Source organism: Rhineura floridana, chromosome 5 (assembly GCF_030035675.1).
Source record: "Rhineura floridana isolate rRhiFlo1 chromosome 5, rRhiFlo1.hap2, whole genome shotgun sequence".
In the NCBI taxonomy this organism is placed as follows: domain Eukaryota; kingdom Metazoa; phylum Chordata; class Lepidosauria; order Squamata; family Rhineuridae; genus Rhineura; species Rhineura floridana.
In genome coordinates, this window is record NC_084484.1 from 148,002,265 (window position 1) to 148,074,353 (window position 72,089).

At 42.5% G+C, this 72,089-nt stretch overlaps 1 protein-coding gene across 3 annotated transcripts; it reads right to left on the minus strand.

Moving 5' to 3' along the window:
• Positions 1 to 2,772: 2,772 nt before the first annotated feature.
• On the minus strand, positions 2,773 to 53,322 carry B4GALT4 (beta-1,4-galactosyltransferase 4). Of its 3 annotated transcripts, none has more exons than XM_061628393.1 (7): positions 53,234 to 53,322; positions 34,037 to 34,507; positions 32,015 to 32,247; positions 21,698 to 21,885; positions 15,703 to 15,825; positions 3,981 to 4,085; positions 2,773 to 3,490 (listed from the first exon to the last, which is right to left on the minus strand). In XM_061628393.1, the coding sequence occupies exons 2-7, from the start codon at positions 34,305 to 34,307 to the stop codon at positions 3,349 to 3,351; spliced, it is 1,062 nt and encodes a 353-aa protein (XP_061484377.1). In that variant the 5' UTR covers positions 34,308 to 34,507; positions 53,234 to 53,322; the 3' UTR covers positions 2,773 to 3,348. The 3 variants fall into 3 exon arrangements, with proteins under 3 accessions (XP_061484377.1, XP_061484378.1, XP_061484376.1); XM_061628394.1 differs by lacking the exon at positions 53,234 to 53,322 and adding an exon at positions 53,149 to 53,218; XM_061628392.1 differs by lacking the exon at positions 53,234 to 53,322 and adding an exon at positions 47,431 to 47,529.
• Between the last annotated feature and the right edge of the window lie 18,767 nt (positions 53,323 to 72,089).

Genomic DNA, 72,089 nt, shown 5'->3' on the forward strand with positions numbered 1-72,089 from the left:
CCTTACAGTTGAAAAGAGCAAGAGAAAGAAGAAATTGTGTTTGACATTTTTACGTAAATAATCACCTGGAGCTGTCATCAAACAATGCTGGCACTCCTGTTAACCAGGTTACAACAAATTTGGGGAAACAGCTCTCACTTTCAATAAATATTGTTTTTAAAGAAATTGCTATTTGCAAACTTTTCCTTTCATGCTTTGGTAGGCATGTTCTGCCCCTAAGGCCTAACAATGTGTACAATTGCTTCTTCATTACATGCATGCAGCTATTCACCGGAATCTGCTGCAGCCCAGTACTTGAGCTGCATCTTTGTGTTCTTAAAGTCAGGGCAACCTAATAGGGGAACCTGTTTTACAAGCAAGAGCACTGAAAGTGTCAAGGTAAAAAGTTTGGCAGCAGGGTGAGGAGGCCAGGGCAGATTATTTTTTGACATAACAAATTACAAGCTTTCAAGAAATTTCAGTAGAAAGCCAGCATTGGTGTGAGAGCTATCCAGTGTGTTCTACAGAATGTAATGTGTATAACTGCCTGCTGGATAGAAGTTGTGGATGTATACTCAGTGTAGCCAGCTCCTGGCCCTCAGAGAAAAAGTCTGTTCCCTGAAGCTGAGAGAATTTGGTGGATGAGGCCTTCATTGACAAGATAGCAGCATCCCATTCCCAAGTGGCCAGTTGATCTGAGGGCTTGGAGAAAGAAATCGGCACTCTTGACTAAGATGAAAACGATCCCTTAGAAACAGCCCATTCCTCAGGCAAAGAGGGCTCCTGGTAGTGGGCAACCTGATCATTAGGGGTTTGTGATGGAAAAACAGACAGCTAGGTGCAAAAGTTGTAGATGTCATGCATCATCTAGAGAGCCTGGGGTTAACCAACCCTAAGGAACCAATTTTCAGACGAAATGTGAAGGCATGCAAGGTCCATTCCATAAATGTGGATTCTGTTCCATTGACGGAAGGAAAGATACAATTCAAGCTATTCAGTCCAGGCTTATCATGAATTAGATTTCAGTTATGAATAACATTTCCAGAATATACACATTCCTAATTCACTAGTCAAATACTCCTGTGGATTTATATATTTTTCCACACCTCCATAAAGTAGCAGAATTAAGAACCTCAACTTTTTCTTCAAAGCATTCAAAAGAAAACTTTACTCCTTTGCTTTATTATGCCTTGAGTTTTGATGTCTGTGCTATAAACAGGTGGTAATCATTATTAGTTATTTCAGTGCAAATGGCAAGGAGACTTGACATGTTTAAGCAACTACAAACTGATTATGCAATGTACTCAATAATGTACAGTGAAGATGCATCTGTACTTTATCTTGTGTAAAACGGCCCTATTCAGATGTCTATTAGGTGTGAAGGTGCCAGCAGCAAGGCACAGGCCGAGCCCTGCCTCCTCTACAACATACGTACTTGCCACATACCTCAACAGATGTGTGATAAGAGTATTCTGAAGAGAGCATTTGCCTTGCATACAGAAGGTCCCAGGTTCAATCCCTGGCATCTCTAGATAGGGCTGAGAAAGACTCCCTGTTTGAAATGGCCACTGCCCATCAGTGTACATAAAACTGAGCTAGGTGGCCCAAGGGTCTGACTCAGTATAAGGCAGCTTCCTATGTTCCTAAGGGAGCTGCTTCAACAAGTGTTGGATTTTCTCCATGGGGATGGGAACCATGGAGAAAATCCCACGCACACAGAAGTGGTTCCCACAGACAGCTGATCATACATTAGCTGGGGCATACTGCCAGCGTGTACAGCATTGGGGAGGCTAGGGCAAGCACATGTACCTACTTGCTACTTCACCCATTCAATACACACAGGTATCAAACACCTGAATAGGGTACTATGAAACATATTATGGGTTGTATTCAAAGCAGCACTAGGTAAAAGTTCCCATCAGCGCAAGGATTTTTCTTTGCGCAACAGAATGTTCTCCCCCGTCCTCCCCACATTGTGCACCCCCTAAATCTTTTCTGGGGGTTCTCCCAACCTTCTCAAACAGATTTGGGAAGTGCAAATCCCACTGCACTAGCGCAAGTATTTCATTGAACAGCACCCAGTGTACCTGCCTTGTATACTGTGGAGTACAGATAGTATACCCACTGAGTGAAGCAACATTGTGGGATGCAGGCAGGGTACCCGTGAAATGACTTGCAGACAGACAGTTGGAACTTGTAAAAACAAAGGGTCAGATCGAGGCTTAATTATAAGAGCAGACTGATTGAAATCAATGTGACCTGGTCATGACTATAACTTAAGCCCTACTGATTTCAGTTATCTATTCTAAGCGTAACTAAGTCTGAATACAACCCACTTTCATTTTGAACATCCACACACATTCAATAAATAATTTATTGAAAAATGCTCAGTGGGCAAGCATAGGTTGTACAATGTCTTGTCTTTAACAAATTCTGCTAGGAAGTATTGAAACTTCACCTTCCTTCAAAAATGGGCTCTACCTTTAGAACCATGACTTGAAATGCATTAGATGCACCTGGAAGCTACCCAACAAACTCCCCGCCCCCAGCAGTGGTTTCCAGACCATTTGGCATACGTGTGGCATACCTACAACAGAGTCTATGGAGGAGTTTCAATATTGATTTGCTCTATCATTCACTCTGCGTTCGCTCACTGTTCTCCACAGACAAATACAATGAAAACCATACTTTTGGTACTGTCATTTTAAAGGCATGCTGCAGAACTAAATAGGTTTCTCACACATCCTTAAACTGATAAAGTAATTGGAAAGCTTTCCAAAGACAACAGAATACTTTTCAGTATACTCAGTTATATTTTATTGAGAGTTTTCAAATCTCCCTCATTCTCACTGTGGGTGTCTTTACATAACAGTATTAGGTACCTTCAAACTCAGAAGATTACAATATACTTTGTTCAACTGGCGGAAAGAACAGCCGTTTCCAACATGGCTATTCCATTAAAAAACAAAAGAATTGCCCCTGGATGAAAAAGCCCTTTGTCTTAGCTCCTTTGAAAAAGCATGGCAGTATTGTCCTTATACCCGTTTCCACTTTTAAAAGGTGGCAATTCAACATTGGCTATATCAAAACGGATAATTTTCAGGCAGTGGAAGCAGATTTCCTCCAGAGGAAGGAATTAATATTTTTATCAAAGAAAAAGCCATGATCACAGTAATCTCTCAAATCAACCCCAGTCACCAGATAAAGTTCAAGAATAAACTGTTAGCAAAACTACTAAGGATGAAAAAGCTATTCTTCCCCCTGCAATGTACACAATGCTGGGAAACCACCAACAGAATATTAGATGATTGCTATTGACACTCAAAGTTCTCTTCCATTGCCACATAATTTAATAGGCACAAGAGATTGTTATGAAATCTTGGTTGGCCTGCCAAACTCCACCGTGATGTTGGTGTACAAAGGGTTGTATTCCACTGAGAGCAGCTTATAAGAGCAGGAGTTTAGCCCATCTGTTTTCCATACTCTGGATACTTGATGCAAGAGGTTCATCCTGAACAGAATTTAAGAAAAAAATGGAGAGGTGTGAAGAGAGAACAAAAAAGAAGATATGGAGTAAAATGTCAGAAAGCTTCTGTTTTAGAGCTAGGTGCACTATTTAAAACTTTGAAAGCAGAGGACCCACTAATTTCAACAGCCGAACACATAAATGTAAACTGCAACTTAAGATACAATATAGACTGAACAAAGAATACTTCTGGGTTTGATACCTTACCAGGCTCGGTCTTCCACAGTTTTACAGCCTGCTCATAACAGGTACTGCAACCATACTTTGCTTAGACCAAGGATAGTCAATGTGGTACCCTGCAGATGTTGAGTACAACAATTCCCATCACCTCGACCACTGGCTGAGGCCAAAGGGAATTTTAGTCCAAAACATCTGGTGGGCACCATGTTGGCTACCCCAGGCTAAGACTATGTGGCATTCCTCCAATTTCACATCCACCTACTTTCACTTCCACAGTATCACTTCATTGACTCACCTCTGTTCATTTTCCTCATTGCCATGGTCTCTTGTGTGGAAAATCATAGTGTATTTGGCCACATGAGGAGGAGGACGAACAACCTTCATCTTCTGCATTTCAACCCTTAAGCCAAGAACATAGCAATTAGTGAACAATGATTTACTCATTTATAAAAATATGTTTACCACAATTTCATTTTTAAAAAATCAAAGGTTTACAACAATTATAACAAAATAAAAACCACACATAAATGAAAACAGATCACAAACTATTACAGAAAATGTTTTTCTGAATTCTCTGCATAAGTCTGGTGGCAAAGAAAAGTTTTCAGCAAACATTTAATATTAATATAGGAGGTGCCTGCTGAACTGGCAAGCATGTCATGGAGATAGTGAGAAGTGAGGGGGAGGCATCTTGAGATCTATGATTAGTACCACCCAAACTCCCTCAGTTCAAAACTATAACACAAAGAGGCATCTGACCCATGTATGCCTCCCTCTACAGAAGTCCTATACGATTCTGATGAAAGGACATCCACACCGTATGTTTTTGTACAAGCTGCAAGGATGCCCTTAATTGTCACCTCTGCTCTTAAAAACATGGAGCAACTTTGCAAATTTTATGGTATCCCTCAATGATGGAAGGAGGGAACAAACTTTAGGGCCTTTCTAATTCATTTAGCATTGCCAATCTGGCTATGCCTCCAGCACATAAATAAAAGCGAGTAAGAGAAACAGGGCTAACAAGTGCCAGTTTGTTTCTTTGTAACCAGAGTTGCGGGTGTGAAGGCCATACACAGATCACTCCTCCATCCAGTAGTAAACAAAACCATCAGGAACTACCACCATATCCTGGTTTGAGGTTATAACCCCACTTCATCCATAAACATGCACTGAAAGCATTCATTATAAACAATTCCCCCTTGCATCTCTTAAACTCACCTTAACTGTCAGTACAGCAGGTTAGTTAGAAGAAGAGGAAAACCAAACAAACCCACATTTGGTTTAAAGGTGTTGAAAGACAGGGAATACATATGTGAAATAGGGTACCTTCCCAAGTCACAGTTAAAATAGCCCCTATTTCCTTTATGTAGGTCCAATGATTCCACTTACTATAAAGTGATATTTCCAGGACTAAGAGATAAGCTGGGCTACAGATGGAGTAAGGAGTAGCGCAAGTTTTTCAAATGGCATATTTGAGTTCTCTTAATGTTCAGAGTATTATTCACTAACAGTATTACTGTCACTCCATAACTGAAGTTCTCTGGGTGGTGTACATACGCCTTATGAATTAATGAACACAGCGAGGATCCTACAACCATCTTACTCATCAAAAGGATCAGGCTAGAGAAACAACAAACATACCAATAAAGAACCTAGCCATAATAAGGGATAATTAAAATAATTGTGAAGCTCCCTTAAATTAAAAGCCAGCTTCTGCTATGCTAGTTGGCATCTAAGGAAGGAAGGTTTAAAAGAGAGACTTCATTACAGGAAGCTAGGCTCACATGTTCCATACAAGCTTACAACAGCAGCTGGAAAATTCACTGTCTCCTTTCACTGTAAATTTTGCTCATACTTCCCTTATCATTTGTAAATTTAAAAGTAAACAAAAGAGCAATCAGACTCTTTCTAGTACATAAGAACATAAGAAGAGCCTGCTGGATCAGGCCAGTGGCCCATCTAGTCCAGCATCCTGTTCTCACAGTGGCCAACCAGGTGCCTGGGGGAAGCCCGCAAGCAGGACCCAAGTGCAAGAACACTCTCCCCTCCTGAGGCTTCTGGCAACTGGTTTTCAGAACCATACTGCCTCTGACTAGGGTGGCACAGCACAGCCATCACGGCTAGCAGCCATTGATAGCCCTGTCCTCCATGAATTGGTCTAATTTTCTTTTAAAGCCATCCAAGCTGGTGGCCATTACTGCATCTTGTGAGAGCAAATTCCATAGTTTAACTATGCGCTGAGTAAAGAAGTACTTCCTTTTGTCTGTCCTGAATCTTCCAACATTCAGCTTCTTTGAATGTCCACGAGTTCTAGTATTATGAGAGAGGAAGAAGAACTTTTCTCTATCCACTTTCTCAATGCCATGCATAATTTTATACATTATATATATACATTTTATACATTTATATATTCAGGCAGGCCTATAGGATTGCTGGGGTGGATTAGTTTTTATGATGTATTAATTGAAGACTGGTTTTAGATTAACTGATGAGTATGGCTTTGTGATTTGTATATTGTATTTTACTATGCTATTGTACGTCGCCTAGAGTGTCCGTTAATTCGGACAGATACGCGACTCACAAATAAAATTTTATTATTTATTATTACTTCTATCATGTCTCCTCTGACCCGCCTTTTCTCTAAACTAAAAAGCCCCAAATGCTGCAACCTTTCCTCGTAAGGGGGTCGCTCCATCCCCTTGATCATTCTGGTTGCCCTCTTCTGAACCTTTTCCAACTCTATAATATCCTTTTTGAGATGAGGCGACCAGAACTGTACACAGTATTCGAAATGCGGCCGCACCATAGATTTATACAACAGCATTATGATATTGGCTGTTTTATTTTCAGTACCTTTCCTAATTATCCCTAGCATGGAATTTGCCTTTTTCACAGCTGCCGCACACTGGGTCGACATTTTCATCGTGCTGTCCACTACAACCCCGAGGTCTCTCTCCTGGTCGGTCACTGCCAGTTCAGACCCCATGAGCGTATATGTGAAATTAAGATTTTTTGCTCCAATATGCATAATTTTACACTTGTTTATATTGAATTGCATTTGCCATTCTTCCACCCATTCACTCAGTTTGGAGAGGTCTTTTTGGAGCTCTTCGCAATCCCTTTTTGTTTTAACAACCCTGAACAATTCAGTGGCCACTTCACTGCTCACTCCTAATTCTAGGTCATTAATGAACAAGTTGAAAAGTACAGGTCCCAACCAATACTGATCCTTGAGGGACTCCACTTTCTACAGCCCTCCATTGGGAGAACTGTCCGTTGATTCCTACTCTCTGCTTTCTGCTTCTTAACCAATTCCTTATCCACAAGAGGACCTCTCCTCTTATTCCACAACTGCTAAGCTTCCTCAGAAGTCTTTGGTGAGGTACCTTGTCAAACGCTTTTTGAAAGTCTAAGTACACTATGTCCACTGGATCACCTCTATCTATATGCTTGTTGACACTCTCAAAGAATTCTAATAGGTTACTGAGACAGGACTTTCCCTTGCAGAAGCCATGCTGGCTCTGCTTCAGCAAGGCTTGTTCTTCTATGTGCTTAGTTAATCTAGCTTTAATAATACTTTCTACCAGTTTTCCAGAGACAGAAGTTAAGCTAACTGGCCTGTAATTTCCGGGATCCCCTCTGGATCCCTTTTTGAAGATTGGCGTTACATTTGCTACTTTCCAGTCCTCAGGCACGGAGGAGGACCCGAGGGACAAGTTACATATTTGAGTTAGCAGATCAGCAATTTCACATTTGAGTTCTTTGAGAACTCTCGGGTGGATGCCATCCGGGCCTGGTGATTTGTCAGTTTTTATATTGTCCATTAAGCCTAGAACTTCCTCTCTCGTTACCACTATTTGTCTCAGTTCCTCAGAATCCTTTCCTGAAAATGTTAGTTCAAGTTCAGGGATCTGCCCTATATCTTCCACTATGAAGACAGATGCAAAGAATTCATTTAGCTTCTCTGCAATCTCCTTATCGTTCTTTAGTACACCTTTGACTCCTTTATCATCCAAGGGTCCAATCGCCTCCCGAGGTGGTCTCCTGCTTTGAATGTATTTATAGAATTTTTTGTTGTTGGTTTTTATGTTCTTAGCAATGTGCTCCTCAAATTCTTTTTTAGCATCCCTTATTGTCTTCTTGCATTTCTTTTGCCAGAGTTTGTGTTCTTTTTAATTTTCTTCATTCGGACAAGACTTCCATTTTCTGAAGGAAGACTTTTTGCCTCTAAGAGCTTCCTTGACTTTGCTCGTTAACCATGCAGGCATCTTCTTGGCCCTGGCGGTACCTTTTCTGATCTGCGGTATGCACTCCAGTTGAGCTTCTAATATAGTGTTTTTAAACAACTTCCAAGCATTTTCGAGTGATGTGACCCTCTGGACTTTATTTTTCAGCTTTCTTTTTACCAATCCCCTCATTTTTGTGAAGTTTCCTCTTTTGAAGTCAAATGTGACCGTGTTGGATTTCCTTGGCAATTGGCCATTTACATGTATGTTTAATTTAATAGCACTATGGTCACTGCTCCCAATCGGTTCAACAACACTTACATCTCGCACCAGGTCCCAGTCCCCACTGAGGATTAAGTCCAGGGTTGCCGTCCCTCTGGTCGGTTCCATGACCAACTGGTCTAGGGCATAGTCATTTAGAATATCTAGAAATTTTGCTTCTTTGTCATGACTGGAACACATATGCCGCCAGTCTATGTCTGGGTAGTTGAAGTCACCCATTACTACCACATTTCCTAGTTTGGATGCTTCCTCAATTTCATATCTCATCTCAAGGTCTCCCTGAGCATTTTGATCAGGGGGACGATAGATCGTTCCCAGTATTAAATCCCTCCTGGGGCATGGTATCACCACTCACAACAATTCTGTGGAGGAGTCCGCCTCTTTTGGGGTTTCGAGCTTGCTGGATTCAATGCCTTCTTTCACGTATAGAGTGACTCCGCCACCAATACGTCCTTCCCTGTCCTTCCGATATAGTTTATATCCAGGGATAACCGTAACCCACTGGTTTTCTCCATTCCACCAGGTCTCCATTATGCTCACTATATCAATGCTCTTCTCTAAGACCAAGCACTCCAGTTTTCCCATCTTGGTTCGCAGGCTCCTAGCATTAGCGTACAGGCACTTGTAAGCAGTGTCTCCCTTCAAGTGTCTTTGGCACTTGTGGTTTGGCCTGTGGTAATTTTGCCCTTCTGAATTTATATCCTGCGTCCCTGCTCTCACAATGCCTACCTCTAGGCCTACCCCTTTTAAAATTTCATCATTTCTTTGGTCTTTATCCCAGGGGGGAGGTTTATTCCAAACCGGACCTTCCTCAGCTCCTGTCGGGTTTCCCCCCTCAGTCAGTTTAAAAGCTGCTCTGCCACCTTTTTAATTTTAAGTGCCAGCAGTCTGGTTCCATTCTGGTTCAAGTGCAGCCCGTCCCTTTTGTACAGGCCCGGCTTGTCCTAAAATGTTCCCCAGTGCCTAACAAATCCAAACCCTTCCACCAGACACCATCATCTCATCCACGCATTAAGACTACAAAGCTGTGCCTGTCTGGCTGGTCCTGCGCGTGGAACCGGTAGCATTTCAGAGAACGCCACCTTGGAGGTCCTGGCTTTCAGCATCCTACCTAGCAACCTAAATTTTGCTTCCAGGACCTCACGGCTGCATTTCCCCATGTCGTTGGTGCCAACGTGCACCACGACCACTGACTCCTCCCCAGCACTATCTAACAAACTATCTAAACGACAGGCGATATCTGCAACCTTAGGACCAGGCAGGCAAAACACCTTGTGGTCTGCACATCCATCACACACCCCACTGTCTATGTTCCTAATGATCGAATCACCAACTACAAGAATCCCTCCACCCCCTGGAGATATATCCTCGGCACGAGAGGATAGCTGCTCATCCCCCAAGGAATGGGTCCCTTCTAAGGGATCGTTTCCCTCTTCCTCAGCTGGATGCTCTCCTTCCCCGAGACCATCGTTCTCCATGATAGCAGAAGAGCTATCATCCTTGGAGTGGGACACAGCTATAACGTCCCTGAAGGCCTCCTCCACACACCTCTCTGCCTCTCTCAGCTTTTCCAGGTCCGCCACCTTGGCCTCAAAGAAACGAAGTCATTCCCGGAGAGCCAGGAGCACATTGCACCGAGAGCACACCCACAACTTCTGTCCAACAGGTAGATAGTCGTACATGCTGCAGGCAGTGCAAAACACTGGAAAGCCCCCACACCCCCGCTGGCTTCTTACCTGCATAGTTTTGTTTAAGGTTTATTACGTCAATGGGTTGGAAACTGCAGTTTAGTTGAGGTCAGGGAACAGACGGGCAGAGTGGGGGGGGGCCTGGCCTCCTCGCCTTGAGGCTTCGTCAGCTGTGGCTCCCTCTAGCTCGTGGAGCAGGCTCCCTCTCTAGGGTGCTCTGAATTTATATGTGTGGCTGGTCCCTCCCAGCTACTGCTGCCAGCCAATGATCTGTTAATTGAGGCTGATGGCTCAACTATCAGCTGGGGCTTAACTCCTTAGGATTATCTCAGGCTTCCTTGCTTCGCAAGGGGCGGGGCTGTTTAAGGACTTTGCCTAGTGGTACTAAGAAAGGTTAACTAGCTTTTACTCTATTTTTATTTTATTTGCTGATAACAACCACTTTTATCAGTGCAAGTTCCCCTGTAGTTTTAAGTGGTGCATTCTGGCCTGGACAAACTAGACTAGCTTTTGGCTGCTTTTAATCTAAGCAAGGGGCTGCGACTTCCAGGCGAATAGAAGTGTTCAGCCTAGGTAAGATCACCTAAATGTCACTCCTTTCTTCCTCCTCCTCACAAATAAGAACATAAGAAGAGCCTGCTGGATCAGGCCAGTGGCCCATCTAGTCCAGCATCCTGTTCTCACAGTGGCCAACCAGGTGCCTGAGGCCGGAGGCTCTTGCCAGCAGAGCCCAAAATATATGTTAATTTCTTCCCCAGCTCAACTGGACAGCAGAATGAAGATACATTTTTAAAAGCCATTTCTCAAACATTTTAAACAAACTCTTCATGACTGGCACAACTTTAGAACATTTAACACCCACTGACAGTCAAGAAGCTTGGATTTACAGTCTTTGTCTTTATGTTAACGTTCAAGCCCAGCTCAGTCATAAGAGGTGATACAGAATCTTTCAATGCCCAGGAGACCTCATCTCTCTCTGCACAAGAACATTTGTCTTCTACCCTTGGCTTTCCTTCACCCCTGTGCTGAAGAGATCCCCATCCACTACCAGCAACCCCAACAGACCCCAGCTTCACAGAAGAAGGGCAGGTATCAATCCCCCTTCCTCTCTGGCATGTCCACCAGCTAGCCAAATTCACTCTTCCCTTCCACTATCTTGTTTTCAAGCCCTATCAGGCCCCTCTTTCTTGGGGTGACCTGCTCTCTTTATCCCCCTTGCCATATCCCAAACTGTTCTCATTGCTTCCTTCTAATTCTTGCCCTAAAACCTTTCCCAAAGCCCCACAAAATCACTACCCAAACCTCCCTTATTCCTCTAACAACCTCTCCGCTTTCTACAAACAAGCAGTTCTAGTCAGCTCCTATTTTCCCCTTCTGGTACCACCTTCACCCCCTTCAGCAAAATCCCCTCCCCTCCATTTCCCCACCACATCCTAGCTTTCATATGTGTATCCAGAAACACTTTTAAGAATAACTCTTCTCAAGGAGGCAGGTCAAACAGCTGATCCAGCTGCGTCTCTGGCATCAGGTGTAGGCAGGTAGCTGTGGTTTAGGAAAAACAGCCATGCGGGCAAATTTAGCCCACAAGCTGGAGGTTCCCCACCCCTGGTGTAGACAATACCTAGCTAGATGGAGCAATGGTCTGACTCGGTATAAGGCAGCTTCTTATGTTCTAATAGTGTATATACCAAAAAGACATAGCCAGAGCTGTAGAACTACCAATGAAAGACAACCAGTAATAAGGTATTAATAGATTACAGTCCAAGACTTCTTTTGATTAGGATTCTAGAGGGTTAAAGGAATGAAATCCATTTAGTGTGGGTTTGTACCTTGAGGCTATTTAAATTGGGAAGCAGTTTTACTGAAGGTCAGTGACTAACAGTTACTAACAGAATCAAAAGGCAACATGTAAATTTACACCGCACTAAGCAGAAATAAGCCCTTCATCCCCCCATGTGCAAAGCGGGAGAATTTTGTGTTATCTGGGGGAAGCACATGGGGGGGGGAGTGCAGTGATCACTACACTTACTCAGTCTGGCATCTTCCAGATCAGAAGCACTGAGGAAACAGCATCAGGCTGCAGTAGGGAATTTAGCTGCCTTCACCAGAGCCACATGAACAGCAGCAGCTGTGAAAAGTGGGGACAGGAATGTTTCTGCTCCCTCCCCTCCCCTCCCAAAACCCCAGTTCTCAAAAAGCCTTTCCAGCTCTGCTGTTTTGCTTGCAAGAGCATGCAAGAGGGAGCTGCTGCCCTCTTCTGGATTTATGGATGAAGGCAGCACCAAGGTCATTTCTTTGATTAAGGAGTCTCTGTGGGCACAAACTACAAATGACATGCAAATATGTGCAAAAATCCCCCAACTCCTGCAGTTTTGTGAGCCAGGAGCTGGGAAGCCTGCCTACCACATTTCCCCAGCAACTTCTCTTCCCCCTACCCCAGCTGATTTTTCCTCTGCTGAATTCCAGACAAGACGACATTTATCTACAAAATTCAAATAAAACCCTGCAGGAAAGGAGAGGAACAGCAAGGATGGAGACTGCCTTGGGGTGGAGGGGGGTGCTCCTCTCGAAGCTGCTCTTCCCTAGGAGTAGCAGGAGCCACCAGAAGCTGGCATTCCTGTGTAATGTGTAGTTCTGCCCACAGTAAGCCACAAAAAATGTACTGCTGCTGCTCAGGCAACACAATAATACTGAATTTTGTCCCCACTCCATATCCAACAGAACTTTGGTAGGGCTAGAAAACGCTTGCCAGCACTGGATTAAAGCTACCCCAGGGTTTGATGTACTCCTCTTAGGAAAGTGTATATGTACATGGGACTGTACAGCAGCAGTGAGCTGGCAGCAGTCATTGTTCTCGACTCTGGAATAGGGTGATCTACAGATCATTATAAAAATTAAGTGCCATTCCATTAGGCCGTTTCATCTATAACCATAAGGTAGTGGTTGATGATGATCGATAGTGCTGGACACGTCCTGCATCTTTGCATTAATTGGTACAACCCTCATTTGCAAATAAACAGAGCTTAGAGAATAGGGAAAAAGAGAAACCAGAAATCTAGATGGACCCATTCTTGAATTGCCAACTGACATTGTTAAAATATAACCACTTTTTTCAACAGCTGGCTCAGCTAACCAAGATGCAAGAATGCCTTATAGCACCCAAGAAAAAAGTAATTAAATACCTTCCTAGACAAACAAGCTGATAAAGACGCAGTAAAAAGCAGCCCCCAAAGAAAGCTACACATCAGTGATCTATTTTTATATCTTCCAAAATTTCAGCAGCATTAGGCAACACACCAATTAATGTAGCACAGGCAATGCTGAACCATAGAGATAATTGAGGAAATCAAGTGTCATCATCTTAATTAATTCAATTGCATCTGAGGAAGTGGACTCTGGTCCACAAAGGCTAATGCCATAACAACATTTGTTGGTTTCTAAGGCACAAAGTTGAAGGTTGCTGTTTTTCCTTCCTGTTGAAGGTTACAAGAGACAAACACAGCTGCCTCTATACCACCTTGACGGAGAAAGATAGTTTCTCAATCCCAGCATATCCCTTTTTAGCATTCAGTCAAGAGGATCAATGCTTGTCTCTCTCCTTTTTATCAGTTTGCAGTATTTTTGTGTAAATGGCAGTTCTATTGACTTTTAGGGAGGCAGGTAAACAGAATGGACAAGTTCTCTGAGGCAGCAACAAAGGAAGTAAAGGCCAATCAAATTGTCAGCGTAGCGGGCAAACAAGTTTCCTCAATGACAAAAATAACACCCATCCATTCAGAAACACTAATTTTTGAGAAATTTGGTTATGATTTTCATTTTACAAGAGTCCTAATGTTTTAATTTTACCAGGATGTCAACTACCTTTTCTTTTTTATTGGAAAACTACACATTTCCATAGCTTCATCACCACAACTTAGAAATTACTTTTTTCTAGAGAAAGCAGCAGGGATGTGGCAGCAAAACAAATATGCCAGACATATGCACCTCTCTCAATCCAAAGCTACCAGCTTCCAGAAGAGGGCAAAGAAGATTTTGAAAAACTGTTTTAAGCATCCGCACAAACAGTTTGTTCCAAGTATGCAGCTATAGTGAGGACAGGATGCTTGCTCTAATCAGCATTTCAGAGGACAAACCTTTCCAGGTGCTGCCATTTATCTGTGGGGACCACACAACTGTCATTGAACCATCCAAAAGACATCACTCCAATGATGTTGTAGAGAAAATTGTTGTTTTACTAGTATTCAAACTGGTAAGTCAAGCTGATGATTGTGGAAGAAATCAGCTGGATTTTAAAAAGTTTAGTCAATTAACCTGTCCAGCTCAATATCTGAGGCCTAAAAGTGCTCAAATGAAACAGTGAATGCATGCCATTCCTTTCGTGAATTCACAGTTTGTATCTCAGCAGTAGAAGATACTTTCTGAATTCTCCCTGTCCCATCCATCCATTTTATTTATTATTTATTTATTACATTTATACCCTGCCTTTCTTTTCATGATAGAAACCCAAGGCGGCTTACATATGGTTCCCAGGCGGTCTTGCATCCAGGCGCTGACCAGACCTGACCCTGCTTAGCTTCAGCAGGGAGCTGACCTATGTGCCTTCAGACCATAGCCTGGGACCTTTTGTTGGATAAGTGTTGTTAATAAGTATGAGTGCCTTGTGAATAGTTAAAACAGCCTTCTCCAACAAGGTGCCCTCCAGATGTTTTAAATTATAACTTCCATCAACCCCACCAGCAGGTGGTTTTTTTTGGGGGGAGGGGGTCCCTTAATCCACACTGTGTCCTTAATCAGTGTGATATATCAGTTTTTCAGGGCAAGAATCAAAGTGTGTTTTGCTATGCGGGAAGCAACTGTGGTAGCAGAATACTGTGCAAGTTTCACAGTCCTTCTCCCTCACTTCCATTTTAAATTTCTTTGGTGGCTTGGACTCACCAGTTGTACACTAGGGCCCCACTCATACGGCAGGTTAGGTTCCAGACCCCCGCCGGAAAGTGATAACCGCCGAAAAGCAGATCAGCTGTAGCACGGGAGTCTGGAACCTAACCCACTGATCGCACCAGAGGACGAGAAGATCAGATCTTCCCCTCCTCAGGCACGATCAGCTGGAGTGCAGGAGTCTGACCGCCCCCAAGGAGGAGAAGATCAGCTGTAGCACACTACAGCTGATCTTCCCCTCCTCCGGCACAATCAGCTGGAGTGCGGGGAGCTCCAGCGCCCCCTCCAGCTGATCGCCCCACTAGCATCATATTGGTGGAACGCCGAGAAGCGGGGCCCTACTGTAGTACACAACTATAATATTCTTCCTCTTTGTCCATGTGGGAAAGGCCTTAAGTAGCAGGTGCACGGGGGCTAGTTAATATGAAAGGAACTTGCTGCATAGCAAGTGAAACCACCAGCCATCCCGCTCAGTATTGTTTACAAAGATTAGTGGTGGCTCTCCAGGGTTTTAAGCAGGTGTTTCTCCAGTCCTATCTGGTTAAATCTGGAACCTTCTGCCTGCAAAGCAGATGTTCTGCCAGTGAGCTACAGCCTATCCAGCAAGATATAACAAGTGGATAGTTTCTGGTCGCTAGTCAACCCGTAACTCCCTGTAATGACCACACCCAAGTGCAGTCATTTCGAACGAGCACCTGTACTCCTCGCAAGGCTTCATATTCCAATTGAGGCTACTTATATTCCACCAGTTTTTCATCTTCAAATCACCCATACAACTTCTCTTCTCCTTTTGTATGCATTTTAAACAACATATGACTCATAGCCAAGGAGCTTCCATCATCCACAGTATAAGCCACCCACTTTGCTTGAGATGTGCAATTACCTGATGCGGAGGTCATCGTCCTCTCCTCCCCAGCCCCAGTAGTTGTTAGAAAATCCATTCACCTTGGAAAATTGCTCCCTTGTTAGAGCAGTTACGCCCCCAAAGTATCCTTGGTAACGCAACCTAGGGACACAAGAAGAAGTGGGGAAAGATTCTTTTTTAGAAAGTAGCAGAAGCCCAACCATGTTCTTTAGCAGAAACTATTTTATAAAACAGGTTCAAACTACCACCACCTTGTTAAAGCAAAAAAAGAAAGTGTGTGTAGAAATCTGCTTTCAGGGACCTTCCCATGTTCTTTGCCAAGGAGAGCCACATGGTAGTGACTGCAGCAGCCAAATGGCAATCACCCTAGCAGCAGTCTCATTTACCAACAATCACATCTCTAGCCAGAGATGCCAATAGCAAATTGCCATATTAAACCAGCAAAGTTTCTGGTCTTTTGATATGATAATGGTGGCTGTTACTTGTTTAAACTGTTTTTAATGTGTATTTTTAACATTGTTGTGACCCACCTTGGGACCTTCTGGTGAACGACAGGTAACAACAACAATGTAGCAGCTAGTGTTGCATACTAGGATAATGCCTGTGCTGTTGCCACAAAACCCTTCCCTGCCTATGTGTACCAGTTCGAAGCAGTTTCAGCACATAAAGCCATTTCCCTGGTGATTTTTATTCTGAAGCTGTGTGCTCAGCTTAACTGATATGCAAACACACATAATAAGTTTTATATATATTTAAATGCTAACTTCCACTACATGATTCTCCTCAACCAGCAAGACTAGCTCTTGCAAGCTCAGCTCTAGACTAGGTCAGCAAGACTGATGAAGGCTTGTGCACAGTAATGGGAACAGGGAGATCGGCTCTAATAGGGCCCAGTAACACTCCTCAGAAAAATGTAGTAAGGAAGCCAAGCCATAAATCACATGGTTTTCGATGTCTGTATACTAATGCACAGAGCATGGGAAACAAGCAGGATGAACTTGAACTCTTAATACAGGAGGGCAATTATGACTTGACAGGTATAACTGAAACTTGGTGGGATGACTCCCATGACTGGAATACAGCAACTGAAGGATATAACTTGTTCAAAAAGAACAGAAGAAATAAAAAGTGAGGTGGAGTCATGCTATATGTTAAAAATATATATCCCTGCATCTTCCCATACAGGAAGATGAGCTGGGTAGCTCCACCGAGAGTATCTGGATTAAAACAAATGGGGCAAATAATACAAGGAATGTGGTGCTTGGAGTCTACTACCATCCACCCAATCAAGGAGAAGATGAGAATGTAACTTTTGAAAAGCAAATAGCCAATGTTTCGAGGAGGTATGATGTAGTCGTAATGGGGGACTTCAATTATCCTGATATCTGTTGGGAGACAAATTCTGCCAAACACGGCCTCTCCAAGAAATTTCTGACTTGTGTTGGAGATAACTTTCTCCTACAGAAGGTGGAGGAAGCAACCACAGGATCAGCTATCCTGGACTTGTTTCTAACCAATAGAGATGACTTGGTGGATGAAGTGACAGTTACAGGAACTCTGGCAGAAAGTGACTACACCATACTTGAATTCTTGATTTTAACAGAAGCAAAAGCTAAGAGCAGTCATAAGCACACCCTGGACTTCAGGAAAGTTGATTTTAATAAACTCAGAACAATTGTAAGTACAGTTCCATGGCAAGCCACCCTAATGAGAAAAGGAGTCCAAGATAGGTGGGAGTTTCTAAAAAAGGAAATTCTAAAAGCGCAATGGCAAGCAATTCCAACAAGGAAAAAAAGGGGAAAACAGAAGAAGCCAATGTGGATTCACAAAAAGCTTAGAGATGACCTGAAAACAAAAAAGGACAAGTACAAGAAGTGGAAAGAAGGCCAGGCCACAAAGGAAGAGTACAGGCAGGTATCACGGAATTGCAGGGATGGTGTCAGGAAGGCTAAAGCTGAGAATGAGCTGAGGTTAGCGAGGGATGCAAAAAGCAACAAAAAAGCTTTCTTCAGGTACATCCATAGTAAAAGACAGAGAAAGAAAATGGTGGCACAGCTACTCAATGCGGATAGCAAAATGATAACAGATGACAAAGAAAAGGCAGAAGTGCTCAATTCATACTTTGGTTCAGTCTTCTCCCAAAAAAGGATCTATGACCCTCCCGGGAAACATGAAGTGGAAGGGGCAGGATTGGAGTGTGAGATTGATAGACAAACGGTCAAGGAATACCTAATCACTGTGAACAAGTTCAAATTGGCAGCGCCCGATAAACTGCATCCTAGAGTATTGCAGGAACTGGCTGAAGAACTCTCAGAACCGCTGTCTATTATCTTTGAGAAATCATGGAGGACTGGTGAAGTGCCAGATAACTGGAGGAGAGCTAATGTTGTCCCTATCTTCAAAAAGGGCAAGAAGGAGGAACCGGGGAACTACAGACCAGTCAGCCTAACATCAACCCCTAGAAAAATTCTGGAGCAGATTATAAAGCAGTCAATCTGTAAGCACCTTGAAAGCAATGCAGTGATTACTAGGAGCCAACATGGATTTATGAAGAACAAATCCTGCCAAACTAATCTATCTCGCTTTTTCATCGGGTAACCTCCCTTGTAGACTGTGGGAATGCTGTGGACATAATATATCTCGACTTCAGCAAAGCTTTTGACAAAGTGCCCCCTGATATTCTGATTAGCAAGCTAGCTAAATGTGGGCTGGATGGAACAACTATCAGGTGGATCCACAGCTGGCTCCAGAATTGTACTCAAAGAGTGCTTATCAATGGTTCCTTCTCAAACTGGGCAGAAGTGATGAGTGGGGTACCACAGGGCTTGGTCCTGGACCCACTGCTCTTCAACATTTTTATTAACGACTTGGATGAGGAGGTAAAGCATGCTTATCAAATCTGCAGATGATACAAAATTTGGGGGCACAGCTAATACCATGGAAGACAGACACAAAATTCAAAGGGACCTTGATAGGCTGGAGCATTGGGCTGAAAACAACAGAATGAAATTCAACAGGGATAAATGCAAAGTTCTACACTTAGGAAAAAGAAACCAAATGCAGAGTTATAAGATGGGGGATACTTGGCTCAGTAATACGACATGCGAGAAAGATCTTGGAATTGTCGTTGACCGCAAGCTGAATATGAGCCAACAGTGTGATGAGGCTGCAAAAAAGGCAAATGCTATATTAGGCTGCATTAACAGAAATATAGTTTCCAAATCATGTGAAGTATTAGTTCCCCTCTATTCAGCACTGGTTAGGCCACATCTTGAATACTGTGTCCAGTTCTGGTCTCCACACTTCAAGAAGGATGCAGACAAACTGGAACGGGTTCAGAGGAGGGCAACAAGGATGATCAGGGGACTGGAAACAAAGCCCTATGAGGAGAGACCAAAAGAACTGGGCATGTTTAGCCTGGAGAAGAGAAGACTGAGGGGAGATCTGAAGCACTCTTCAAGTACATGAAAGGTTGTTACACAGAGGAGGGCTGCGATCTCTTCTCGATTGTCCCAGAGTGCAGGACATGGAATAATGGGCTCAAGTTGCAGGAAGCCAGATTTCAACTGAACATCAGGAGAAACTTCCTAACTGTTAGAGCCATACGACAATGGAACCAATTACCTAGAGAGGTAGTGGGCTCTCTCTCACACTGGAGGCATTGAAGAGGCAGCTGGACAGCCATCTGTCGGGAATGCTTTGATTTGGATTCCTGCATTGAGCAGGGGGTTGGACTTGATGGTCTTATAGGCCCCTTCCAACTCTAGTATTCTATGATTCCCACAACCTTACCTCATTTGAGGTGGAGGAATATCACTGCATATGGATAATGCCATCTTCCAATCTAGTCATAAGAGACATTCTGCTATATTTTCTCAATAAAAACTCAATTTCTGAAAAAGCTCTCATCTTATCTCCACTGCTCCCCATGCGGACCTTGTATGGACAGTTTGCTATTCCAATTAAACAACCCTTGCTACTCACATTTCTTTGCATTTTGATTAAAGCATGCTAGCTCTTAGCCAGCTCTACTAGGCAGACAACAGCCTGTGCTCTGGAACAGAAGGGGAAACAGCATGTTTAGCATATTTGAGCTAAGTTCCAACCAGTCATGTGTATTCCAGAAGAGCATATTCCCTAAACACCAAGAAATAGCCTGCAGATGAGTTTAGACACATACATGGCCTGAGCAAGCATAGTAGCACGGTAATGTTAGCTCACCTATGGCATGCAATTTGACCCAAAAACTCTTCATTCTGTTAAACAGGAAAAGCTCTACAGATGTAAAATATAAAGAAGTACAATGGACAGCAGAGCTGCGGAGTCAGAGTCGTAAGCAATTTTGGGTGGAGTTGGTAGAAATGTACCGACTCCGACTCCGATTCCTTCATAAATGGCATATGTATATTAACTAGTAATAACAAATTTACTGTAGTAAAATGGTAGCACAAGGCATTTCATCACCACCACGTGAATCCAGAGCTTGGAAAAGTTACTTTTTTAAACTACAACTCACATAAGCCCCAGGAATTGGGCTCGTGGGAGTTGTAGTTCAAAAAAGTAACTTTTCCAAGCTCTGGATTCACGTGGTGGTGATGAAATGCCTTGTGCTACCATTTTACTACAGTAAATTTGTTATTACTAGTTAATATACATTTGTTAATATACTAATAAGTCAAATAAATAAATAAAAATTAATATACATTTGCCATTTATAAAGGAGTCGGAGTCGGACAGTAGAAAAATAGAGGAGTCGGAGTCGAAGATCTGGCGTACCAACTCCACAGCCCTGATGGACAGGACAACTGGCAGAGGAAGCTCCCTGAAGATGGGGAAGACTCAGTGGGCCCCACAATTTCCCCCCAGCTTTTTTCTCAACTTAAAACAATGTTGCCAGCACAGTGACACTGACATTTTCCATCAGATATTTTGTTTGGGGGGGAGATGGTTGTTGTGGCTGAACCCCACAATCCCAGGCAGAAAAATGCTACAAGTGTCACTAAGATGGCTGTGCCTTCTTCCACTTACAACACAGGTTGGCAACGAGTGGCCCTAGTGCTAATTTTATGTGGCCCTTGATATAATTTCAAAAGCCCTCGGCAAATTAATTCATTCCTCTGGTAAGAGCAACCCATATATCCCTCAGCGGCTTGCTGGGTGCATGGGAATGAAAGAAGGAAGGAAGGAGAAAAGGGGGTGGCAGAAAGAGAAAGGGGGTGGTCCCAACACCCACTCCTTGATCTGGCCCCACCTGCTTCTGGCTTCAGTTATCACCCACAGTTGGTGTGCAGCCCCTGAGAGATTACCTTCAAGGGAATGCAACCCTGGATTGGGGGGGAGGGGGAGAGAGAGAAGCTGCTCATCCCTTATTTAGAAAGACCAGCAGAGGAAAAAGCAGTAACTGCCAAGTCTCTCCCATCTTCCAAGAAGCCACAGCTGCCTTCTGTCTCATCATGGCCTCCAAGGTAAGCTCTTCTCACACAGGGACCAGGATGGGATGGAGCAAAAGTGTGAGTAAGAGAGGTTACACAGAATTAAGATGGACAACCTACTCAAGATGGCTATGCTGCCTGCCCCAATTCTGCTTGCAGAATTTCAGCAACGGTTTTTATCACTCACTAGTATGAAAATAAAGATCCTCCATGGCGCAGAGTGGTAAGCAGTGGTAATGCAGCCGAAGCTCTGCTCATGGCCGGAGTTCGATTCCAATGAAAAGAGGAAGTCGACTCTCCAGTAAAAGGGGTCGAGGTCCACCCAGCCTTCCATCCATCCGTGGTCGGTAAAATGAGTACCCGGCATATGCTGGGTGGTAAAGAAAGGCCAGTGATGGAACTGGCAATCCCACCCCATATATATGGTCTGCCTAGTAAACATCGCAAGACGTCACCCTAAGAGTCGGAAACGACTCGCACTACAAGTGTGGGGACACCTTTACCTTTAGTATGAAAATTGCATGCCAATAAACTCTCCTTAAGAAGATGCAAGATACCTTCCCCAACTCTTTCCTTCCTACCTGTAACCTGTGCTGTTTCTGCCCACTACCAAATGTTTTGGCTGACTGGCACATGTGTAAATGTTGAAGTCGTTCTCCGGCACCAAATCCACATCATGGAATATGAAACAATCCCAGTTCTCTTCCTTCAGGGCCTCCAAGTAACCCACATTCAGCAGTTTTGCTCTGTTAAACTTGGCAGTGCCAGCCTATAAACAAGAAGGGGAAGTGATTTGTGCGAGATCTATTAAACTAGGTGAGTTTCATATCAAGATTCGGTCCTCATCAAGCATACTTACAGTATCCTTCCTGGATTACAGCAACCGTACCAGAAAAGCAGCTGAAAAAAACAGAAGCTGTGCGGTTGCAAGAAAAGGTAAGACAAATATTGTAATTCAATAAATATGTATGTGTTGTGAGCCTGATCTAGCTCTAACTACAAACAGCTAGTCTCACGTATCTATAGCTTTTGCCCTCCCACCAGCAGCCATTCCACCTGGTTGCCGCAAAAGGGGGCACAAGACAGCAAAGCTCTCTGTCAGCTCAGCTGAGAGGTCCACCTACCATTTTGCTCCTCCCCTCATAGAACTGCCTCCACCAGTAACTATTCTGCCTGGCTGTTAAGAAACATTATGAAAGAACCTGAATTTGATTGTTTCTCTTTTTCCTCCCTACGCTTTTATCCATTTTCATAATGTCTCTTAGAATCTAAGCCTTTATTCCAAACTGTCAACCACCTTGGATGCCTTGGCAGAAAGGTAGCAATATAAATTAGTGAATAATAAATACTAAAGGTGGACAGCATTAAAAGGGGATTAGACAAATTCACAAGAGGATAAGGCTATCAATGAGTACTACTCACAATAGCTGTGCACAACCTCCAGTATTAGAGGCAGCATGCCTCTGACTACTGGCTGTTAGAGATCATGAATAGTAGCGTGCTATTGCGCTCGTGCTCTGCTTGTGGGCTTCCCAAAGGCATCAGTATGGCCACTGTGAGAGCAGCATACTGCACTAGATGGACCTCGGGTCTGATCCAGCAGGGCTCTTCTTATATTCTTAATAAATAAAACACCAGCTGGTGCCTCTGGATAGGAATGCATGTTGTCATGCACATCAAAAATATTAATCTAGTCCAGTGGTTCTTAACCTTTTCCACTGCCAGCACCCCTTGGATTTCCAAAATATGCTCTCGCACCCCCAGAAAAAAATACCATTCATTTTAAATTTAAATTTAATATAATTTTAATGTGTGTTATAGCTTAACTTAGCTAAGATAAATGACAGTTTTCCAAAATCTTTGGTTGGGCTCGCAACCTTAGAAAAAGTGTCTCGCATCCCTGGGGGTGCGTGCACCCCAGGTTAAGAACCATTGATCCAGGTAGTTCAAGGGAGCCCGTGAAAGCACTGCAATGTGCCTAGAGATGCACATTGGATATATATGCAGGAGACTGATTCTGCACACAGGTCTCCTTTGTTGGATTGTAGATTTTGTCAGTTAAACCTTTTAATGTTTACCCACCACTGTTAACTGTCATCAAAAATCAGGTATCCTAAGCTAGATATTGGATTTAATGCTTCAGATAGAATACATGGTACCAATAATCAAAAGGTGACCAAACGGTATTATAAAGATGTTTTAAAGTTGGAAAATCTCACTACATCCCATGATCATAGACTACAGCAGAGGTAACACACAGTATGATAATTTAAGCATTAGCATTCAGTTTTCAACTTAAAGTTTGAAAATCCATGGACATAATTCTCTTTTCTTGAATTATATTATTAATCCTCTGCTTGTTTATCAAGAAATAAGTCCGACTGTGTTCTATGAAGCTTGCTCACTAATAAGTATATTTGATACTGCAGCGTTAATCTTGTATTTTGCATGTTAAAATTAACCAGTGTTGGTTACACCTCATTCATGATTTTACATTAAAAAGTACAAAATAAATGTAAGTTTCTGTTCTGCATAACTGAGACAATACTCTTTTGCCACCCTTATTCTTCTCCAAATAAATGCATATATAAATTACATTTTTCCCTTTTTTCAAAAAATTGAGAGAAACTATCAACAACTTAAAGCCTGTAACAATGGCAATGATATGACTTTCTTCTGGAGAACAAAGACACTTGCAAAAGCATTCAGAACTCTTCTGGAATAGCATTCATCAAGCAAACAGGAAATGAATAAAAGATGAAAAGCCTTCTTGAAAAACAAGAAAAAAGAACTCACATTTCCTTTTTTATACAGAGTTGGTTTTACAAAGCCAAGTATTGACAAATGAATATTAATGCCATACTATTAGTTGTTTTTGTCTTAAATTCAGCAGCCTGCATGTCTATTGTAACTGGAATAGCTGGCATGAATTAAACAGCAAGTTGCCACTTTAGATTATTGCAGAAGGACAGGCAGTCCATCTAGCTCAGTAGTGTCTGCAATGATTTGGCAGCAGTTCTCCAAAATTTCAAAGAGGGGTCTTTCTTTGCCCTTCCTGGAGATGCCAGAATCATAGCATGGAAAGTCAATGGTAATAAAAGATGTCAAGTGTACTTTCTGCATTGTACAGTGTTAGCCAGTGACAGCTGGTGGTCCCCAAAACTGGGGTAACTTGATCCCAGCTTCATCCACTTAATATTCCTCCCAAGATTCATCCCTACCCAACCCATACACAGAGCTGCCATTCCTTTCCGCCAGGAATGACTTAGTGGGCATTTCACTTCATAACATCTCAACCTAGTCATGTCCTTGACTTCAGAATTTCCAGCTGACAACTTCAAACAGGATGGATACGACATGATATCTTTAGTTACTAATGATCATGTTTTCTTTTTGCTAAACAGATGAATGTATGCCATTCTACAATTCTAGCAAGCTGCCCAGTTGTGCTCAAAGTCACCTGACCAATGTCAAGTGGAGGAGATTCAACGTGCTACCTCTATCACTGTACCAGTCTTGAGAGTGCAAAGCAAGAGAGGTATCTCCTGTGTTCCAGCATGTCAACTCACCAATCAAGACTAAACAAAAGATCACACAATGAATCCACACCAGTGACAGGAGTTGGACATATATGTCCCAAGCTTATATTCTTAATTGAACCCGAATGTCTACCACTTCTTGCTTATTGTATATACGTTTGCTGCAACTTCTTGGGATCGGTTTCAGTTGATGCGGCCTGATGATGTGGACAAAGTACTTGCGACAATGCGGTTCTCTCGACCCTTGCACTGATGGATGAAGTTTATCGGGAGAAGGACATGGGGAATGCAACCCTGTTATTCTTACTTTATCTCTCAGCAGCTTATGATTCCATTGACCATGGTATCCTTCTGAGCTGACTTGGTGAGATGAGTATCAGAGGCACTGTTTTACAGCGGTCCCAATCTTACCTCCAGGGTTGTTTTCAGAGAATAGTAATGGGTGATTGTCTTTCAGCCCCCTGGCAGTTGTGATGTGAGGTGCTGCAGGGTACCATCCTGTCTCAGATGCTGTTTAATATCTATATGAAGCCCTTGGGAGCGGTCATCAGGAGATTTGGGATGAGGTGTCGGCAGTATGCTAATGATACCCAGCTCTATTTCTCTGTAACATCTGGATCGGGAGAGGCAGTGCAAGACCTGGACTGGTGCCTGGACGTGGTGGTGGGCTGAACAAGGGCCAATAAATTGAGTCTGAATCCTAACAAGATGGAGGCGCTGTGGGGTGGTTGGTCCCCAAGTTCAGATAATTGGTTAGTTGCCTGCTTTGGATGGGGTCATGCTCTCTCTGAAAGAGCAGGTCTGTACTCTGGGGCTGTTCCAGGATCCAACTTTGTTGCTAGAGGCCCAGGTGACCTCAGTGGCTAGGAGTGTCTTTTACCAGCTTCAGCTTGTAAGACAGCTGTGGCCATTTCTGGACCAGGATAGTCTGGCTACTGTTGTCCATGCAATGATAACCTCCAGGCTGGATTACTGTAAATGTGTTCTATGTGGGGCTGCCCTTCAGGTTGGTCTGGAAGTTGCAGCTGGTGCAAAATGTGGCAGTGCAATTGCTCACTGGGGTAGGGTATCGCCAACATATTACCTTACTGCTGAAAAAAATGCACTGGCTGCCCATTAGCTAACGGGCCAAGTTCAAGGTTCTAGTTTTGATGTACAAAGCCCTATACAGCTTGGGACCAGGCTGAAAGACAGTCTTACCCCTTACATACCCAGCAGATCACTGCGCTCTGCAGGTGAGGGCCTCCTGCAAATACCATCTTATCAGGAGGTCCATTCCACACAAAATAGGAAGCGGACCTTTAGTGTTGTAGCACCTACTGTTTGGAATTCCCTCCCCTTAAATATTAGACAGGCGCCAACTCTGTTACCTTTTCGGCGTCTACTGAAGACCTCCCTCTTTCAACAAGCCTTTTACTTAAAGACCTTGTCCCAGTTTGCGACTGTTGGAATTACTTTTTAAGATATTTTTAAAGCTTTTTTTTTAAGAAATATGTTTTTAAAGCTGTTTTGTTTTAATATGTTTTAAAGTCTTTTGTTTTTAACATGTTTTAGAGTGTCTTTAGTGTTTTTGTTTGCTACCATGGGCTCTTTCTGGGAAGAAGGGTGGGATATAAATTTAATAAATAAATTATACTATAAATTAAATTAGTATAAATATATACTAATAGGAAATTCATTCTGTGAGTGTGGATCCTTATGTATCCAAAACAGTACCATTCCTACACAAGAGGAAGGTATCAGACTTGGGAAAATCTGAGGTTTGCAGATGCACAGCAAATATTTAGAGAAAAACACCTGAATGAATAATGCTGACAACTATTAGGAGAGAACAAAATAGAAAAGGGGGTGGAGGGGTGGAATGGAGTAGTGTGGAAAAGGCTGGCTGGCTGGCACTCAGAAGAGAACTCCACATGGCTACATTTTTGTTACTGGTCCCACTTGTAATAATCATCACTTCATCAATAAGCATGCATGCAAAGAGTGTGAAAACATCTACCCACGTAAGCACAACAGCCCAACTCCACTGGGCCAGCAATGCAGAATCATATTCCAAATTTCTTCTTCCCACGAAGAGGACAAATAATAAGCATCTTTTCTCTCTCTCTCTCTCTCTCTCTCTCTCTCTCTCTCTCTCTCTCTCTCTCTCTCTCTCTCTCTCTCTCTCTCGCGCACGCACGCACGCACGCACGCACGCACGCACGCACGCACGCACGCACGCACGCACACACACACACACACACACACACACACACACACACACAGAGGCTTCTCCAGTTGTATCCATCCTTACAATTCCTATTTTACAAACAGGAGCAGAGACTGAAAATATGGATTACCCCCAGGTAATAATAAATACATATGCACCTTCAAAAATGTCCACTGCTGAGAGATACTCATTCCTAAATGGCCCTTTTCTCAAAATGCCATTCAAACAGCACTGGCAGCAGCTGGTGGGAGCATGCCTCACTTATGCCACTGTGCTTAAGGAACCACCTCTAGCCTAGTGGGCACAACATCATTTCAACGGCCAGTTAGGGGAGCACATTATGTTGGCGTGTGTGCGTTGTGTGAAACAGCATACATTACGTTGGAGTTAAGTTGAGCAAGAAACTTCTTCAGAGCATGTTAAGAGTCTTTATTGAAAGACATTAAGGCCAGAGGCTTAAGAGTAAATACATGTAGAGATTCTTCAGTCACCCCCCTTCTGGTACATCTCTCTCCATAGATAAACACAAAAGACAGCCTCTCAGCTCAGAGGCATAATTCAGAAGAGAACAACACATAGACTCTGGTAGAACTTTCCCAGTCGCTATCAGATGGCTACCATAGCAACGGCCCTGGCAGTCCGTTCCTAGACAGGGCATAGACATAACTCCCCCTTAACCACAGTTACGTCTTCAAACTTGCAGGCTTCATGGAAAACTACTAGAGACAGTAATGCCTACTGGTCACCAGCCCAACAGTTCCCCTTTTTCCCATTAAGACTGCAAAATACACATGAAATACATCTCCATAATACATAGTCATACAGTCATACATTTTCAGTTCAGTACAGTTCAAAATTACATCTCACTCAAACTTTGGTTCATTCCAAGCCTTGTCACCAGTTTGCCAAATTTCTCCTCACACAAAGGCTTGGTCATTATGTCAGCCACCATGTTGTTAGTGTCACAAAAATTTAGGTTAACAAACCCCTGCTGCACACAATCCCTTACGTGAAAGTATCTGACACTTATATGTTTTGTTCTCTTGGTATGAGCTTCTGATGTGGCTATCTTAATGCAGGTCTGATTGTCTTCATATACAGTAATCGGAAATTGCATATCAATGCCTATCCTCCAGCATGAGCATTGCGAACCATTGCAGCTCATTACAGGCCTGTGATAGGGCCACATACTCGGCTTCTGCACTTGATGTTGCAACCACATTTTGTTTCTTGCTACTCCAGTCAATGCATGACCCGTGCCACATCACAACTATGCCAGAGGTTGACTTACGACTGCTCAGCTCCCCTGCATGATCTGCATCCACAAAACATTCAAGACCTCCTGTCTTTACTCCTGACAAAACCAGACTCTTTGTCTTCGTGCCTTTCAGATAACGCACTATCCTTTTAATCCCTTGCCAGTCAGCCTCTGAAGGATGCTCTACCTTCCGGCTTAAAATACTGACTGCATTACATATGTCTGGGCGAGACACCTTCACCAAATATTGCAATTTCCCTATTATGCGCCTGTACTTCTCAGGATCTGTACAAGGCGTCTCCTGCACATTCTGTTGGAAAGCTACAACCATTGGAGTCTTCACAACATTGCATTCTGTCATGTTGCATTCTTCTATGATCTGATTTATTTTACTTTCCTGACTCAATGTTATGCTTCCGTCTTCTGCACGCACAATATCCGTGCCTAAATAGTGCGTGACAGGCCCCAAATTCTTTGTGTCCACCTGCCTGCCCAGCTGCTCATTAAATTCTTGTTCCTCTTGCTGCTCATGATAAAAATACATGATGTCATCAACGTAAACTGCACAGAACGTGGTTTTCATCCCTTGTCTCTTTATATACACACATGGATCTGCCTTGCATCTTTGGAATCCCATTCCATGCAACACTCTGTCCAATTTCTCATTCCAGCAGCGTGCACTTTGCCGCAGTCCATATATTGATTTATGCAGTTTACACACGAACCCTTCCTTTGACACAGAACCCGGAGGCAGTTCCATATATATCTCCTCTCTTAAATCACCATGTAGGAATGCCGTCCCTATATCGTAGTGATTTACACTCATGTTCTGCATCGCTGCCAGCTTCAGCAGCACACGAATGGACTCATGTTTCACAACCGGGGCGAAAACAGCATCATAATCTGTCCCATGCTGCTGGGTGAATCCCTTGGCAACCAAACGTGCCCTGTACCTCTGTACTTCCCTGGAACTTGCTTTCTTCTTCTTAAACATCCATCTGCAACCTATGGCCTTTTTACCCATGGGTAACTTTACTAATGTCCACGTGCCATTCTTTTGCATGGCTTGTAATTCTTCCTGCATGGCCTGCTGCCATTTGTGCTGCTCTGCCTCAGGCATCAGCCTGATTGCTTGAAATGATGCTGGCTCTTCTAGCTCTCTGTGAACTTCCTCCATCTGGGCAGTGAATACCGACGGCATGCCTTTTACGGCTGTCTGTTTACAGCCCTGACCGTCATTCCCTTTCCGCCCCATTGAACTCAAGGCATCAGCACACTTCACACCCATGGACATTTTAAACTGTGAATCATTAAGGCTTCCCTGCATGCACACTTCATCTCCCCTCATTACAAAACATTGGTATTTGTGAAACAAAATTGAATAATTACAACTCACCAGTTTGCCCACTGATAAAATATTATGAGCCAATTCCGGAACAAACAAACAGTCTGACATTAGTCCAAGTTTGTCAAATTTCACCAGACCTTTAGCTTTTACAGATTTCCGTGATCCATCAGCAAGTAAAACAAAGTCTTTCACTTCTTCTGAAACGTAAAACAAACGTCTGTCTTTAATTAATATATGGCTTGCTCCGCTGTCGACAATAAAGTTAATTTGTTCCAAGTCTTTAGACTTCTGTTTACAAACAAAGTTCACACTTCCTTGCTTCAAGCCTCCGTCCCTGGAGTTTCGCTTGACTGCACAATCTTTACGGAGATGCCCACGGGCCCCACAGGCAAAACAAGACTTCAGCCGCTGCTGCTCCCGCTTGTTTTCCTGTCTGCTTTCAACAGCCTGCTCCGGTTCAGCACATTTCTCCTCCTTGCTTCTGACAGCTTCCACCGGCTGGGCTCTCTGCGCCTCCTGCCTCCGCTGCCATTCCTGGGACAAATCCTGCAACGCGTCCCACATCTGTTTAGCCGACGGCTCATCTCTCACACACATCAGTTGAGAATCCGATAGAGCCAAGATTATAAACGCCTGCGCCCTCTGGTCTCGACGCTTCCAGGCCGCGGTCGGTACCGCCGGGGTTTTTTCCTCAATCACGTCCCATAAATCCTCTGTTATCAGCAAAGCCCGCATCCTCAGCTTCCAGCTGCCAAAATTCTTTTCATTAAGTCGTTCCATCGGCAAGCCTCCCCCAGACAGGTTTACAGCCATGTTGCTCACCTCCGTCTGGTTCAATCAATCAAGCTGCCCTCTCTGGAACTCCGTCTGCCGTTCAGACCAGCAACTTACTCCCGTGTAATGCGCTGTGGAGCGTAACCATCCTCTGCTACCACTGTTGGCGTGTGTGCGTTGTTGTGTGAAACAGCATACATTACGTTGGAGTTAAGTTGAGCAAGAAACTTCTTCAGAGCATGTTAAGAGTCTTTATTGAAAGACATTAAGGCCAGAGGCTTAAGAGTAAATACATGTAGAGATTCTTCAGTTACCCCCCTTCTGGTACATCTCTCTCCATAGATAAACACAAAAGACAGCCTCTCAGCTCAGAGGCATAATTCAGAAGAGAACAACACATAGACTCTGGTAGAACTTTCCCAGTCGCTATCAGATGGCTACCATAGCAACGGCCCTGGCAGTCCGTTCCCAGACAGGGCATAGACATAACTCCCCCTTAACCACAATTACGTCTTCAAACTTGCAGGCTTCATGGAAAACTACTAGAGACAGTAATGCCTACTGGTCACCAGCCCAACACATTACCCCTGACCAAAACAGTGCCTATCTAAACATTCAGCCCACCTTGCCTGGTTAGATGGTGAATACAAGTGCAAAGATAACTGCATGGTTTCTAGGCTGAAGATTCTCGTAAGTGTATCTTATAATAACATTTCCCTCCCCGCCGTCTATCTGTAATTATTCCAGCAGGTTTGGATAGGGTTACTGAATTCCACAACAACACTGAGGTTTCCATGAAGTCAGAATCAAAGTAGGTACAAAAGAGCATCAAATACAACTGATGCCATCCTAGTCTACTTAGTATATTTACATCTATCATGGAACTCAAGCTGGCGTACACAGGATTCCCAGGCAGTCTCCCATCCAAGCACTGACCAGACTCCAGCAATACAGCTGTATCATGTGTCCTCTGACCACAACTTGATCTATATAGCTTACAGGCTTAGGGCTGGGGGAGGGGGGGATGCACCAATGCTAATAAAATACTGGATAGCTAAAGGAGCTCTGGAGGACAGTAAGGAACCCAGACATACAATCTCTGGATTCAACTTTAATCAGTTATTTTACATTGGATAGATAATTATTATTTGTTTAGGAAACTGACTTAGGAAGCCTGAAGAGCTAACCACAAATTCTTATTTCTTTTGCTATCTCTGCTGCCACATTTTGAGCGCAACAGAGACAAAAAGGCCAAAGAACTTATTTTATTCCTGATAAAAGCCACCACCTCTACAGTAGCGAGTGCAAGAAATTCACCAGGTGTAGCCAAAGGAAGGGAAGTCAAGACACAAAAAAGTGAGCCAAGCCCCAGGACACAAATAGGCAATTATCTGAGCAAGACACATTTTTCATGCCTGGCAGCTTTAAGAATAACAATGCTCTACCAACAGTGCATGAACTTAATTTGCCACCCACTCTGTTTAATTCATTTGATCTGCTTTAAGCTCTTGCAGCAGAAGTAAGAAAGTCATCAGCATCAGCGCACACAGGGGCTCCTAACTGCTGGCAGCATATGGATTTGTATTACAACTGGGGAAAATGATCTGGGACTTGCCTGAAGCAGTGTTCTGATCACCGACTGAACAAACAGACATGACAACAGTCAAAAGAGCCAGGGTAAGGCCTGTAGAAATAACCACAGGGCAGTGAGATTTAGATTCAGCTCTCACCTCTAGCTGCAGAACAAGCCTGCATTCTACGTGGACCCACCTGGTGGATGACATAAATGCCATAGTCCAGCTGCTGCCGCTGTAGGAATGGGTGAATGTGCTCCAGCAGGTACAGCAGGTGCTTCTCTCGATAGCGGTGTGGGATCAATATTGCTACTCGTTGTTGAGCTGAGCATCCTTTTGGGTGATGCCGTCCCTTTGCCACCTGAGGATTCTCTTTCTGCACCTCTTCCAGGGTGAGAGATACTTTGAATGCAAGCGTGCTAGGGCCTCCTATGGGGAAAGGGATGTCTTCAGTCTCATTTACATAAACTATAAACACAGCTACTATAAGTCTCTTGAACTTAAATGCCTAGGGATCAATGAAGCTATTTCAGAGAAGGACAGTGGGTTGGGCTGGGGAGGGATATTTTGATGCTTTATTGTAAAAAATCCTTTTGAACCATACACTAAAATCTCTTGTAGGAAACTAAATATGCTGAAAGGCTACTTAAACTTGCTTTGGTGGTGGTGGGGTGGGGGATGACGGTGTGGCAAACAATCTTCTTCCTCAGCATGGCAGCTGTCAATAACACCTTCCACGTTCTCAGTCAGAGTTGATTCAGAGGCCAAAATCTTAACAGCAGGTCATGAACTAACTCTAAAACTGGAAACTAGCAACTGCAGACCCAGAAGGGAATACTGCAAAGGCAGCAAAGTAATAGAGCATGGGGACCATAAGTTCACCAGCCCTGAATTAAGGCCAGATTCATACATTATTGGTGTGGTATAGGAGTTGCTTTTCCATGACTGGATCCTACTCTGTCCAGCAATATCTGAATAATGCAATTATGTGGGATGGCTAGATCATGGAGGAAATGCCCATCTTAGCTATTGGGCACCTCCCCACAGATTTCAGCACAGACATGGGAAATTTTTATAAGTTAAGTGTCATTTCATCTATGTGCAGAAGACAAGTTCACCTTCAGGCAGGGGCAGGGAACAGGATTTGGCCAGTGAATTGTATTCCTACCTCCTCCACAATGGGCCAAATTTGAAAGGTGGGCAGACCCCACCACCTGTCATCCCAATGACAGCAGGTGATTCATTTTTGTCCCCCAAGGTCCACATGCAGAACTCCCTGCAAGCACCAAAAATCAACTGATTGTTGGTGTTTGCAGAGAGCCTTGCACAGCTTCTGAAGCCCTGAGAATGAGCTGACAGTCAGGGCTTCACAACATTGCTCAGAGACCTCTGCAAGTACCACCGATCAACTGATTGCTGGTGCTTGCAAGAGCCATGCACAGCACCATGTACAAGGCTTTGCAAGTGCAACCCCCTTTATTATTTATTTATTTATTATTTAATTTGTGTTCCCCCCAGCAGGAGCCCAGGGTGGAAAACAAAGCACTAAAAACACTTTAAAACATCATCTTTTAAAATACATTAAAACAAAACAGCGTTAAAAACATTTTAAAAAACATATTAAGCAATTCTAACACAGACATAGACTGGGATAGGTCTCAACCTAAAAGGCTTGTTGAAAGAGGAAAGTCTTCAAAAGGCGCCAAAAAGATAGCAGAGATGGCGCCTGCCTAATATTCAAAGGGAGGGAATTCCACAGGGTGGGTGCCGCCACACTAAAGGTCTGTTTCCTATATTGCGCAGAAAGAACCTCCTGATAAGATGGTATCTGCAGGAGGCCCACACCTGCAGAGCGCAGTGATCGACTGGGTATATAACAGGTAAGACGGTCTTTCAGGTATCCTGGTCCCGAACTATACAGGGCTTTGTACACCAAAACTAGAACCTTGAACTTGGCCTGGTAGCAAATAGGCAGCTTTATGGACCAGCCATGACTTTACCTGCCTCACACCCGGCATCAGGTTGGTGCACTTGGCCAAAACAGACTTGCAGGCCAAATAGGGAGGCCTAGTTGGCCTAATTAGGCCCGCTGGCATGAGGTTTCCTCACTGCTGCCTTAAGGAGTGAGGTAAAAAATCTTGCTTAGGCTTCTAAGCTAAAGCCCCTAAATCCTTGAGGTTTGCTTTAGAATGATATATGAAAACTTGAATCAACTTACGCAGATATGGAGACAGAGAGGGGCATGGTGACTTCATTATGGGTAGTTTCATAGTAGGCATAGTATTGCTTTTTGCATTTTCTGTGCGATCCTCTGTGATAGTAGCTGGTTTTCTGAAACTTCCCACCACACTTTTTGCTCTCAGGGTTTCATGCACAGCGTTAACTAGGTAAGTGGAAGTGGCCCAGCCCACCAATAAGACACACAAGGTGAAAAGCAGCAACAGCTTGATCTTGTAGGAAACGTGAAGGCTGGCATAGCTCAAGCCCATGGCTTTTCTCGGCTTACAAGCTTCTCCCTTGACTCTGTCCTTGAGGTATCCCTGTCACAGCACACTTCAAAGGAGAGCAGGAAACTCAAAATAAAACAAGACGTTCTGTGATGCTGCATTCTGACAGGTCTGCTCTGACTTTTGAATTCATGTCTTTCTAGCTGAACAAGAAGTGGAAAGCAGACATCACAAGGGTCAACCTGTTCAGAGTGAGACAAAAAGAATGTTATTCTACTTCTATCACTCCCCTGCTTTCAGACAGAAGTGCTGTGCAAATGCAGTAAAACCAAAAATGTAGGCCATGGGAAAGTGAGGCTTTCTTCCTCACTGAGTAATAAAATGTACTAGCTTTATACACATATAAAAATCTTAATTTTGCAACTGCTTGCTTAACATCTGGGGAAAGCCAATAGCCCAGTGACAGAGCATATTTTTTGCAGTCAGCAGGTCCTGGGTTCAATCTCTGGCATCTCCAGTTAAGCGAGGATCAGGTAAGCAAGTGATGGGAAAGACTGCCTGAAACCCTGATCGGCAGCTGCCAGTCGGAAAACAATACTAGGCTGGATAGAGAAGTAGTCTGATCTAGTATAGGAAAGCTTCCTATGTCTCTATATATTCTGTAGGGAAAACAATCAATCGATCAATCTTTATTGTTACGGTCATAGACCCACAGTATAAAATTTAACAAATAATACAGCATCTATAAAAACACTACGTATTTATACAAGTATACTCATGATAAAAAAGCTTTAAAACAAGGAAGACTTTCTTAATGTCTGGGCTAGATTAAGAAACTTAGCAACGGATTGTGTCGTCATCTTATCATTGTCTGACATGTGGTATTGCAAGTACCAGTTAGAGGATCTACCAGGATAACGATTGAGTATGGGGAGCATAAATCTAGAGCGTTCGGCGTTATACAAATTGCATCGAAGCAAGGTGTGAGCCAGGGATTGAGTCTCAGTGAGAGTACAGGGACAAAGTCGCTTCACTAGGGGGATGCCTTGAAAGCGACCTTCAAGGATCGCCGAGGGAAGACAATTAAATCTTGCTTTAGAGAATACCATACGGTATTTCAAGATGGACAGGTTTGACAGGTAGGCAGCATGATTGGGGAAAACAAAGTTCAGGCCTAATGACATAGGAGAACAAGTAGTGTTGGCCCTCGATCTTGAGTATTGGAGATCAATATCTTTAACACGTTGTTCTATGATGTATTTGGCTAAGACCAGATCCATAGCAGATAGAAAGTCTAATGAAAGGCCAAGCAACTTTAACTTGTTCTGAAAATTCTTTGCCCAGGAGCTAGTAAAGGGGTCTTTCCATATAAGATGTAAATAACCCTTAGAGGGATCAGCGTAGATCACTTTGATCCAAAATCTAAAGACCATAAGCCACACCGTACATTCAGTGGAATAAAGCCCAGCCTCAAGACGGAGACCAGCAGCGAATGCACAGCGGGGCATACCAAAGATAGTTCTCAAAAAGCGAGATAAAACTGCTTCAACCTTGGCATTAAAACCCGGGGCCCAAATCGGGGCCCCGTATAGAAGTTGGGAAAGGATTTTGTATTTGAAAACTTGAATCGCTACAGGAATGTATTGCCCTCCTGTGGTAAAAAAGAAACGAAGTATGGCTTTGGTGGTATTCAAGGCAGATTGAACCGCAGAAGAAATATGAGCAGTCCAAGAGAGTGTTGCCTGGAATATAACCCCCAGGTATTTAAACTGTCTGCCTCTATATAGACTGGCCCTTAAATGATCCAGGGGTGGATGGATATACGACGTGAAAAAACAATAATCTTAGATTTAGAGAAATTAATAGTTAAAGAGTTTTCAGTGCAATATCCCATAAAGGCACATAGAAGCAGTTTTAAGCCGATATTCGATAGGGACATTAAAACGGCATCATCGGCATATAGGAGCAAAGGGCATTTAACCCCAGCTAAATTGGGAGGGTGAAAATTATCAGACAAACAGCAATTACTCAAATCATTAATAAAAAGATTAAATAATGTTGGAGCCAGAATACAGCCCTGGCGCACCCCACTAGAGGCCAGGATGGAATTGGTCAAGCTTCCATTGGCGCCGCAACGAACGCGAACGGAAGTGTGATGATAGAGGCAACTGATAAGAAAGAGCAATCTCTTATCTATAGTGGAATGATACAGCTTGGCCCAAAGTTTTGTTCTTGAGACAGAGTCGAAGGCCGCTTTAAGGTCCATGAAGGCGACTGATAAACCATTGCCAAGGGAGGAGGAATACTTCTCGGCTAAATGTGTTAATATTAGACAGTGATCAATCGGAGATTTACCCTTTCTGAACCCGGCCTGCTCTCTGCCCAGGATATTTTCCTCCTCAATCCAAGCCAGCAGCCTAAGATTAAGATAACTGTCATATAGTTTACCTACAATAAATAGAAGGCTAATAGGCCTGTAATTAGCAGGATCACTTCTGTTGCCTTTCTTGAAGACAGGGATAATTACAGCCTCAAGCCACATAGAGGGTATTCGACCAGAATGGTTAATGTGGGAAAATGTGGCTAGTAAGGGTGCCCACCAGTCGATGTGCCTCTTTAGCATTTCAGAAGGGAAGGCGTCAATGCCCGGGGCTTTGCCACTCTTAAGGTTACTAATCAAAGAGGTAATCTCCGATGACGTTACAGGAGGCCAGTAGGGGAGGGAAAGAGAGTCCACAGAGGTCAAGTGACACAATGGCCAGCCTTCATCGTCAGAAAACAGAGCACAGAAATGGCGTTCCCAAATAGCAGGAGGAATATTGCAGCATTGAGAAGGAGTGGAGGAACCAAGAGCGTCAATCACAAGAGACCAGAAAAGTTGTGAATTTCTATTAATGGAAGCACTAATTAATGCTTTCCATCTATTCTGGAGTGCTAATCTCTTTTTAGAGGAAAGTAATTGCTTGTATTTCCTTTTAGTAGTGAAGTATTCAGGGGGTAATGCGGAAAGATTTTCTGTCCTATAAAGCTTGTAGATCGATCTCAGTTGATTCTTAGCCTCAGAACAGTCCTTATCAAACCAGCGGGAAATAGCAGGGCTCGTTACGGTATTGGGAGCATAAAATTTAGGTGTTAAAACCGCATATAAGGCGGAAGATAGTAATGAGTAATCGGCCAGAACAGCAGAAGCATCAGAGGGAGCTCCAAGGCCGGCATTCACAATTCGAGATCTAAGAGCCACGGCCCTGGGGGAGGTAAGAAAGCTAGCTACCTTATTAGAGGAAGCGACGGACCAACGGATCCTCTTATAGCTGGAGGATGGATCCTTGGCTGCAAATTGCAGATGAGCAGGAGAATGACCGGGCTCAGTCAGTGATAGTGTAAAGATTAAAGGGAAATAGTCGCTGTCAAATTTAGCTGCTATTGTAAAATTAGAAGTCCGAGGAAGCAAAGGATAGGAAATTAAAACAAAGTCAATAACACTACTGCCATGGGAAGAGGTAAACGTAAATTCTGGGCTATTTCCTAATTCTACATATCCATTTAAAATCAGGAGATTTAGTCTAGCGGCAAGCTGAGTCATACAGATCCCTGCGTAATTTACTTTAAGATCTTTAGAAGATCTTTGATAGCTGGGCATATAGTCAGAGGAGTCGAGGACGCCCCATAAGGGCGAGTTTAAAAGGGCGTTATTATTAGGGCCGATTCTTGCGTTAAAATCGCTGAGAATAATAAGATTTGCCCTGGAATAAAAAGAGATAAGGTCTAAAATAAATCTCTCCAAAGTATCCCAGGACAATTCTATATCCTTCTTAGAAGCAGCAGGGGGAATGTAAACATTGATAAATAAAAAGGATGCAGATTTAAATTTCAGTAGGCCTGCAAGGTCAAAGTTAGCACATGCACCCAGTACCGTGAAAATTGCTCGGAGAGAAGTGGATATAAGAATCGCCAAACCAGCCCTGGGTCTACCCCTACCGTCAGCAGCCACAGCAGTTAGCTCATACATGGCGTATCCATTCAGATAGATACTATTAGTGGACCAAGTTTCCTGGAGGCAAATCACCTCATGCTTTTTAAGGAATTCCAAAAAGTTTGAGGATGATTTTTTTGAGGCCCAGCCAGCGATATTCCACGACAGGGTCTTAAACGAATCCTGGGGAGTATCTGCTCCGCCCTGAGTAGCCCATAGAGCATTGGCACATGGCCCAAGGGGCGGATCAGCAGATGAGATTATGTATTTATTTATTTTATTTATTTATTGCACTTGTATACCGCCCCATAGCCGAAGCTCTCTGGGCTGTTTACAGCAATCAAAAACATTAAAACAAATACACAATTTAAAAACATATTTTAAAAACAATTTAAAACACAATTTTAAAATTCAAAACAGTATAAAAACAATTTAAAAACACTTGCGAAAATTATTTATTTAGTTAGTTAAGATGAGGATTGTCATTCTAACTCAGTGATCTGGTTAAGGTCACCTGCTCTGTCTACAAACGCAGAGCCCACACTCCTCAAGAGTCTACCCTCCGGCAGCTGGATAGTCCCAATGGGTGGGGGGGGGGGCTTAGCAGGGGAATGTCCCAGTTCCTCAGGATCGAGATATCTGACACGAAGCCATTCAAGGCCTGAAGTTAGGGCTAGCGAGTAAGGCCTAGGATGCTTGGAGGGTTTCAGAAGATCACTAAAACTATTAGCTAGATTTTGTTGGCACATGGGGGAAGATAAGGGAATCTGATTTTGGATGGGAGAGAGAGGCTTATCAAGGCGATACTCCTGATCGCAGGGATAGGCCCTCGCTTTAGGTTCACCAGACTTGGAATTGGATTTCGGCTGATCGTTAACCAATATGAGTGGTTGAAGTGGAATGGTCTTATTGTGAGGGAGGGCTTGAGTAAGAGTACCAATTAAGGAGATAAATCTAGCGATAATCTCCTGTTGGGATTGAAAGGGCAGAAATTGGAAAGATTTTAATAATTCTATTTCTTCAGGGACCAAAGTGTACATGGACAAAGTAGAGTGATCAGGGGGAGCAGATTTGAAGGAAAGTCCGCTAAGATTAGAGTGCAAGGGAGAATTAGGATTATTAAACTGGATAAGAGAGTAGCAGATATTCTCCTTGTTGGAAGGGTTGGTTTCTTTAGAGAACAGGGGTTTGATTAATGAACTATCTAGATATTGGGATATTTGCCTTAAGGAATAAAAATGTCTGCTTATAAAGCGAAAGCACAGATGCCGGAGATGTAAATGTGACTATCGCACGCGCATTACGGTAGTTAGAAAACAAATATACAATATCAATAATATAATCAAACTGCCCACAGTGAGGGACTATTTTACGCAGCAGATTTAGAAAATGCGTTTTACGTTGAGAAAAGGAAAGCCAACCCTTTGGTTTTGGAAATTTGAGAAAACTAGTTTTTGGTTGTTCAAAATCAGATTCCACTTTTGTTTTGCTAGGGGGAGCGGTAGGTATCGTGGTGTCTTTTGAGGGAAGGATGCAGTCTCAAGAATATATTGCCAGGGATCTTGAATTCCAACCAATGGAGATGCAGTTTCAGGGATATCGTTTAAAGGCGACATCGGTATTTCACGTGGTAACACTCTTAGCAGCCCCGGAAGGCAAGGTAAATTAGGTTCAGAGTTTAAGTTATTAGGAGAGAGATTAGGTTTATTAGGCTGTGTAGAGACTTTCTTTTCCTTTCTTATAGGGGCAATGGGTGGTGGAGAGGAGGCAAGAAGGTTGAAGAGCCTTTTAAAATTTAGCCCTTTTCGTCGTTTTATTTTGTTAAGCTTACCATTACATGCCTTCATGTTTTGGGGTTTAGGGTGAGCTAAAGATTTATGCTTTGCCTTACGACTGGGACGGTTTGCCAACTTCTTAAAGACTTTAGAAGAGGATTGATGCGGTGCTGAAAAAGTTTGCGGATCATTGGCTCTGGTTGCTTTGCCCAGGATAATTGCATAAGGATAAGATTTATGAAATTCAGCTAGCACCACCAGGAGATTATAACATTTCGATAAAAAATTTTTGACTAGGTCCAGTTCTTTGGTTAGCAGAAGGAGTGAAGCCTCAAGGTTAGAAGCCCCAGAGGAGGTAGGTCTCGTCTCCGCCGCTAGCTCAGCAGAAGCCTGTTGAAGGGTAGAGTTGATTAACGTACTGAGTCGAGGAGGAGGAGAGGGAGCATTGTCTGTAGGGCGTAGGTTAATTGATCCAGACAGTAAAGTCCGATCATTTGGAAAGGTAAGGTCACATCTCATACACAGAGGAGACAAGGCGGGGGAGCACGAATAGAGATTGGGCTGACGCTCATAAGGGCAGCTTAGGGGCATTACTGCCTCAATTTCAGAAGCCAGATTAGGACCCCCGGTAGGCCTATCGAGGAGGGGCAATCCTCCCTTATTATAATCCACCGACCAATCCAAGTATTGGATGGCCTGAGGGGATGTTGAGGGGGCTTCATCATCCAGCAGCTGAGAACTTCCGGCCTCGCCCTCAACCTCTGTTTGATCCATTTCTAGATGATTCTCTTTAAAGGGGAAGTACAAAGAGATTTTAGTTGGTTTTTTGACTTGTTTCTTACTTTTAGTACTTTTCTTTTCCTTCTTCCTCTTGGAGGAGGTTAGTGCAGGGCGTAAAGCTTTCCCCGAAGCCTTGCTTACTTGTCAAGTGAGAGCCATGGCTGCCAGTAATTTAAGTAGTTTATGACGGGGAGAAAATGCAGGATTATCAGTAGTTGTGCTAGGCTCACTTAGAGCTCAATTAAAAACTCAATTTAGCACTGCACATAAAGACAAATACAAAGTAGGGCAAAAAAGCCCGAGCTCAGCAGACCAGATAAGGTAAAATTTACATGCCGAGGCCAAATAATATATCTTTTGCCAGCCAGGAGCCCGAAAAGCAAAGATAAAAGCAGCCTAAAACCGAAACTTCTAGGAGCAGCAGAGCACTCAGCAGCAAGCAGCAATATTTAGCAGTCCAGATACTGAGAAATATAGTTGATATAAAATCCCCAGCAGAGAAGTACTCTGATCTGGTATAGGAAAGCTTCCTATGTCTCTATATATTCTGTAGGGAAAACAATGTGTGGGCTGCATGACCCAAGGTTTTGGATTATACTCTTGGGAAGTACCAAATATATTTAGTTTGCAATAGGTGTTATAGCAACCAATGAGTATGCTTGCTATTCAGGAAACACATGAATTACCTAGAAACCTGATTTTAATCAGCCCACTTTCTTGGTGATTTAAAGTACCTTAAATTAGGGAGACTCTAGACCAGCCTTCCCCAACTTGGGGCCCTTCAGATGTTTTGGACTACAACTCCTATCTGCTCCAGCATGGCTAATGGTCAGAGGTGATGGGAATTGTAGTCCAAAACATCTGAAGAGCACCAGGCTGAGGAAGGCTGGTATAGATATGCATAAAGGCAGAAGATATACCCCTGTGTCGAGTCACTTTCATTGTTTTTCAAAAACTGACTCAATCATTTTGGTGAAAGGCAGTACACACCTGATTTAAAGTATAATGTACGAATTCCTTGTTGAGGACCAAGCTCGGGGAAGAAGTTCTCAGCTTGAAACAGAAAAGACTGAAAAGGGCTAACAGGCTGGATACCTGTGGCATAAAACTCCCTTGCATCTACCAGAGCAGTTTTTAAGCTTTGGCTGGGGGTGGGAGATAGGGAACTGGGCACTATACGACTGCACATTTAAACAATCATGCATAGCAGAAAGTAAAGGGAAGCCAGGCTCATCCCATGGGTCTAAAATACATCCTGACTCCTATTTTTATGTACATTTGAAAGAATCCTTAGAATCAGCCCAACCCGGCTTCTCCTGATATCCTCCACGAGCTAGAGGGAGCCCCGGCTGACGAAGCGTCAAGGCCCCAGCTGACAAAGCGACAAGGCAAGTTAAGCAGCAGACCGAAAAGAGGGAAAGTAGCTTCCATTTATTTCATTATTTAATTGAATTAAAACAGCTCAGAGCAATAAGTAATAAGGGCAGCCTAAGGTCACCCTGAGCTAGGAGCCAAATCCTGAAAGAACCTATATTTTAGGAGACAGATCCTAGGAGAAGGAAGCCTATAGAAAGCTAGTTTTCAACACCACCCTAGCAGGAAAGCTTCAGGGAACACTGTAAACAAGACTAAATTTCAGTCGGAGAGAAGGGGAGAAAGGAAACTCCACCAATACATACAGGGAGAGAGTCAGCTCAGTCTTTGCTAAAAAGGGCAGCTTTAGCCTTCCTTAAACACAACCACAAGCTCTGTTTCCCTAGGTTAAAGAAAGGTCAGGCTGTTCTAGGTGGGAAAACAACAAACAGAAGGGAAGAGTGAATTTGGCTAGCTGGTGGACATGCCAGAGAGGAAGGGGGATTGATACCTGCCCTTCTTCTGTGAAGCTGGGGTCTGTTGGGGTTGCTGGTAGTGGATGGGGATCTCTTCAGCACAGGGGTGAAGGAAAGCCAAGGGTAGAAGACAAATGTTCTTGTGCAGAGAGAGATGAGGTCTCCTGGGCATTGAAAGATTCTGCATCACCTCTTATGACTGAGCTGGGCTTGAACGTTAACATAAAGACAAAGACTGTAAATCCAAGCTTCTTGACTGTCAGTGGGTGTTAAATGTTCTAAAGTTGTGCCAGTCATGAAGAGTTTGTTTAAAATGTTTGAGAAATGGCTTTTAAAAATGTATCTTCATTCTGCTGTCCAGTTGAGCTGGGGAAGAAATTAACATATATTTTGGGCTCTACTGGCAAGAGCCGCCGGCCTCAGGCACCTGGTTGGCCACTGTGAGAACAGGATGCTGGACTAGATGGGCCACTGGCCTGATCCAGCAGGCTCTTCTTATGTTCTTATTTGTGAGGAGGAGGAAGAAAGGAGTGACATTTAGGTGATCTTACCTAGGCTGAACACTTCTACTCGCCTGGAAGTCGCAGCCCCTTGCTTAGATTAAAAGCAGACAAAAGCTAGTCTAGTTTGTCCAGGCCAGAGTGCAAGGCACCACTTAAAACTACAGGGGAACTTGCACTGATAAAAGTGGTTGTTGTCAGCAAATAAAATAAAAATAGAGTAAAAGCTAGTTAACCTTTCTTAGTACCACTAGTCAAAGTCCTTACACAGCCCAGCCCCTCACTAAGGAAGGCCCCAGCTGACAAAGTGTCAAGGCAAGTTAAGCAGCAGAGCGAGTTCGGCAGCAGGGCGAGGAGGTCAGCCCCCCCTCTGCCTGTCTGTTCCCTGACCTCAACTAAACTGCAGTTTCCATCCCATTGACGTAATAAACCTTAAACAAAACTATGCATTAAACATTTAATTGCCCCCCACCCCTTTTCCTTTCTTTCCAGCAAGACATGGAAAGAAGCCACATCAAGGAAACTCAAGAGAACTGGAGGAGGGAAACATTCACAGATGTCAAGGCAAAGAGGGGCTACTTGTTTGTATTGGCAACAATTTTATTTCTGCTCAACAGGTTTCTCTGTCCTTGTGAGAAGGCTCCACTCTACGTCACTTTATTTGCTTGTTAAATGTATATCCTGCCCACACCCAGCACAGCATTTGGGACTGTTCACAACCCCATTAAAAAATACAAACAAGCCATCATTTAAACAATAAAACCAGTTTGGGGAAGGGCCATAGCTCAGTGGTAGAGCTTTTGCTTTGCACACAGAAGGACCAGAATTCAATCCCCAATGTCCCCAGGAAGGGCTGGGAAGATCCCCTGCCTGAAAATTTAGAGAGCTGCTGCCAGTCAGTATAGGAAATACTGAGCTAGCTGGACCAATGGTCCGACTCGATATGAGAGAACTGCTATGTTTCCATGTTCATAATTTATAAATACAAACAGCAAAATAATAATAGTAATTTTTTAAAAATCTAAAGACCAGCATAGACATAGCAGCTTCCTGCCCTCTCTATCGTACCTACCTACCTGCTGCCCTGGGTTCCTCCTGGGAGGAAGGTCAGATATAAATTTAGTAAATAAATAAAATAAAGTTGCAAACCTACAGGTTTCCAAACTGTTCCAAAACCCTCTCAAATGCAAAAGAGGTTTAGCAACCACAGGCTTCCCAATTCAACATTTATGTAAGCAGAAAGCTGTCCAGGAAGTCCAGTGCAGTTACATTTTATTTCTAATGTAAAAAGAATGTGTGGATTAGTTAAAAGAAAGCTGAAAGCGGGTCAAGAAGGTCAAATCTCTCCAAAATGTTTGAAGGTTATTTAAATCCTTAACAGCAGAAGCTTGGCCACTAGAATATATGCCACACATTAGGAAAGGTCCTAACAAATCCAACAGAATACCAGCATGGTTAATGAGAAGAATCAAAATGTAAATGTACTGCCTTCAAGTTGATTCCGACTTATGGCGACCCTGTTAATAGGGTTTTCATAAGGCTGAGAGGCAGTGACTGGCCCAAGGTCACCCAGTGAGTTTCATAGCTGTGTGGGGATTAGAACCGTGGTCTCCGAGGTCGTAGTCCAACACCTTAACCACTACACCACAACTATAAAAAGCAAGAAGGCTTCCTCTTAAAAATGAAAAGAGAACAAAAAGGGGAGACCCTAGCAAAACAAATCTAGTTGACAATTTTATTTATTTCTTACAGTAGACAAGTGGGGAGAAATTATGGTCCTGTTAGAAAAATATTAACAAGCAATACACATTCTTTAAATACAGCAGAAACAGGAAACCAGCTTAACTTTGTACACGACAGGTGTTTTTAATTGTTTTATTCCTTACTATCCCTGTATATTACTGTTTTGATTGATTGATTCAGGGCATACAATATGTAATTAATGGTGTCAAGAAGTGATTGTGGGCATGACTTTAAAGGGGGATTAACACATCATCCATAACTTTCTTCTTCAATGGCTATTAAAGTATGATACCTAAACTGGGCATCCATGTTTACAGGCAGTGTGCAATCTGAGTTGCTTCTTGGGGTGGGAACTGGGGGCATCAGGAGAGAAGACTATTGTCTTTGTGTCCCGCTTCTGCTTCCCAGGAACATATGATCACCCACTGTGAGAAACAGAGTATGAGACTATGTGGACCTTTGGCCTCCTCCCACCCATTCTCACACACACACACACACACACACACACACACATCATGTACTTTTAGATTCTGAGCTTAAGGGAAGGGACCATCTTAGAACTGATTTTTCTAAGCCATGCTGAGAGCCTTTTGGGCTAAAGTGTTGGGATATAAAGGTTGTAAATAAATAAATATTCAACAGGACTCTTCTTATTTTTACATCACATTACCGAAGGCTGTGAGAGCCAGTGCGGTGTACTGGTTAAGATGTTGGATTATGACCTGGGAGACCAGGGTTCGAATCCCCACATAGCCATGAAGCTCACTGGGTGACCTTGGGCCAGTCACGTTGGCTATCATAGAGCCAGCAGTTGCCCTCACAAACAAGGTAGGAAAGGGTTAAGCTACTCTTGGGCAGAGCCAGGGAGATAACAAGACTCAGGTTACTGCTATCAGGCAGCTGTAACCACTAATGAGCCCAAGGCCCTATAAATCCAGCAGGAGGGAATGTGTTGAGTGGGGGGAAAGTTGGATGGAGTTAACAGTGAGCAACGTATATTGAGACTGTATGCTGTCGGGGACTGCTGCTGCTGCCGCCGTGTATCCTGTATCCTGTAACCAGTATGCAAACTTTAACTTCTGAAAAACAGAAGGGCTCCTTTTATTCACAAAAGTGAATAAATTCCACTGGAGAATTGGGGGGGGAGAACCAATTTCCCCCTCTAGACCCCAGCATCAGCTCTCAAGCTGTTCTAGAGGGTCCCCAAACCTCCAGGCAGAGGGAAGGGGGCATTGGGTAAAAATCACCCAGATTCCTCCAAAGGTGTGTCTCATAGACAGAGTGCAGCTCACAGGTAGTCTGGATCCAACCCATTACAGTATCTCTTTCTTCAATTTGTATTTCTTTTTTTCTTTTTCTTTTTTGGTTACTTTTACGTGGCATCTAAATCATACTAGGCACAGCTGGCTTCCTTCTGCCACCCACTGGCAATGACAGATAGCAGACATCATTTCAGATTCCCACTGAACTGAAGTGTGACTTACAGAAATGGAGTAATAGGTAATCCATCTGTAAGTGACAGGGCTCATTACAGTAAAGGAAGTAAGCAAACTTAAGAATGTTTTTGCACAAGGTTTCCCAGTTAATGTGAAACTAGTTTAACCAATGCTGCGCATAATTACATGCAATGGTCCAACAGGTACACATAAAGGAATCTCTCTGGGCCAAATTTAATCCTGGATTAAATAAAACAAAGAAGGTAACCTCAGCTCTGTTGCAGGTAAAGGCTTGGATATAACATGATAAAGAAGATTTCTGTCCTACACAGATTGCATAAAAAGCGTATCTAAAGTATTCAACTGTACCTTAACAAAAATAAGAGGTGGAGAGCATTCCAAATGAAAAAAGAGAAATGCCCTAGCTCAGGAGTTCCCAAACTGTGGTCCAAGGATCACCACTGGTCCATGAGCTTCATTCAGGAGGTCCACAGTATGTCTGTGGATTTGTGGTTGAACACAGGTGATGGCACATCCATTGCATTAAATATTGATAGTGATTTTAATTGTATTTAAGAATTGTATTATTTTATTTCTTACCTATTGCATTTTATTTTATTACAATATAAATTCCATAGAATTCAAATTGTAATACAATAAAATACAGCATGTAAGACACAAAAGCAGCAATTAAAATGTAATTAAAATAATCTAGCACAGCACACTGCAATTGCTACAACAGGCAGAAAAATCATCAAGTGGTCCACCAAGAACCTCAGAGATTTTCAAGTGGTCCATGGGGGGGGAGTTTGGGAACCACTGCCCTAGAGCAAACATATTTACAGCAAACCAGTGTATGTATCAAACAGATTGCATAATCTGGTCCAGAATAGGAAGCTGGGGTTGCAAGTGAACGCATAAGACTAGAATTTCAACCAGTATATTAATTTTTGCTACCCAGCTTGGTGTATGCAGGCCACACCAATCAAGGCTTATTTATCCAAAGAAAATGTCATATTGTTGCATACAGTAAACACAATTTACAAATTCTGAATTAGCTTCTGTTCCTAAGGCAGTTATAGGAGTTGCTTAACTCTCTGTTAACACCTGAGGTCATGTATGATCTTACCATCACAGTGCAGATATATTACTGGCATCTCTCCTTTCTATTACAAAGCTTTTTGGTGCACAGAAGAACTGTGGTCCAGTTAGGATTCTTGTTTTATCTGACATATCCACACAAAAAATCATTTTACCATCATTTAATTATCAGAGTTGTAGTGAAAGCCTGGAGACAATTAACCAATTGAGATATTATCAAAAGGATGAAAAAACTATGTTCCCACAACACCAGGCGCCTCCCTCCTGGTTTCCCTTGAATTTTATGGCCTTGATGGAATCAGGCCCCTTCCACTGATAACAAGGTGTGAGGCTAGCTTGTAATCTCATACAGCTGAGGTTGTAAAATTGCCAAGCCACCCTGATGAGGAAAACCAAATGTTAACCGCTTACTGGCAAGTTACAGAAAAAGATGTCAAGGGGAAAAATCCCCACAAGGCTTTGTGTGCAGCCATTTTAAATGCAGGCCAGGGCAAGGTTGGCAAGCTGGCATGACAAGAGTTCATCATTTTTTCTAACTGAACTTCTAATATAACCTATGAAACGTTTCCTCCTCCCCAGTACTTGACAGTCTGTCACTTCAGAAGGTCTCCCTGACAAGCAGGAATAAACTCTAGTTTTATTATCTGTACGCCGATCTATCAATGAAGAAGAACAGAAGGGTTTTTTTAATGGCTCCTCTGTAGATTAGGCATAATAAACCCCTTGACATCCTTTATACCAGTTAACAGCTTCTGGTTGACAAGTGTCAAGCAGAAGATGTGACTTCCTTTCACCCTTCTACAGTTTCCAGTTGGAGGGTGCATATACAGTAACCTTAATTCAGAGAAAGTAAGCTGTACTTGCCCCACTGAAGTCAATGGGCAAGTTAGTCGGAACCTTGACCTATTCTATTCATTTTAGTGGCTTATATTTCTCTGGCTTCGAGATGGTGCTTAGAGCAATTGCTATTATTAACTCCAAATGTGATACAGCAACTTTGTGCTCCCATAGGTATCTTCCTCTTGGGAGTTGGAAAGCAAAGGATCCAATTCATTCTGGGAATCCTACACTAGCTTTTGGAACTGGTGTCTTGGTGACAACAACTAGCACATCTTGCAGTTGCCAGAGAGCAGGGCAGTTTCTATTAGCAAGACAAAGAAAAAAATCAGCCGAAATATCTTGAGACAAATTATTTCCCCAGGTGAGGACTGTATCCAGAAAATTAGTTAGAAGTTGGTTTAATTAAAACAGGCGCAGCAACCCCTGTGCATAAACACTCATTATGTTTCAGCAATACAGATAAAATGAACCATGCTGGTACTGAAGAGACAGAAAATTAAATAGCAGCATTCACTCCGTGGCGCAGAGTAGTAAGCGGCGGTAACGCAGCCAAAGCTCTGCTCACGGCCGGAGTTCAATTCCAATGGAAGGAGGAAGTAGAATCTTTGGTAAAAGGTGTCGAGGTCCACTGAGCCTTCCATCCATCCATGGTCGGTAAAATGAGTACCCAGCATACACTCAGAGGTAAAGAAAGGCCGGGGAAGGAACTGGCAAACCCACCCCGTATATGCGGTCTGCCTAGTAAACGTCATAAGACGTCACCCTAAGAGTCGGAAACGACTCACACTACAAGTGCGGGGACACCTTTACCTTACCTTTACCGATGTCTCCTGTCAGTTAAACCACATTCAGCAACTCGCTTGATGTACAAAAGCTGCAGTCCCAATCTCACTACAAGCCCCGTTGCATTCAGTGGTGCTTCCAAATCATCATGCATCAGACTGGGCTACAAAGCAAGGTTAGTAGTGCCAGCCCTAAGGAGCCCTCTCTTCATTTCATTCTAGCCCCTTGCAACTCCCCCATGTAGCCACTACCTGTCTTTGGCCCAATTACCAACTTCAAAGACTGGAATTGCGAAGATGATGGGCAGGACTTTGCTCCAGGTAGTTTTCTAGTAGAGGAGCACAACAATAGAAGCTTCCTGGCTTAAGAAACCCCAAACTGCACAACTAATCCTTCTGTCCAAGTAGAGAATGCTTCAGCTGTCACAAATAACAGGTGGAAGAGTTGGGGGAAGGCTTTGTTATGAGCTCAATTCATATTGGGACTGCCCATGTCTGCTTTTCCTTAAAAATAATAAAGGTAAACTTAGGCACACTTTTTTAAAAAAAACATGCTTAAAACAAGGTATAATTTGCCTCCTAAGAGGAACCTGGAAGGTGGGAATAATTCCTCCTGTCTCCCCATGATGTTTTCCAATGCCTGGAGACCAGAGATAACTGAGACTTTGCTCTGTTAAGATTCAGTTGCTGGTGGAAAAAGTCTTTTGAGAATGAATGTGTGTGACTCTGTATTGGTATTCAAGACAATCTGTACACCATGTGCCATTTTTTGTAAAACTGCATGCATGTTTACATGATTTTTTTTCTACAGCACCTGCCAAACAACACAACATTGGCAAAATGGCCTCAAACCACAAAAGGGGTTTCTACCTCTTGGCTAAAAGGTTTTGTAATTAAAACTCCATGCATGAAATTCAACTCTTACTTTTGAAAAATGCATTTCCACAAATGCTCCATTTCTCTTTATCTCTCTCTTCCTGTTGCATGAGCACTAAATTTAATAAATAAATAAATAAAAACCTCTCTACAAATCTTGAGCCCTAATGTTTTGTCCAGTTACAGTATTCTACAAGATCTACTGATCTTCAATCAAGAGCCTGTGATTCCCAACAGGATTGCAAATTTCCCTAAGGAAGATCACTCAGCAGTGCCATGGCTATGTCTTGAAAAGAAAATGAAAGCAAGTGATAGAGGACAAAGAGAAGGGGGTGAGGGAGAGAGAAAAGGACAGAGCTGTTAAGTGTAAATATGCAAGATTTTTTAAAATATAAAAGCATTCCATATTGCAGGTGAGGGGAAAAAAGGTGTGTCCTGTATTTGAAATGGCTGGACGTCTCTTTCCAGAGCAGGAATGGAAAATCTGTGGCCCTCTAGATGTTGTTAGACCAACGGTTCCTAAATTTTCTTTTCCCACAGACCACCTGAAAATTGCTGAGGGTCTTGGCAGACCATTTAATGATTTTTCTGCCTGCTGTAGCAATTGTACTGCACTCTGCTAGATGCTGCATAATTTTTATTTCTTATATATTGTATTTTATTGCATAGAATTAAAACATACAATAAGTAAGAAATAAAGGTAATAAAAATACAATTAAAATCAATGTAAATATTTAATGCGATGGATGTGCCATCTTCCATCCTCAACTACAAATTCACAGACATGCCGCAGACCACCTGAATGAAGCTTGCAGACCACAGTATGGGAAACTGTGTTAGATTACAACTCCTATAATCCCTGGTCACTGGTCACGCTGGCTGAAGCTAATGGGAGTTGGAGTTCAACAACACCTAGAAGGCTACTGCTTCCCCCATCCCAGCTCAAGCCTGTGAAGTATCAAATGTTGGAAGAATATATACTAATACAAGTAAATACACTGTGCAGAAGTTAGGCTCAAGTACTGAATGTACATCTGCAAATGCCAACAGGAAGTGACATGAAACATCCCATACTGCCTAATTTTCTATGTAAAATGTTTTAACACATACTTCCTAACAGCACTTAATGGTACGGATGAGCTATCTTCATATAGTTGTCCAGCCAGCCACCCAACCGGGTAAAATGGCTAGAGTAGGAGTGAGGATCCTCAGGTACAGGGGCTGGATACGGCCCTCCAATCCTCTCTATCTGGCTCTCAGGAATCTCCCCAGGCCACACCCTTCACGGACCCTGCTCCTCATTGAGAGCTTTTGCCTAGGTAGTCATTTGTCTTCCTGGTCTGAATGGAGGATGGAGAGATTTTTGTATAGAAACGGTTGACTTTTGCATGGCTCAAGTGTAGCCTACTGTACAAAGGCAAGAGTCACACACTTAGGCACTACCTACTTTTGAAGCCCCCCCCCTTCCCGGCATGCAGCCCTCAGAAGGTTACAGCCAAGGAAATGCATCCTTTCGGTTGAAAAAGGATCCCCACTCCAGGGCTAGACTCTAGACTAGTGGGTCAAGTTCAAATCCCCATTCAGAGATAAAGCTCACTGAGTAGCCCTGGGCAAATCTCCCTCTCTTATGCTAGCCTAAGCTACCTCACATTGTTGTCATCAGGCCAACACACCACTCTAACCTCCCTTAAGGAGACACCCAACAGAGACAAGCACATATATGGGACCTCATTACTTTATGGGCTGCCTTCTTCCAGACAAGCCTTCCTTCTCTAGTCAGCCATCAACTGAGGCTCTGTGTACATGGCATAGCATTCCAGACAGCTGTATTCTTGTTTTCATCTTACAACTGTCCAGTTCAGCTGTGCTCATACACTAGGCTACCCCAACTAGGGTTGCTAGAAGCAAGGGAAGAAGTAGAAAAAATATGTTTTCTGGAAATCTATAAATCAGATGTAAATACATATGTATTTATTTAACATCACGGAGCGTGTATTAAACACACTGGACATTTGTCAATGCTTATTCCTTTCAATTGGGCATTTTATATCTACTTTCACCACCACCCAGTAAGATCAGCGTCTCCTGTTAGGAATGCATTCTTAGCAATAGCAGTCCACCTTTGTTTCAGGGGTTATTGATACTATTGGTATATTGCAATATGCATTTACATGCCTGTGACTTAAAAGCACCAGGCTACAGTATTAACCCCCAACCCCCAGCTTACGCCTGTTTTACTCACAACTAAGTCAGGGTTTATTCTAAGCTTTTTTTATATTGCACAAGCAGCCAACGCACTGCCCAGCCTCAGACTGGTCAAGTAATTTGTCCCATAATGAGCTTTGTGCATACCATGGACTGCGAAAAAGACAAATAATTGGGTATTAGAACAAATTAAACTAGAACTATCACTAGAAGCTAAAATGATGAACTGAGGTTATCAGACTTTGGACACATAATGAGAAGACATGATTCACTAGAAAAGACAATCGTGCTAGGAAAAAAAGAAGGGAGTAGAAAAAGAGGAAGACCAAACAAGATGGATTGATTCCATAATGGAAGCCACAGACCTGAACTTACAAGATCTGAACAGGGTGGTTTATGACAGACGCTGTTGAAGGTCGCTGATTCATAGGGTCACCATAAGTTGTAATAAACTTGAAGGCATATAACAACATACTACTAGCAGGGCTTTTTTTGTGACACTACTCACCAAGACAGAGTACCTGCACCTCTTTTTTTGCTGCCTGTGCCAGCCCACACTACTTTTATCATTATATGAGTACTGGCACCTCCTGTTTTTTTTTAATCAAAAAGTTATTGCCAAGTAGCATATGGTTGTGAAGATTTAAAAGAAACCAACATTTATTTTCATTTTCTATTTCTTTTTATCTTTGCTCATCGATTTCGTTTTTAGAAACTACCTAGTTCCTTATTACATCCCGTATGATCAACTGCACAAAAACTTATTTCACGCTGCGCCCTTTTTTTACACTGCCCCATATGCGTCTAAATGCACGTTAGAATAAACCTTGAACCAAGAAAGTCCCTGGGATTCCAACAGAGCTTTACTTCCAGGCATTGCTAAAATTGCCGTTATACAATGCAGCTTTCCTATTCAGAAGTCAGTCCGCCGTGTCCGGTAGGATTTACTCCCTTGCATACGTGCGCAGTCTGCAGCCTCAAACAACTACTCAAACAACTACGCGGTCCTTATTTACTCAGAAGTAAGCCTCAACAGGACCTACCCTTAAGCGAGCGGGCAACACACAAGCCTACAACCCGATACATATTTGCCTACAAAGGAGGTCCACCGACCACAGCGCGGCTTACTTCGGATGAAACATTCACACACGCTCCAGAGCCTTGCTGTCCTATTCCCAAGGGGACCGCCACGTTCCTACGGGGAAGCGCCTTCCGAGCGGACAAGGTGGTCGCCGTCCCAATTCCTGCCCCTCTTCCTTGCAGCTCCTCACACTGACGCGTGTGTCCAACCAAACGTCTCTTTCCGTTACTTCCCCCCTCTCCTCCCCTCCCTCTCCGGGCTCCGGTATCAACCCAAATCCCCCTCCAGCCACAGAGACAAGGAGGGAACGGCCCTCACTGATAACCATAGAGAGCTTTCTCCCGACAGATAGAGCGTCACGGGTCTTGCCCAAGCTATCGTTGCCTAGAAACGAGGCGGGTGTGCGTGAAAATAACTCTTCCCGGCCCATCGTGTTCTAGTGACATGTCTGCCCTTCATTGTTGTTTATTCACCATAGTCTTCTTCTTACGCCTTTCTTTTACAGTTCGGCACAAAGTTGCACGTCTATATTCAAGATTCCATCATTTCGTTATTTCCCCAGTATAGGTCAACATGCCGCTGATTGTGTATTCAGAACACAACGTGCGAATTTAAAAAGCCACTTCAGTCATTCCCTTACACACATGCATATTCTCAAGTGGTCGTTTCTCTTTTTCAGAGGGCGTTTGTGCCCTTAACAGCAACAGTACCGCCAGAAATGATATTTCTTTCTCTTGCATGGAGATGGAGAGTGATGCTGAAGGGTCACCTGTTGAATTTCTTCCTGCCCTGCAGTTGTTAAAGGCCCAGGGGTTCTGCCAAAGAAGGGAAGAAATTTGAACCATAAAAGTAAATGCTATGCACACTTACCTGGGAATAAGGCCTATTTAATTTATTATTTATTTAATTAATTCGTATACCGCTTCATACTTGAAAAGAAGCCTCTGGTTTACAGTGTTGTAAAAAAATAAACAAAATTACACATTTTAAAAAATACAAAAAAATTTAAAGAAACCATATTTAGTAGATTATTACTTCTAATCTTTGGAGGAAACATGGAACAGGCTTCTATGGCACTTGCTCCTTGCAAGATAGGACTGCATCATACAGAAGCTGCTGCCACACATATGAGAAGAGAGCCTTTCACTCCCATTTGTTACAAAGAAATACACAAAATATAAGGACCTTATATATCCTGTACTCCTAGTCACCAAATATAGTACCACCACAGGCAAGAACTTTCCGGCTGTCACCACATGGAGAACACAAGAAAAGTCTGCTGGATCAGGCCAGTAGCCCATCTAGTCCAGGATCCTGTTCTCACAGCAGCCAGCCAGATGCCTATGGAAAGCCCACAAGCAGGCCCTGAATGAAAGGAGCACTCTCCCCTCCTGTGGTTTCCAGCAACTGGTATTTGTTTTGTAAGTATGCTACCTCGCCCATTCAGTCTTCATATTTGAATCAGTACTTTCATCCCATCAAAAACATTACAAAACCACAGACAAAAATGATCTTATCATTTCTCCTCCGAAAGAATTGCTAAATTTGAGCCATCTATAGGACTTCAGACAATGGCATAACATCAGATTAAGCCATATTCCAATAACAGTTGGAAAATGTTTCCTTTGTATTCAGCAATTTGCAGTGGCAGCCGGTTATATTATTGCTGATAATTGCAGTGTTTATTATATTTGTGATTAATCAATGTGTTTTATTTTCATGATTGATTGGTTGTTTTATTATGACTTTAAAATGTTATAATGTTCACATAATCAAACTGAATGATTTGTTGGATTGTCATATTATGTTTTGAAATGGTTTAATATTTGACTGTTATTGTAATACTGTATTGATTTGCATTTTTGTTCTGTTGTGTAGCTGCTCTGAGTATATTTATATGGAAAAGCAGCATATAAATTTAAATAAATAAATGAAATTATAACAAATTATCTTAAACTCTATTGGCTCCTCTAGGTAAATTGGTGCTATTGTCCTGTTACACCTGGGTCTGCTTTATTTATTTATTTTTTAAATGTCTGAAGACTCAGGCCATAAAACCAGTTTAAAATGCCTCTGCAAATAAAAATGTCTTAATCTGATCCTGAAATCATTGTAGTACAGGAACAAATAACTTTATGGTGGCTGATTTTGTGTTAACATAATCATTTCTTTCCTGCCTTTAAAAATACTATTTTTACAATTATTATTATTTTATTTATATCCCGCCCTTTCTCCCAGTAGGAGCCCAGGGTGGCAAACAAAAGCACTAAAAACACTTTAAAACAGGTTTTAAAAACACAACCACCATTAAAAACATATTAAAACAAAACATCTTAAAAAACATTTTAAAAAGAAGGTTTAAAAATATATTAAAAAGCAATTCCAGCACAGATGCAGACTGGGATAAGGTCTCTGCTTGAAAGGCTTGTTGAAAGAGGAAGATCTTCTGTAGGCATTAAAAAGATAACAGGTGCCTGTTTAATACTTAAGGGGAGGGAATTCCAAAGGGATGGTGCCTCTACACTAAAGGTCCGTTTCCTATGTTGTGTGGAATGAACCTCCTGATAAGATGGTATCTGCAGGGGCCCTCACCTGCAGAACGCAATGATCTACTGGGTATATAAGGGATAAGACGGTATTTCAGCTATCCTGGTCCCAAGTTGTATAAGGCTTTGTACACCAAACCTAGAACCTTGAACTCAGCCTGGTATCTAATAGGTAGCCAGTGCAATTCTTTCAGCAGCGAAGTGACATGTTGGTGATAATCTGCTCCAGTGAGCAGTCTCACTGCCACATTTTGCACCAGCTGCAGCTTCCGGACAATGGGGTGATATCCACCCCTCCATCTCCAGACCACCCCTTCCTCCATGTGGAGCAAAAACCAAGTCGAAGGTGTGTCCTGCTCTATGCATTGGGCTGGTGACAACTTGTTGTCATGGTTGTCATGGAGGCCATGAAGTCCCAAGCTGGAACACTAGAGGCAGCCTCAGCATGGACACTGAAATCACCCAGGACTGTTGTTCTGGGCTCCTCCAATACCATAGCCAAGACAGCCTCTGCCAGCTCAGGCAGAGAAGCTGTCAGGCAGCAGAGTGGACAGTACACCAGCAGCAACCCTCGTTTACTGTCTCCTTGGCCCAACACCAGGTGCAGGCCCTCCCAGCCAGCTCCAAGACAGAGTGGTTTCCTGGTGACAGGGATGGAAGTTCTGTAGACCACAGCAACTCCTCCCCCCTGTTCCTGCAGCCTATGCTGGTATTGCACCGAGTATCCAGGTGGGCAAAGCTGGGTCAGATCTACGCCTCCCAGCTCACCCACCCAGGTCTCGGTAATGCACACCAAATCGGCACCTTCATCCATGATCAAATCATGGGTGAGTGTGGTCTTACTGTGTACCCACAATAAGGGTTAAATGCAGCTGGGAGAGGAAGAGAAGAGCTATTAACTCAGAGCTTACACCATGGAAAATCTCAGTTTCAAGCTACACTAATGCAAACTCATGGACATTTTTTCATATTTAATATGTTTAATAGAAGAGGGTTGGGATAAGCAGATGGATCAGTAGGAAAAGATACTTTGCATATCTAAAGTTCCCAAATCCTAAACACTCCATCTCCAGTTAAAGGATTTCTAATATCAAGAATGGCAAAGACTTCAGTCTGAGAAACAGGAGATCTGCAGCCAATTGGAATAGACCCTTAGTGTCCAACACAGTCACCATTCACCACATATGGCAAAATGGCTATTGATCTATGGCAATTTGGTGCTTTACTTCTACCACCAATTTTTTAAAAATTTAAATAAAATTCTTTCATACATGTATACATTCAAAAAAGTGTCCTCCCTCCACCCTTAACAACCACAGATTCATCCTTGGGTCCAGGGCCGGCACCAGAGGGCAGCCAGGTTGGGCCCTGGCCGAGGGCCCCTGGGTCCCAAGGGCCCCCTGAAGGTCCCCTCCTTAGAGTGGGTGGGTAGCGCTGCCTTCTGCGATCCACAGCAGCATCAGCTCCTGACCCTGCTGCTGATCGCAAGAGGGAGCTCCCAGGCATCCCCTTACTGCTGTGCAGGCCTGCAATGCCCACCTGCATGCCCCACCTACCTCTCGATGTTAATGCTGGTTGTGCTGCATGTGCAAGCCTGCCATCAACCAAGATGGTGGTCGAGGTTTCCCTAAGAGGCTGATGCCCCTGCTGCCATCTTGGTTGATGGCAGGGATGCGCACGTGTAGCACACACGTGTGCCATCAACCAAGATGGTGGTGGAGGCATCAGCCCCTTAGGGAAGCCTCGGCCGCCATCTTGGTTGATGGCAGGCATGCACGCACACCATGGGCAGCATTCACCAAGGGGAAGGTAGGTAGATGGAGTGTGCATGCATATGTATCCCAGGGCCCGGCAGGCTCATGCCCAAGGGCCCGGGCATGCCTGGTGCCGGCCCTGCTTGCATCCTACACACTGTTCTGACTTTGAAACATACAGAATTCTTTTTGAACTAATGCAAGATCCATTTCACTCTTACATCTACAATTGTCAACTATATCAAGAACTTGTGAGGCTTCTTTCTTTGGAGATGCACCTTTTTACTTCAAAGCACTTGGCATTTGAAAGATGATTAAATTGTTACGATGTGGACTCATATTTTAAATCACAATGAGTTCATAGCTCTAAATACAGTTATTCCAAAACTGTTTTCATTTTTTGGTTTAATGTGGCTCTGTGAATCATCTTTTTCTGTGGTAAAAATTGTAAAATCAAAACATAGGTCGCAGATATTGGACAAAAATTTGGAGATGGCGTTGCAGTGTGGTCTAACTGATTTTATGCCTGATTCCCTGCACTACTTAATGAAACAATATGTCAGATTTCTCACTACTTCTATCAACAAATAATGCAAAACATTACTGTGTATTTTTCTGCCCTCAAAACACAGTTAATTTTTTTTGGTCATGTGGCAAAAATATTAACACATTCACCACATTTTTGGCAAATATTAAAAACTATTGGACACCGCTGAATAGACAGTCCAAAATTCAAGGCCTAATTCATTATATAGCCACAGGGAACAACTCAAATTTGTTTTTACTACAAGCATTCCCACAAATCTTTTAAAGATGAAAACTCATTTAATTTCCAATCAAAATCTATGTTACTTATCCAAAAGCACTCAGCAGAAACCTTTGCAAAGTAAGCTTGCTTAGGGCACTCAATATCTTGAAGGGTTTTTTGTTGTTGTTAACTTCCATTTGTACAGATTAGTTCTTAAACACAGAATTATTCCTTGTGCCATTTTATGTTCTGATATTATAAACAGAAAGCAATATCAAAGACAAAAGTTAATCTGCATTTAGGTGTGTAGTCGTCCAGGTTCAGGGGGTCTTAGACCCCTTACTTTTTTGGGAGCCAGGTCCCAGCAGGTCCATATGTCTCCAGTGTCCTACAAGCCAATCAGCATGAAAGGGGAGTGTTTTAGTCACTAAGAAGAGTCTTCTAACATGCTTCCTTGTCCTTTCCTGGTTATTGGAGTCAACCAGAGTGAAAGGAAGTGAATCAGCCACTGAGAAGACTCTTTTTGTTAGCTAACACACTCCCCTTTCATAGTGATTGGCTCCTAGGAGTGTCTGTTGTTGTGGGAGAAGACATTAACAAGGAACTCATTCTCAATCCAGCAGCAAAAAAGGATGGGAGGGGGAAGATGCTTGGCTTTGTTCCAACCCAAAGCCAAGAGTGGGGAAGGAGGCGGGACAGAGAGAAAAAAATGTTCAAAAGGGGGGGAGAAAGAATATGTTTGTTTGTGAGAAATGGTGTTTCAGCTTTTATTAATGATGTTTCTGTGTATATGTGTGTGTGTATCATCAGCAGGCCTCCTGTTGTAGCATTTCGCCAGCCTCCTAATTTGCACAGACTGTTAGTGAGAGCTGTACTTAAGCCACCTGTCACCAATCCTGGGTCTCATCCATGTCACTCCAAACACTGTATCACCTGTGTGTACCTCAGGGGGACAGCTACTTTTACAAGCACTAGGACAGGCAGGACCTATTACATCAAACAGAACATCAACTGCAGGTCCTGCAATATAATTTATCTCATCGAATGCAAAAGACCAGGATGTCATATCCAATACGTAGGTAAAACCACAACTGACCTACGCACATGCTTCAGAAACCACAAATCAGCAATCTTAACAAAAAAACTGGAGCAATCAGTTGCAAAATGTTTCAACATGGATGGTCACAGCCTGTTGGACTTTTCTATAACGGCAATAGAGATGCCAACAGATCCAGCAGCATTGACTAAAAGGGAGAACTTTTGGATTTATTCTCTGGACACATTGGCACCACATGGCCTGAACCTGGAGGACAGTACCACCACTACTTAGCTTTTGCAAGTGAAGCCCCTCTGAGCATTCCATCCTCAAAGCTCTATAATTGCCACCTTGGTAACAGCATTTGTATGTTAGCTGCTGATGAAGGTGGAAGCTGAAACATTTTGTTAATACAATAAAAACCTCTGTTTTGTTAATCACAATTACGTTCATATATATTTTTAGGTGATATATATTAAGTTTCCCCCTAAAATTCATAATCTCTACCCAAATGTAGTTACTCTGAGTCTTTGTATCACAGCCAAGAACGTAAACTCAGTAAAGGAAGTTTCTTACCTTGCAGCATCATAAGGATGTCTATGATGATGGTGAAAAATGGCTTGAATGGACTAAAATATCTCTCTTTTTCTAACATTCTAAGTATTTGTGGAAAGGGGGGGATAACACAGGGAGAAAGGAGAAAGGGATTGGAAAAATCCGTTCTTACCTTCTAGAAGATGGCAAAGTTCAAAAGGTTACAAATTCCTATGCAAAATGAGTGCCTGGCTTGCTCAGAGAATGTGAATCCCTTCGTTTAGGAAAAACAGGCTTTGTCTTAACCTAGAAGCAAAAAAAAGCCCCCAGAAAAAAGGGGGAGGAGCTTAGACCTCTGGGTCTTACCTTACAGGTGATATAAAGCACACAGCGGTTTTTGAAAAGTTTGTGATTTTCTTTCTGTGCTTTCTGGGTCAGGTATGCAGGCCCCAATGAGTATCAATTGCAAGCCTTTTTTGGTTCATAGTTCAAAAAAACAGGACAAGTTGTGAAGAGTGAGAATTCTGTAATTGCAGAAGAAGAGACAGTGAATCCTGATTATAGCATCCTATCTACATCACCAAGCAGTTTGGTAACAGCAGGAGAAAAAACGTGTAGACACTGAATTCAGTAAGTCAAGCAATATCTCTGACATTAAGAAAGAACAGTTAATTGGTGACGTATAGAGAAGCAGGAAGCAGTATTCAAGCCTGGTCAGATTATTCTATAGTTTCAGAAGATTATATAATTTCAGTGGGGGCGTGGCTGTGACTGTAATGAAGGGATCCTACACTTCTGAATTTGCCACTACACTACTGTCTGCATCCCTATCAAATGTAACTTTGGCTATTGCTGTTTGCACATTCCCTGAAGAAGTCCAGTCATATGAATCATAACAATTTTTCCATAATACAACACAAGTTGACTTTCTCATGGTATTTCTCTCACATGTGAAATTTGTTAATGCAAGACATACAGTAGAAGTATACTGTATACACATTCTACCTAGCCAAAGCAAGGGTTTTTTTATAATTACAGACCAGTTTAAGATTTAAGCCTCGTGTGAACACTTATCCTGAAACAAGAAGTGCTGTGCTTGGTAGAAGATATTCCAGTTAGGGAGGAGGTATTCCTTACTTTAAAGTGTGTTCAGGGAAGCCACATCATGTTTGTTTATCATGATGTGGCTTCCCTTAACAAACTTAAAAGTAATATATTTTAAAATATATACTACACATACATTTGTAGTATTTTTTGCATAGTTGGTAGTATACATAAAATGGGGTGGTGCCAAAGGATGCGTCAGGTGATGTTGGATTCAGATGTGAGACTCATATTGGTCCAGCTTAGATCTACAGTATTTGGGTCTTACATTAAAAAAGGTAAAGGTGTCCCCGCACTTGTAGTGCGAGTCGTTTCCGACTCTTAGGGTGACGTCTTGTGAAGTTTACTAGGCAGACCATATATATATGGGGTGGGATTGCCAGTTCCGTCCCTGGCCTTTCTTTACCCCCCAGCATATGCTGGGTACTCATTTTACTGACCACGGATGGATGGAAGGCTGAGTGAACCTCGACCCCTTTTACCGGAGATTCGACTTCCTCCTTTCGTTGGAATCGAACTCCAGCCATGAGCAGAGCTTCGGCTGTGTTACTGCCACTTACCACTCTGATTTTTTAAAAAAATGAAACACTAGGTGGTGCTAACTAACCAATTTATACAATATGGAATCTTTTGTTGTTGTTATCTCACCTTAAACTCTAAAACAGGATGGGCAAGATCAGTGCTTGGAATAAACTAATCAGATCAACTAATTCACTGAATTAATTCAAAAAATTCTGAATTACACCAGAAAGTAGTTTCTATAATTTCTGGGTCAACTGCACATGAATTAAGTTCATTTTGCAGTGGAACTTTGGGTGACTTTAAATTCAATCAGATAAATATGTATATAGGTTCAATCATACTTTGCATTTGATTGAAGCCATTGCATTTACCAGTTTTACCTAAAGTGATGCTGTTTAAGCATAAACATAATAATTGTTGGGGGAAAGAAATAAAACCATATTCACATTACATTGTGTGTGTGTTGATGTTTTCCTAGTCTTCGTAAGGGTAGGGCCACACTGTTTTCTGCCAGTTCCAGTGTGTCTCCACCTCTCTTTTCTGAAAATGGGGGCAAATGATGCTAGTCAAACCCTGTCCCTTTTTATTGTTAAACCTGGTGGGATCAGCTTGAGTGTGGGTTTTTTTACAAATTTGCTTCTAACAGAGTTCACAGCTGATTGGTTGATCAACCCGTTGCCTCTCCAGGTGTGGCCAATCGAAACGCTTTGCAGTTGGCAACTACTCTGCTCACAGCCTAAGTGTGTTTTATACTTTAGCAGACCATCTTATAAAATTCAGAAGGCTGAAAAAATCCTGAGCATGTGAATTAATTTTGAACTGAACTGTGAATTGAACTGGAACAGAATTAGTTCTTTCTGGAGGGGGCAAGGTTGAACTGGAACATATTCCTTTTTGGAGGGGGTGAACTGACACTCGAACTGACACTGGAAACAATTCCTTTTTAAAATAAACTGTCCAAGTTCTGAACAGCAGGGCCGGATTATCCATTAGGCTTAGTAGGCTGAAGCCTAGGGGCCCGGAGCTCTTGGGGGCCTGTGGGGCACTGGCTTGAGGGCCCCTGGAGCTACAGGGGGCCCTTTGCTCTCTTTCCGCGGACTGCCATCCCCCCGCTTTACCTACCTTTCCGTTGTTTTTTGCAGCATGCAGATTTGCCATCAATAAAGATGGCAGCCGAGGTTTCCTTAAGGGGCTGAAGCCTCTGCCACCATGTTGGCTGATGGTACGCATGCGTGCTACACATGTGCGTTGCTGCCATCAACAAAGATGGCGGCAGAGGCTTCAGCTCTTTAAGGAAACCTTGGCTGCCATCTTTATTGATGGCAAATCTGCATGCTGCAAAAAACAACGGAAAGGTAGGTGAAGCGTGGGGATAGGGGGGCCCAAACACCAATCAGCCTAGGGGCCCTCCTCAGCTTAATCTGGCCTTGCTGAACAGGATCTATTGGTAGGTAGATCTCTTGGTGGTTTGTAATAGATTGGCAAGGATTTCTGATTCCCAATTGTTTAACAATATTAACAACAATATGACTTCCCACACCCCAAAGAAATTATACAGCTGAAAAGAAGAAAGCATGGGGAAACCAGGAGTGGATATTTATGTGGGAGGACTGTGAGCTACAAGATTCCATGTTATTTTTCCTGCAACAGACTTGACACAGCTCCATCTTTAGTAACTGATATATCTCATATTTCTGCCACAGTGCCTCATAAATCTAGAATTCCCACAAGTTATCTTATATAAACCAAGAGTGGGCAACCTGCAGCCCTCCAGATGTTTTTGGACTCTAATTCGCATCAGCCCAAGCCAGCATGGCCAATGGTCAGGGAAGATGGGAGCTATAGTCCAGCAACATCTGGAGGACTACAGGTCCTTTAGAACAATGATTGTCCTAAAACAAATTCTGAAGTAAATTTGGATAGCCTTGCTTAAGAAACACAACTGTACAAATTTTAAGGGAAGATTTAAGAATTTAAGTAAGATTTGTTAAATTCTCAGGGGAGTTTCACATATATTTACTGACAGGTCCTAATGTGATTCTTGTCAAAGGACCTTTCCACACTTACCGTTTATAGTGGTATAGTTGCTATTTGATCCAACATTTTTAGCAGTGAATTTGTAGCTGATTGTCTGCACCTTTGATCACATGTTGCTATTATAAGAGAATGAATGAAGTTTTCCTTTCCACACTAATGGTGGATTGTGCCTGAAAGTTTGGGAGATTATGAGGTTACACGTGAGGAATTATGTGTGTCTCTGTCACTAGGGTTCATCCCAGAACTCCCATTGCTATGTGCCATATCTCTCCTCTGAAATGAGCTCACAAAGTGACAGCTCGAACCCATCAGAGCAAAGTGGCATGAAACAAATGTCTACAAAGCCTGGCCTACCAACCCCTCCACACAGAAACTGGGATGACAGATACTTTGCTACAGAAGAAAAAGCATTGTAAGTACATTATTCCAGAACACTAGCTGAATAATGATGATATTGTGTGGCAGCATGTCAAAAAATCCAGGAAAATACAGCAGCTATACCACTATAAATGGTAAGTGTGGAAAGTCCCCCAGTTAACATTTCAGTTCAAATGTGAAGCCTGGATCAGAATTAATACTGTCAAGCATTTGCCAAAATTAAAACATTACAATAAAAACACAAAAAAAACCAAGGTCTTAATTCTGGCATCCCCTCCCCATACCTATATAAAAATGTAATTGTGAAATAGTTATTGTCTGCAGTATGAAATTAATTTGTGGTAAACATGCAAGAGATATAATTGATCCTGAATACAATTGTGTATAAAGCCCTGAGGACTACTCAGGCAGTTAAACTAAATAAGATAGTAATTGGCCCATATATAATTAAACTGTATATTTAACATATATTCCTGTCAGACATACATGATTAGAAACTACTAAAGACAAACTCACCATTAAACTGCACGTAAATAACTACTTTATATATATATAAAGTGCTATAAAATTATTGTTAAGAATAATACTTCCCTGTGGATTGTAGTCCAAAACATTATTTTAAAATAAACATTCATTAAATGGTACATAAGTCTGACTGGAGGGTGCTAGTACAACCTCCTTTTCACGCTATTTATTGCTACTGATAGTAATGAAGCTTAAAAACTTGAGTTGCATAACAGGAAAGATAGTGCACTCAGTCCCCAAGTGCCTTAAAAGAATTAATTTAATCTAAAGAATAAAAAGTTTATAAAACAAAAAAACACTAAAAGTTTTCTTTAAGTGAGAGGAGAGAATTTTGTCACTCACTACTAATGATTTAATATGGTAATCGTAACACACAATGTTCTTTAAAGAGATACCATTAAGCATGGATATGCTGTCAGGGGAATCAAAGTATTTTATCCCAAATACACAAAGGCCTTAAACTCATGCATCCAGACCTGAGAACATGTTATATTATGTGCCTAACCTTTGCTGCTTCCATAATAAATCAGTTACTAATCTGAGTTAAACTGCTGATTTTTTAAAATCTTTATTGCGTTAAGGCTGAAATTCTATACCCACTTATTTGGAGTAGAAATGTATAGGATTGCATTGTCAAGCTCTCAGTCAACTATATGCGCCATATTATAAGAAAGAAATCTTGCAGAAGAGAAGAGTTAAGATTACCTTCTTAAAGAACTGTACTTAATAGATTTTTTTGTAATTCTCCTTGTTTCTTCTGTATATTTTATACACTAATAGGCAAAAAACCTTGCAGTTTAAGAACGTACCTATAGCCCACTGATATTTCTATCCAACTTTAAAAAGCAGGGAAATTGGGCAGCTATAGTGAATGCACCAGGGGAGCAGGAGACCTGACCTCCTCTCTGAGATATTGTACTGCCCTACAAATTTGTCAAATTTTTTGTATGTTTGTTGGTGTTCTTACTTTGCTTCATTCCTGTGTTACTAATGTTTCTACAGAGACTCTAAACTAGAAAATTTTATTTCCCTCATTATTCATCCTAGAAATCTGTGTCAAATTTATTTTTATTAATTTCAAAGCCTTTTTATTGGTCAATGTCATATGATGGTGAAGACAGCCTTATGTGTTTCAAATTAGAGGTTATGTTCTATTTCTATTTTGGGTGCATTAACAGTTGAATCTGAAACTGCAGTTTGATGTAAAATCAGACTGATTACAATATGTTGCTACTTCAGCAATTACTCTTAGCTGTTGGAAAAAAGAGGATGCATGTTTTCAGCCTGCTATGTTTAAACCACTTTATTTAAGGCAAGGTGGGCATGGTCAATTAAAAACAAAGAGCACACCTAGAATTTGGCTAGAATATATTTCACCTCCCACTGTTTTATCTTGTGCAAATTGAGACACTCCTGAGGTCCACTGGAGACTACTCTGCAGAAGTAAGTGCCATTATTCCACAATTATGTTTGGAGTTTTTTTAGTGTAAATTTTGCAAATTGTTGCTGTACTTTACATATTTACAGAAACAGAAACAAAATAAAATGATTTCCTATAGGAAACTTCACTAAAATTGCAAAGTAAATCAGACATATTTAAAGTGACCATCGGAACTATATCAACAGTCTTAATAATGTTGCTTCCTCCCTGCTAAAACAAGATCAGCACAGCACATGTCTTCTTTCTATTATTTGGGCTGATTGTTGCCACCACTCACCATATGCTCAGAGGCACATGTTACCAAATTCTTGCAAGCTACACAGCAAGTGGATTGGACTGTGAAAGATCAACCCAACTTGTGTTTGCATTTTGACAAATTTGTAAGGCAGTCCAATATCTCAGAGAGGAGGTCAGGTCTCCTGCTCCCCTGGTGCATTCACTATAGCTGCCCAATTTCCCTGCTTTTTAAAGTTGGATAGAAATATCAGTGGGCTATAGGTACGTTCTTAAACTGCAAGGTTTTTTGCCTATTAGTGAATTTCCCTGCTTTTTAATCCGGGAGGTAAGAAATGTCCAAGTTTGCTGAGAATGGATTGATCATTTGCATGTTTATTGAGTTCAGTGGGATTTACTCCCCTGCAATCATGCTTAGGATAGGTGAAACTGACCACAGGGGATGGGGAGGGAAGGAGGAGGAGGAGGAGGAGGGGGGAGAGGAAACACAGAGGGGAGGACTGGGATGGGAGCAGGCAGGATGGGGGGGAGGAGGGCAGGTTTGATCATTTGCATGTTTATTGAATTAAGTGTGATTTACTCCCATGCAATCATGCTTAGGATAGGTAAATGTGACCGGGGCGAGAGAGGGAGGGCTGGAGTGGGCAAGGGAGGAGGAAGAAGGAAGGGGGAAGGGAGGAGGAAGGGAGAGGAGAGGGAAAGGAGGGGGAAAGCAGGTCTGATCATTTGCATGCTTATTGAGTTCAATGGGATTTACTCCTATGCAATCATGGATAGGAAAAACTGACCATGTCGGAGGAGGAGGGGGAAGGGGAAGGAGCATATTGGAGGGGGGCAAAGGAAGGGGGGCCAGATTTGATCATTTGCATGCTTATAGAGTTCAATGGTATTTAGTTCCGTGCAATCATGCTTAAGATAGGTAAAACTGACCATGGGGAGGAGAAAGGGGAGGGGGAGGAGGGGGAAAGGGAAGGAGGGTATTGGAAGGGGAGGGGGAGGGAAGGGGCAAGAGTGAGGGGATAGGAGGGAGGAGAAAGGAGGTTGGGTTTGATCATTTGCATACTTTTTGAGTTCAATAGGATTTATTTCTGTGCAATCATGTTGGAAAATGGAAATGGGCTGCCTTCAAGTCGATCCCGATTTATGTTGTCCCTATGAATAGCATTTTCATGGTAAGCGGTATTCAGAGGGGGTTTACCATTGCCTTCCTCTGAGGCTGAGAGGCAGTGACTGCCCCAAGGTCACCCAGTGAGCTTCATGGCTGTGTGGGGATTTGAACCCTGGTTTCCCAGGTCATAGTCCAACACTGACCTGGGGCAGGGGCAGGGAGGGGGAGGGGAGAAGATTGGATGGGTGGGCAATGGGCAGAAGGGAAGCCCCTTTCCAAAAGGAAATCATTGTGAACAGTATCATTGCTTTTCAGCATTTCCCCCACCTTTTTATTCTAGAGCAGGCACATGTAGCCTCCCACCCAAATTTAAACCAAAGCTGTCCCTGGCCACATCCACACCAGCCCTTTATTTCACTTTGGACAGTCATGGCTTCTCTCAAAGAATCCTGGGAAGTGTAGTCAGTGAAGGGTGCTGAGAGTTGCTAGGAGATGCCCTGTTCCCCTCACAGACCTTCAGTCAGAGTGGATGACTGTTAAACCAGTCTGGCCACTGGAGCTCTGTCAGTGGAATAGAAGTCTCCTCTCAGCACCCTTCACAAACTACACTTCCCAGGATTCTCTGAGGGAAGCCATGACTGTCTCAAGTGAAATCAAAGTCTGGTGTGGGTGTGGCCCCTTGATTAGCCAAGCCCAGCAGCTGTGAGTCTGGCTTTTAGAACACTGGCATTGGTTCCTACTGAGTATGTCCCGCGTTATCATAGGGTTCCAGCCAAAATTTCTTAAATTAAATAAAAATCAGCCAGGCATTTTTTTAACTTTTAAACTGCAGAAGATGAAGGTCAGAGTATGGGACAAGGTCAGTATTAGGATTACAGGTACTCTGTGAACATGGCTGATTTTTAATTAATTTCAACAGATTAGGAGAACTCTGAGAGAAAAAAGTCCAAAAGGGCTCTTGGGATTTTCTCTCTCTTTTTAGACTTTGAACTCTCTATTCTCTCTGACTGTTTTGTGTATCAATATGAAAATTGAAAGTGTTGTTAAGCAAGCGTTTCTGAGTTCAGGACTATACATTTTGTAAGGTTTTGTTTTGAAATGAGCTTATTATGGGAAGCATCAGAATGGCATGGGGGTATTTTCAATTTAACATTGCGGAATGTGAAAAATCCATGCTGGCTATAGTATACAGCCACTCTTGTGGCTGTATAATAATGTTTTCAGGTCTGCATATCGGCCCAGGGTGCTGCTGCTTGGACACTTGAGATCGCAAAGCCAGGGCTTGTGGCCCAACCTCTTGGAGCACCAAGTCCCCAATCAACCCTCCCTGGCCAGTGTCAGTAGTGAGCACACATATGTGTGTTTGTGTGCACTGAGGTGGGGGAAGCAGAGGAGAGGAGCAATGAGCAGGCAACAGAGCCCCCACCCCACCACTCACCAGCAGCAACCAGGGAGGGTTGACTGGGGACTTTATGCTCAAGAGGTTGTGTCACCAGCTCTCACTTTGCAGTCTAGAGTTCAAGTGGTGGACCCTTGGGTTTCCCCATGGTGTGAGGCTTCAGCTGCCTGCTGGCTTCCCCTTTGCAAATAATCACTCACTTAAGTTGAAACAGATGGATCTGGGAGGGGGCTGGCTCCAAAACAAGCTGTGTGACACCATTCCAGAGTGACCTGGCAGGACTACACAGCTGGACACATTTTAATTTGCCTATAATGTTCTGAATATCTGCTTTATTTAAACCACTTGCTTCTGTCTTATTGAGTTTGAAATATAATTCTCATTGTTAACTGCTAGTTGTTAGGCTATACTTTTTTGTCACTTCCTAAGTCATAACATAACATGATGAAGTGTGGCCGAGCAACTGTCTTTGACCCTTGCCCATCTTGGCTTCTTGGAGCTAGCCAAAGAGGCTCTTCTTGACTGAGTACATCCAGGAAGTGAGGCATTGTTTAAGAATGCAATATTTTTGTTCTGAAAAAGAATTTTTTTTTTTGTCTCAGAGTAATTCTCCAGCTGATCTGAGCTTGTCATGGCTCATTTGTCCATTCCAATGTCTCTCCTATATGGTATAGTTGGGCATTGCGGACTGCAGTGTTGCATAGCCCAATGGTCTGTAATGACTATGTTATATTTCCTGTTTGTGCGTAGATGTGTTATGTGCCTTCAAGTCTATTACGACTTATGGCAACCCTATGAATCAGTGACCTCCAGTAGCATCTGTAATAAACCGAAGTACAGGAACAGCCAGTAGCATCTGTTATAAACCAAAGTACAGGAACAGGAATAATTAATGTACCAACAAGGATAGACAGGAAACTTTGGACATTATTCTTGGGATTGTTAATGAGTCTGTAATCTTAGACAGTTCCCTGGCCTCTCTGTGGCTCAGTTTACCCATCTATGAAATAATTTAAATATTTTACGTGCTTTAATTTAAGGTGGTGAGTTATAAGAATAAAATCTAGCCTGAAATGAATATTTAAATGAAGATATGGCAAAGTAATATAATATTTAATGTACATGGGGATTGATTTCCCCCCCATAAATAGCTTTATAAATATGTAATTGTGCTTGAGAATGAAAGAGGTACTACAGTTATTTTTAGCAGAGCCTTTTTGTCATGTCCCTGCATATTTATACAAACTTAAATTTCTTGAAGCTTATGTATTAAAGATCTGAGACTGTGCACACACCATATATTTAAAGCACATTTAAAGCACATCCTTCCCCCACACACAAAAGAATCCTGAACTATAGTTTGTTAAGGGTACTGGAAATTATAGCTTTGTGAGGGATTCTGGAGGGGGAGAAATGTGCTTTAAATGTATGATGTGTACGCAGATTGTTCCAATTTTAAATCAAATGTTTTATGTGAATGTTGCACCTATTCTACCTACCCTCTAAATACTGAAAATCGGTCCTCTGACTTAAAAGTTTAAATTCACAATAAAGTTTCTTGACAAAAGTGTGCTGCACAGTTGTTCCTGTTAAAAATCTTACAGCATGCTTCTAAGAATTTTTACTTGTTAGTAAGAGCACTGAATCAGAAGGATTTACTAATCCCATTTACTACTTACTTGTGGATGTAATTCAGTGATGTGTTGTATGATCTATGTCAACTCAAAAGGTTGTATTCAACTAAGTCCTACTCAGGTAGACCCACTGAAATTAATGAGCCTAAGTTAGTCATGTCCATTAATTTCAATAGGCTTATTCTGAGTGGGTCAGATATTTAAGACCATCCTATGAGTTCACAGTCATGATGGGTTGGATCCAAAGGTTTCCTTTCTATTAAAATATTTCTTTCATCTGAGAAAACTTATTCCACTAGAGGAAGGAAACATTTCAATCTAACCCATTATGTTTTATAAGCACACTATTTAAACACATAGTGTGAATGCAACAGACATATGTATTTACAGGCTTACATGTCTGAGAGTTAGTATTAGATACAGCTCCAACCCAACCTTGTTCTTGTGCAATGCGTAGAATGGCTCTGTCTCAAGCCGAAGCAAGTCCTCCTACACATGGCACTTGTGTTTTTATAGAACTGGAATGTATCTGGAGACTCTACAAGCTTGGGACCAACAAACATTGACTGCTCCAATGTACTCTGAGCAATTGCTCATAACTCAGGTTTTATCATGACATTACACTGTCTTAAACCATATTTTAGTATGGATTTTGATTTTTAAAAAACAGAAGGAAACTAATATGAGGCACTTCAACCATAGAGCAAACTCCCTTGAGTGTATTTTAGTTATAGGATATCACATCTTAGGGCAAGAGTTTGAATTTGTTTGTCAGCACCATAATAAATCATGCATTACATACTAATGGGAAATTAGCATTTGCAAACCTTTCATAATAACCTTATCATACTAGCAGCACAACAAACAGAATCCAAATGATAAAATGTCTTAAGTAACCTTTGTCAAAATGGAAAACCTGTACATAAGCCCATTAACTGCAAGCTGTCTTTGAATGTAGACATTTTCGAGTGAAATAATGTATTCTGCACTCTGTTAATCAATTTGGTATATAATTATTTGATCTTCCATGCCTATTTGTCCTTCAGAGTGTTAATGTAAATTTCATATCTGCACACCATGCTCCTTAAATTACACTATGCTAGAGATTTCATTAAAACAGCATCGGCCTATCATCTGAGAATTAATATCATTGCATGTTTTTATTTCCTGTTCTAGTTCTGATGGGGGGATTCTTTACATACTCAAGACTGCCTTGAAAATGCTTACCACAGACATCACTGTCAACTAGAAGGAAAGTGAAGTTCAGAGTGCTGTTTACACTTCAACAGATGTAGTGGAGTCAGTTCAGAAGCTTGCCTTGATCATTTTGCTTACATGCTAAATAACTGAAAAGAGCAGTAGAGCTCAACAATCCTAATTTCAGCCGGTGCTCAGAAACGAGTTGGGAGATGTTATGGATACAAGACTAGTTGTGTGTCCTCACTTATAAACGACCGTGTTTGGCCTCCTTCTGATTCTTGCATGGAAATATCTCTCTGTGCACATCAGGTGCTGTAAAACCAGGAGTCCAGTGAATTGGTTACTGCACCACCAGAGCTACTCATCATGAGAGGGAACTGCAGTAAATTCCAGCCGGAAAATTCATAGCCCCTATAGGGCCCATAATCCTTTGGGCTGGAAATCAAGTGAAATGAGATGGCCAATCCAACACCACTGGCTGTTATAAAGACTTTCAGATTTGCTGACTTTTATCAGTCTGGAAATTGCTGTTGAGGAAGAGTGTTGAGGACTACCACTGTGCTCAGACTATGGCCTGATTCCAAAGTATATACAGTACCCACCTTTGGGCAGAGTACTTGACAGTGTATCTATCCTGTTCTGCTAGGGCTTTGGACTTGCAGCGGAAGTGGTAGCAAGAAACAGCGGTCAGGTCAGGTCAGGA

Coding starts and splice junctions, on each gene's coding strand:
- B4GALT4 (XM_061628393.1), bottom strand. CDS start 34,307: ATGGGCTTGAGCTATGCCAGCCTTCACGTTTCCTACAAGATCAAGCTG. Junction 32,248..34,036: donor CTCTCTGTCTCCATATCTGC/GTAAGTTGATTC, acceptor CTTTCCCCATAG/GAGGCCCTAGCACGCTTGCA. Junction 4,086..15,702: donor GACGATGACCTCCGCATCAG/GTAATTGCACAT, acceptor TCTTGGCTTAAG/GGTTGAAATGCAGAAGATGA.